Source organism: Coregonus lavaretus (assembly GCF_964263955.1).
Source record: "Coregonus lavaretus genome assembly, chromosome: 40".
In the NCBI taxonomy this organism is placed as follows: domain Eukaryota; kingdom Metazoa; phylum Chordata; class Actinopteri; order Salmoniformes; family Salmonidae; genus Coregonus; species Coregonus lavaretus.
The window spans coordinates 14197947-14251346 of NC_140027.1; the positions used below are offsets into that span (position 1 = coordinate 14197947).

Consider the following 53400-nt stretch of genomic DNA (forward strand, 5'->3'; position numbering starts at 1 on the left):
ACCACAAAAGCACAAAATATTGTCTCAGACGGTTATCATGCTTATGATTACAAAAGCTTTTCTTGCAGATTTTGTGTCAACACTGTTTTGTACAGGGCATCATGCATCAGCCACATGGATTTACTGATTTTAGAAATTAATCATAATCTTAACTATATTTAAATATTTAATATTTGCTTTTCACAATTTCTTGTTTATAGGGAGCTATAGGTATCATCTTTGCCCATCGGGAAATACATATCACAGTTATTATTTTTTGTATTGAAATGTCAACTATTCATGTAGTCTATTCATGTAGTCTATTCAGTCTATTCATCTTACCTAAAATCATAAGACTCAACATTACCCAAAAGTTTTTTTCCTCAGGACACTCATCAACTGCTTGAGGTCTAGCAATGCAGCTTATATTGAGAAAAAGGGCTATAGTGAAATGCCTTTTGGCAATTGTCCTATTGGTTTGTTGCTGTATGATACTCAGTCGAACCACACGAGCGTAATCTGTTACCAGACACTGTGCCTGCAGGCACGGTATAACCCAGACTCTCTGAGTGGTTTGATAAGCACTTCAACTCTTCTATGCATCTGTTGAGAGTAATGTCAACCTGGCAGCTGAGACCTTCAAGTGGTGGAAGGTCAGTGGCTGTTGTCTATTAAAAATACATTTGAATCAAATGAAAATCAATATACACTTATACACACTAATATATACTAATATAGTTATTGAGTACCTAAACTATACTTACAACTCTGAGAAATACAGTAGGCCTACAGTAGATGCTCAAAATATGTATGGCACGATTCACATGAGAAAGATGTCAGGTGCATGACAACACACCACTTCTGTACCCAGAGAGTGCCATGAATCTAGGTAATGACATCAGTCTGGTACTGATTCCCTTCAAAATGAAAGACTTAGAGTGGCTCTTAAGTGTTTTCACACACAGGTCTATCACCTCGTAAGTGAACACTAGTTTCCACCTCTCCCTCCCACACACCCATGTGGGATGGAACTCTCTCTCCATTGTGCCAGGCAATCAATCACAACCTTTATCACTTGCAACTGCTGTTAAAACATTCCACAAGTGATTATGTATAACCATTCTCAGTTTAGCTTGTACTTGGATTGAAAAGACTCTGATGCTGAAATGTCTGAATTATCTTCTCATAAAATGAGAGAAGACATAAGAGAAACCAGTATTTCAGGGATGTCTAAATGGTGCAGAGTCAGAAACATGATAGAACTTGTCAGAAATAAGTAAAAAAAGATCTGTGTCAGACACCCAATGACAGAATTGTAAAATGTAAGGTGGAACTGATCTGGTAAAGACAGCAAGTTTGACTTGGCTCCCCACCCATCTCTCTGACATGCATATGACAGCCCCCACATAATGCCTGGCTTGTTGTGTCATTGGGTGTTGGTTGTTATGGTCTGTTTCAGCTAACTGTTGTCTAGAGTGCATGTGCCAAGAGCAGAGTAGGCACATTTGCTATTTAATGCAACAGTTTTTGTGACAGAGCTATCGGTTGAAAATGTGATGAAAACACATTGAACTTTAGATTTGTATTTGGTACATGAAAACTTAAGTGAAAAAGTACATTTTGTGTGCACTACATCATCACACACTGATTTTTATGCGCAACAAGTCAATTTGGTGGAAACACACCACTGGTGTAAAATGCGCATATTCCCTTTATACAGATTTTTGAATATTTGCATAATAATCTGTAGCCAATTGGAAGGAAACCTAGCTATAGAAGCATTGCAGATTGCGCAATAGAAATGTAAAGTTAATTTCCGATTGAGTGAATGCAGTCTATGCTAACATGGGAACATTGCCTTTACATTTCAATCACGCTGTAGAGCGATATGGATTCAATAGTGCCCTTTTGTGTCAACTAGCTCTCCCACATTTTTGCTTAAAGGTGCTACACATATGATTTCAATTTTTTTATTTATGCATTGTAATTTTAGAAAATGTCCATAATATTTCTGCCGCTAATAGTGGAATGATAGTTGTTTCACAGTATTAGTGTTGTGATTGGCTGTGATATTCACCAATTGATTCCTCAAGCTAGCATCTGTTGTCAAAATGTTCTGACTTTGTGGCTGGGTTATCTAGTGGAAAACGCTCTGTCATTTCCTGGTTGCTAAAATGTGTTATTGAAAAGATATTTCACATCGATTTAGATGGTACAATGATTTTCTACACTATTCAGTGCTTGTTTTCTCACTGAAATTGAACGAACAGTGTAGAATTTCTGCAACCAGGAAATGACAGAGCGATTTCCACTAGATAAAACAGCTAGAGTTGGACTGTAGCGTTTGGAAGTTAGCCATAATCTTTCACTGTACTTGGATCTAAAGAGTCTTTAATAGTTGTGCAATAACCACTATAATTTTCAGAGGCAACTTTTTCCTCCCTTCTATAATATTACGCAATTTCCCTTTCACTGCTGAGGTTTATGATGTCAGAGAGTAATACAACTTGGACTCGGACTCGGAGCATAATTATAGATAATTATGGTTATCTTGTCAAAGTCTGTGCACAAGTGGAGCTGATGTGTCAGTGTAAAACATGTGTCTATTTGACTTTTCTGAGTGTTCCTACCCTCAGATCAGAGAGACTGCTCTGTGATTTTCATTAGAATTAATCTGTGTCTGAGAAGTGGGAAGCTCTTCCAGTGAAACCTTTACTCTTTGTTCTCCTGTGGTCTGTCACCTCCTCCCCCAAAACGTCCTAGTCCACACCCAACTTTTAAAGAACATCCAGCATTCCAACATTCCAGCTAAGTGATAAGTGATAAGATTTTGGCAGATTCACTGTGTGAACATCCACCTTGAGGTTATTGGGAAAGTTATTTGGAAGCCTATGAGCAGTACAGTAAATGTATCACCAACAGCAACAAGGCATGGACCTCACTCACCACCTCATGGGTGTTTCCGCTGCCTGGTTTCTGCTTTATGTTGATTGGCCTGCATCAGCAAATAATCCCCATCATCCTTGAGTGGGGTCACATTGATTTATTTAGCTAGTGACTTTTTATGGAATAGCCCCCCAAAATATCCCCCAAAAATGTCCCCCCCCCCCCCAACAACCTCAACCTTTATTTAAGCATCAATTAACTCTGTTGAAATGTTCATTGAAGATTTAAGGTGAATAAATGTTTAGTTTAGTCTTCTACTACATTCGGAAAGTATTCAGACCCCTTCACTTTTTCCACATTTTGTTACGTTACAGCCTTACAATTGAATAAATATATACAAATTACACACAATACCCAATACTGACTAAGTGAAAACCGGTTTTAAGAAATGTTTGCAAATGTATTAAAAATAAAAACTGAAATACCTAATTTACATAAGTATTCAGACCCTTTGCTATGAGACTCGAAATTGAGCTCAGGTGCATCCTGTTTCCATTGATCATCCTTGAGATGTTTCTACAACATAATTGGAGTCCACATGTGGTAAATTCAATTGATTAGACATGATTTGAAAAGGCACAACTGTCTATATAAGGTCCCATAGTTGACAGTGCATGTCAGAGCAAAAACAAAGCCATGTGGTCAAAATGAATTGTCTGTAGAGCTCCGAGACAGGATTGTGTCGAGACACAGATCTGGGGAAGGGTACCAAAACATTTCTGCAGCATTGAAGGTCCCCAAGACCACAGTGGCCTCCATCATTCTTAAATGGAAGACGTTTGGAACCACCAAAACTCTTCCTAGAGCTTGCCGCCCGGCCAAACTGAGCAATCGGGGGAGAAGGGCCTTGGTCAGGGAGGTAACAAAGAACCCAACGATCACGCTGACAGAACTCCATAGTTCCTCTGTGGAGATGGGTGAACCTTCCAGAAGGAAAACCATCTCTGCAGCACTCCGCCAATCAGGCCTTTATGGTAGAGTGGCCAGACTGAAGCCACTCCTCAATAAAAGGCACATGACAGCCCGCTTAGAGTTTGCCAAAAGGCACCTAAGGACTCTCAGACCATGAGATGAAACCAAGATTGAACACTTTGGCCTGAATGCCAAGCTTCACGTCTGGAGGAAACCTGGCACCATCCCTATGGTGAATTAGGGTGGTGGCAGCATCATGCTGTGGGGATGTTTTTCAGCGGCAGGGACTGGGAGACTAGTCAGGGTCAAGGGAAAGATGAACGGAGCAAAGTACAGAGAAATCCTTGATGAAAACCTGCTCCAGAGCGCTCAGGGTCTCAGACTGGGGCAATGTTTCACCTTCCAACAGGACAACGACCCTAAGCACACAGCCAAGACAATGCAGGAGTGGCTTTGGGACAAGTCTCTGAATGTCCTTGAGCCAGAGCCCGGACTTGAACCCGATAGAACATATCTGGAGAGACCTGAAAATAGCTATGCAGCAACGCTCTCCATCCAATCTGACAGAGGTTGACAGGATCTTCAGAGAAGAATGGGAGAAACTCCCAAATAAACAGGTGTGCCAAGCTTGTAGCATCATACCTAATAAGACTCAAGGCTATAATCGCTGCCAAAGGTGCTTCAACAAAGTACTGAGTAAAGGGTCTGAATACTTACGTAAATGTGATATCTCAGTTTTTTATACACTTGCCAACATTTCTAAAAACCTGATTTTGCTTTGTCATTATGGGCTATTGTGTGTAGATTGATGAGGGCAAAAAACTATTGACTCCATTTTAGAATAAGGCTGTAACGTAACAAAATGTGGAAAAAGCCAAGGGGTCTGAATACATTCCGAATGCACATACATTACCATCCTCCAAATTAACTGGTTTAAATATTTATTTTTATGTTTTGCACAAACCCATTGCTGTTTTGCATAAGCACATTTCTAGCTAGTAGTATAAAGCCCGACATCCTGTGATTGTCATCACTCAGTCATTTAGCATCATTACATTTAATGTGTCTTTACAATGAGTAGTCTTTTACCACCAGTTTTTTTTGCACACATGTAACAGACAGACATTTCTAAAAGGAGTGTCTCTCTTTAGTGATGCAATTGATTTTGACTGTGAAAGTCCATGTCACGAAACCCCCTGATCTGGTATGCCCAGTTATGCACATTTCGGTGTTTGCCGAGCCTCAGGGAGGCTCTCTCTCTCACAAAGACAATGCTTTACTCTCGCTTAGGGGTTGGGGCATTTCCGGTCACTACATGATCAGTAAACATAAGAACCCTTCGCTTACAGTTTACTTACAGTATGTACACTGTCAAGATGTACATGCCTTTCAAATTAATAACAGAAAGGGCTTAAAGGGGGACATTTGTGTGTTTGAAAATAATCATGTGAGTTGGTTTAGCTAACTTGTAGAAGTATGTATGCATTTGTAAACTTTGTTCACATGCAAAGCTCTTGAAAAGCAAATTACAGCAACTCACAATAAATAAGGTGTGAATACATTTCACAATAAATTAGGCGACATTGTGGTTCAATCAATCCCAAAAAATCGCAACTGATTGTTAGGTAATGCACAATGGGAGGAATCTGAGGAAATGCAGAGGAATTCCTGGCATCTGGGCTCAGCAACAGGACTCTGGGCTGAGCTACTGAAGCCAGTAGGAGTTTTTCCATTGTAATGGGTGTGGCTTGTCATGGTGGACCTGTATATGAATAAGAGGAGTGTGGCTCCGATCCTGAGGAGTTAGCAGCAAACAGTAATCCTCACGTCTGTCTCTACTCTTCTGCCTGACACACAGTGGAGCCTCGCATATCCAGGAGGCCTAGTAAGTACAACCCTCATGAATCTACTGTTTTTTGCAGGCTGTCATCTATGCTGTAGTATTAGTGGGTTCGTGTGGTTTCAGGGAAAATAAGTCTAAATAGGCACATCTAATCAGTGGTGGAAAAAGTACTCAATAGTCATTCTTGATTAAAGTAAAGATACCTTAATAGAAAATGACTCAAGTAAAAGTGAAAGTCGGTAAAATACTACTTGAGTAAAAGTCTAAAAGTATTTGGTTTTAAATATACTTAAGTATCAAAAGTAAAAGTAAAAGTATAAACCATTTCAAATTCCTTATATTAGGCAAACCAAACGGCACCATTTTATTTAGTTATTGACGGATAGCCAGGGGCACACTCCAACACTCAGACATCATTTACAAACCAAGCGTTTGTGTTTAGTGAGTCCACCAGATCAGAGGCAGTAGGGATGACCAGGGATGTTCTCTTGATAAGTGTGTGAATTGGACAATTTTCCTGTCAAAATGTAATGAGTACTTTTGGGTGTCAGGGAAAATGTATGGAGTAAAAAGTACATTATTTTCTTTAGGAATGTACTGAATTAAAAGTTTTAAAAAACTACTTAAGTATTACTTTAAAGTATTTTTACTTAAGTACTTTACACCACTGCATCTCATAGACTATGGTTGTAGTGGGGTAATATTTGATATGTATGCATATTATATATACCTCACATGCGCTCCGCAATAAGACTACGCAATTAGCCTATTCAAATGTTTATCTCACTCCATAAAGATAGTTAAAATTTGCAAGCAAGCATTAGGCAATGAGTTGACTAGCAAGAATTGATCTGAGAATTGTCTATATCAAAGGCAGATATTTAATTACATTGTAAAATTAATGAATTCACATACAAGGCATAACACTTAAGTTACAAGGCAATTCTGACATTAACAAAGCATAGTTCTAGGCATATAGATCCTAAGGTTAACTTACAAGACAAAGCATGAACATAGATATGTCTACTAGGTTATAGGATTTGAATTGATCATACAACTTTACTCCATGGACTGGATATAGGATAAGGGAGAGAGAACAAAGGCTTTTAATTCTATTTTTAACACCTGAAGGTGTAACCTTCTCAACCCAAAACCAACAACCATTGACCAATGAAACAACACCAAGTTTACAGTAACCTGACCACCAAGGTCCAATCTCCACATGTTGTCACAGCATTTAAAGGCTTGTGAGGGGAATTTGACCAATGTAAATAAGTTAGAATTCCTGAGAGGACCATAAAACCCTTTGCATAGAGTAATTTAGAGTTCACCCTGTACAGATACAAGTTACCACAGAGATCATACATCCATTAGATAACATCAGAGTTATCCTCAGTGAAAAAGTTTCAGATATATACCAAACATGGATACTATGGCATTATTCTGTCACACATTCAATAGTCAGTCCTCTGGATACTGTAGAGAGAGTTACATTTTTGCCCCTCAGAGGGGGAAGGGCTGACTAGTCCTTGGGCGTTGTCCTTTGTGCTTTCCTTGTGTTCCTGGACCATTTGCCAAGCAGCTCCAGGTGTCAGAAAGCACATAAATTAGCGCTGAGCCTACATGGTTTGAATTCCTTTTTAATTAAGAGGTCATCGTTTTTTAATTTGCTAAAGGAACAGGCAGCACTGCAGATCCTGCACTGCAAGTCAACTTCCTTGAAATAAAGGGGAAGAGCAAACATTCACAGACACACATCACCTTTGACCACTCTATAACGACATATGCAAAGTGTGCTCAGCTATCTCAGGGCCTGGGGAGGCATTCAAGGTGTGGATCAGGACTTCTTGGTATGGAACACAATAGATGGATTGGAGCCAAGGGGATTGTCACCCATAAAATGTCTTATTGGTTCAGACTCTTGAGGTTATTATTACAGCATTGAGTTCTGTGAACGGATTGCTTTAAAATAAGTTTAGCCTACAATCTGTACAATGTGTCAATGTTTAAATTCCATTCGGTTTACCAAGGACAATAAAGTTTAATAGCAAAAGTGAAAACCTTTTTACAATCTTTATTGACAAAAAAACATACATGTAATATTGCAAAAAGAGAAGCTTACCTAAAACTAGAACCACGAAGTGTGTAATTTGGTGATAAATGGAAATGTCCTGTAATGGAATGTTTTTGTTGGATTTATAGAGTGGGTCATGTTTATTAGGTCACAGAAAATGAAAAAGAGCATTTGTTTTTGAAAAAGTCCAGGAAGTCCTCCCCTGTTTCAGTCCCCTTTCTTCTGTTTTGTGCTTAATGAACACAACCTAGGCCATTGTTTAACTGTCAAAACATTAAGAACAATGGTGGGGGGGTTTAGTGTTGGTTTTACATGATGGAAGCCTTAATTTAGTTTACAGGGACTTGTCACTTTTGCAGCAGAGCACTGATTGCTTTCAAAACGTCATCCTCACCGTCCTGATATCTAAATGTGCAGTTGTTTGCCAAACAATAAACAAATTGTGCACAACATCGGGGGAAATTAGATCACACAGGAAATTCCTAAAACATAAACATGAATGAGCAAGTAAAGTGATACCGAAACTTTCTGTGCAAACATTTTAATTACACCTACTCAGGGAACCATTCTTTGTGACATTATTACACGTCTAGACTAGTACTGTACACGTGACCAACCAAAACCTAGGACATTAACAATCTTATGCTTCCTTCCGTGTGCTACTAGGATGATTTCAAAACAGGACAGTGAAGGAAATGACATAGCAATGCTTTGGATTTCCAACCTACATGCACATTGCATTTTACCCCGAGTGGCGCAGCAGTCTAAGGCACTGCATTTCAGGCTGTATCACAACTGGCCGTGATTGGGAGTCCCATAGGGCGGTGCACAATTGGCCCAGTGTCGTACAGGTTTGGCCGGTGTAGGCCGTCATTGTAAATAAGATTTTGTTCTTAACTGACTTGCCTAGTTAAATAAAAATAACCAAATTCCCTCATTGGAATTAACCCGCACCTTGAGCGTCACAAATAGAAATGATATGTATTACAGAAACTCAAAATATGCTAAGCATTGTGTTGATGGAGCATGGCTTGAAAGAAAACATTACAGTTTTATTATGTATTACTTATTTGGCTTCATTGCATGATAAGCTCATGCATTAAAATGGTTTTGAACATCCAATAGTGTATGGTATATTCAATTGTTTGCATAAAGAGCGATAACCAATTTAAACAATTGCTGCAATGAATAGCCCATTCAATAAAATGTAACCTCCCTTTGGTAGCTGCTGACACATAAGAGTGTGTTGTGGTTTCCGTCAGACTAGTCCCAGCAGGCAAAGCTAGTTGAAATGATGTCATTACAACTCGTCGAAATCAGGTTGGAATGATGTTATTGCAACCAGTTTTTCCCGCTGAGGTCTTGCAGATACTGCGGCTATTGAAAGACATGTTCAGATAGGTGGTCCTCATTGTTACTTATCAGATGACAGATATAGTTGCCTGACTGGTCTGGTGGTAATGCCACAGCCTCTGGCACACTATTTTCAGGTCTCTCCAGAGATGTTCCATCGGGTTCAGTCCCTGCCGCTGAAAAACATCCCCACAGCATGATGCTGCCACCACTTTGCTTCACCGTAGGGATGGTGCTAGGTTTCCTCCAAACGTAAAGCTTGGCATTCAGGCCAAAGAGTTGAATCTTGGTTTCATCAGACCAGAGAATCTTGTTTCTCATGGTCTAAGAGTCTTTAGGTGCCTTTTGGCAAACTCCAATGAGGAGTGGCTTCCGTCTGGCCACTCTACCATAAAGGCCTGATTGGTGGAGTGCTGCAGAGATGGTTGTCCTTCTGGAAGGTTCTCCCATCTCCACAGAGGAACTCTGGAGCTCTGTCAGAGTGCCTATCGGGTTCTTGGTCACCTCCCTGACCAAGGCCCTTCTCCCCTGATTGCTCAGTTTGGCCGGGCGGCCAGCTCTAGGAAGAGTCTTGGTGGTTCCAAACTTCTTCCATTTAAGAATGATGGAGGCCACTGTGGTCTTGGGGACCTTCAATGCTACATAAATGTTTTGGTACCCTTCCCCAGATCTGTGCCTCGACGCAATCCTGTCTCGGAGCTCTACGGACAATTCCTTCGACATGGCTTGGTTTTTGTTCTGACATGCACTGTCAACTGTGGGACCTTATATATAATTTATTCAGCCTCTTGAGGTTGAAGAGGCACTGTTGTGCCTTCTTCACCACACTGTCTGTGTGGGTGGACCATTTCAGATTGTCAGTGAAGACAGCCAAGAACGCTGCTGCCAACCTTTAACCCAGTAACAATAATGTCACTGACCCATAGAACAAAGGGAAAAGCGTGTTTTATTGTCTAAGGGAGGAGTGTGTTTTATTGTCTATGCATGTTTTACCTCATGACATATAAAAAGCATGAGCTGGCGCACACCCAGATAATATTATTTAGTGTAGAGGTGCTGACTAACAGGGAATAAACTGTAAGCCATTAAAACTAAGAGTTGCACACTCAATATGTATAACCTCCCAGGAATTTCTTGGGTAAAAAACCACCAACGTTTCAGCATCACCGTGCCTTTTTCAGGGTAATGTCATGAATGCTTGAACCAATTAGTGCAACCAATGAAAATAGTGAGGGGTGTGTCGTAATTGCTAGATTGATCAGAATGAATTGAGTGAAACTGTTAAAAGACAATAGCCCACAACATATTGAATATATTATGCCATTGTTATCATTAGCATCAACATACATTGTTTCATTTAATTTCACCTATATATTTAAATATTTCCAATTTCATTAAATGTTTTTGTTAAATGTAATCTTTTGGTTCAACCATAATGCATAATAATCATCATCAACAGGGGGAACATATTGGGTGTACGCTGATAAGCTGTAGAAAGAATACATCCATTTACAAGACCTGTTCACAGAAAATATAATTGGTCATATGCAGGGCCTGAGATCTAAGTCAATATTCAGACCACTAGGGGTCAATATTTTTAAATAGGGTATCCAGTAGGCCTCCCTCTGTAGTAGTAGGATCTCGATGTTACCTCCTCTCCTTGGTAGAGCAACATGCTCAATGCCTGTGTATTTGAGGGAGGAGATGAGATGGTTAGCTTCAACAAAGTGGGCTGCTACTGGATAGCCAGTGTTCTTACACCTGATTGAGCTGCGGTGTTCAGCTATGCGTTGCTTTAATTGTCTTTTCGTTTGTCCTACTTAGGCTTTCGCAGATGTACAAGTGATGAGATAGATTACTCTCTTTCTCTCTCATGAGATGATACCCCTAACAGGGATTTTTCTACCTGTATGTGGGTGTCTGAAGAAGGATGTTTTTGTAGTACTATTGCACGGTGCGCATGAGCCACATTTGTAGTTCCCATTTGGAATGGGTGTCAAGAGTGTCTGAGTGGGCTCAGGGGTCAGGTCAGATCTCACTAAGCTATTACCCCATGACATGACACTCAATGTGAGAGTAAAGTAGAGCCTCTGAATAACATGAACAACTTTTGGTCTTACATGTTAGTAACCTGGAATCTAGAAAGCCAAGCATACAAATACATCTATGATTGCATGGAACGGCATGGGTCATGTTGTGTTCTGCTGCACTATCCAAGTCTACCACTAGAGACATACAGGTATTTTATTCTACGTATTCTGACCAAAGCATGTGAGAGGAGTTGAGCAGTTGGAAACCCCGCTCACCGCTCCAGTGTGCTTTCCTACCGCTCTGCTAAAAACCGCTTCGCATTCACAGGAAAAAAAACTGTCGCTCCGAATTCGCACCATTCATTAAAATCACAATTTAACCAACACCCATCTTAATTTTGTGACTACCTGGACCTACCAATTGGTTTTTAAGTATTGAAACCAAACCATATCGATTTGAATGAAAAGTATTTTAATAAACATGAAAAGGTGAATGTACGAAGCGAACATAATTTCAAATAGGCTACATGTCATATTAAACAGCATATAAACACTCTAAATAGGTCAGGAGCCATACAGAGAGCCTAAGAAGGAACGAAAATGAATTTTTTAGGCTACATTATTTCAATTATTTCAAGGCATTTGCGAGTGAGACACAATAGGCTGGTAGGGACATAAAGCCCTCAGCATTTAAACAACATTTAGTTGTATTAATTCATAATATTCTATAAATTGTGCATATAGGCTGTGACTTACTTAGAATGAAATACAAATTAAACGAAAAACGACTTATTGGTGCCTTTGAATTCATTTTTAGAATTCATTTTTAGAATTCGTTTTTAGAATTCATTTTTAGAAACACGAGTTTGGCCAGTCTGTGGCTTCAGGCTCATGCGATGGTGCCTGGAGAGATGGCCAACAGCGGAGAATATCCTCCTTACACTTACAGAGCCACCCTTTTGGCCACTCTTGCCAGGCTGGGCAGAGATGCAGAGTTTTTATATACAGTGGGGGAAAAAAGTATTTAGTCAGCCACCAATTGTGCAAGTTCTCCCACTTAAAAAGATGAGAGAGGCCTGTAATTTTCATCATAGGTACACGTCAACTATGACAGACAAATTGAGAATTTTTTTTCCAGAAAATCACATTGTAGGATTTTTAATGAATTTATTTGCAAATTATGGTGGAAAATAAGTATTTGGTCACCTACAAACAAGCAAGATTTCTGGCTCTCACAGACCTGTAACTTCTTCTTTAAGAGGCTCCTCTGTCCTCCACTCGTTACCTGTATTAATGGCACTTGTTTGAACTTGTTATCAGTATAAAAGACACCTGTCCACAACCTCAAACAGTCACACTCCAAACTCCACAATGGCCAAGACCAAAGAGCTGTCAAAGGACACCAAAAACAAAATTGTAGACCTGCACCAGGCTGGGAAGACTGAATCTGCAATAGGTAAGCAGCTTGGTTTGAAGAAATCAACTGTGGGAGCAATTATTAGGAAATGGAAGACATACAAGACCACTGATAATCTCCCTTGATCTGGGGCTCCACGCAAGATCTCACCCCGTGGGGTCAAAATGATCACAAGAACGGTGAGCAAAAATCCCAGAACCACACGGGGGGACCTAGTGAATGACCTGCAGAGAGCTGGGACCAAAGTAACAAAGCCTACCATCAGTAACACACTACGCCGCCAGGGACTCAAATCCTGCAGTGCGAGACGTGTCCCCCTGCTTAAGTCAGTACATGTCCAGGCCCGTCTGAAGTGCATTTGGATGATCCAGAAGAGGATTGGGAGAATGTCATATGGTCAGATGAAACCAAAATATCACTTTTTGGTAAAAACTCAACTCGTCATGTTTGGAGGACAAAGAATGCTGAGTTGCATCCAAAGAACACCATACCTACTGTGAAGCATGGGGTTGGAAACATCATGCTTTGGGGCTGTTTTTCTGCAAAGGGACCAGGACGACTGATCCGTGTAAAGGAAAGAATGAATGGGGCCATGTATCGTGAGATTTTGAGTGAAACCCTCCTTCCATCAGCAAGGGCATTGAAGATGAAACGTGGCTGGGTCTTTCAGCATGACAATGATCCCAAACACACCGCCCGGGCAACGAAGGAGTGGCTTCGTAAGAAGCATTTCAAGGTCCTGGAGTGGCCTAGCCAGTCTCCAGATCTCAACCCCATAGAAAATCTTTGGAGGGAGTTGAAAGTCCGTGTTGCCCAGCGACAGCCCCAAAACATCACTGCTCTAGAGGAGATCTGCATGGAGGAATGGGCCAAAATACCAGCAACAGTGTGTGAAAACCTTGTGAAGACTTACAGAAAACGTTTGACCTGTGTCATTGCCAACAAAGGGTATATAACAAAGTATTGAGAAACTTTTGTTATTGACCAAATACTTATTTTCCACCATCATATGCCAATAAATTCATAAAAAATCCTACAATGTGATTTTCTGGAATTTTTTTTCTCATTTTGTCTGTCATAGTTGACGTGTACCTATGATGAAAATTACAGGCCTCTCTCATCTTTTTAAGTGGGAGAACTTGCACAATTGGTGGCTGACTAAATACTTTTTTTCCCCACTGTATATATATATATATATATATATATATATATATATATATATATATATATAGGCAGGCCTAAAGGTTTTGAGGCAAAATAACCCAATCAAAACAGAAAGCTCCTTGAATGTGGGAATATGCCAGGCCTATTAGGGAAAAATCAATTATGGCCTATTTTATAGATAATAGAATGAAAATGAGCAATACATTTAAGAGATCTGATTTTTTGTTTAAATACTTTGCTACAATGACACACTTAGTTATCTACCCACCTCGTTCCTTTCTTTTAGCATGTGTATGTAGCATGCTTTTGGGATACGTGTCTTTTATGATTCTTTAGTTGTGGACACTACATCACCACACTCCCTCTCTTGCTCTTGGTCCTCATCTTTGTAAGTCACCTTGATTTAGCACCTGTGTGTTTTATCAGTTTCTTTATGAAAATATTTAGCGAACTCCATGACAGTACCTAAAGCAAGGGGCTATAGCAGCACACAAGTAGACTACAAATGCATGCCCTGAGCTCGTGAAGTGAGCGCTACTGGAGCGAAATTGCCATGCTCCAGTCAAATTGGGCATGCACCGGTCGTCGCTTCGCTCCAGTTCCACTCCGCTCACGTACTCTGATTCTGACACAGAACGGAAGTACAAGGAAAACAGGATTTTAGATACGGAGAAGAGTATGCATGTGCTGAGGATGTATGCTGTGATGGAGTGCTAAGCTTGCCGAGTAAACTTACCCTTAATTATACCCATTGTGTCCTCATTTTACAGAGCCTACTACACGACAGTTCACCTGCTGCCTAATCATGCAAGACACAGCTAGCTAATATTCATAGATAATGATGCGTAGTCTAATGCATTCCTGAAAATAGCATGGAGACCACGTTTTGAATGTTAGAAATGTTTATCCACACCCTGCATGAAAAACACCCTCTCTACTCCCACAGGCTGTAGTGATGTTGTCCGGCACACAATCTAGCTACCTCTCTAGAGATAAATAGACCTCTGGCTGTATGTCAAGGGTGTGTCCAAAATGGAACCCTATCCTTCAAACTCAACTTTAGACCTCGAAGCCAGTTCCACTGCATTTTTTCATTGTTCCCCTCTAATCAGACTGATTTAGACCTGGGACACCAGGTGTGTGCAATTCATTATCAGGTAGAACAGAAAACCAGCAGGCTCCGGACCTAGTAAAGTAAGAGTTGAATACCCCTGCCCTATAAAGTGCACAAAAAATGTAGTGCACTACATAGGGAATAGGGTGCCATTTGGGACGAAGCCCAAATAACTTTGCTTCTATATTTATTACTTACTTACAACTTAGAACATGATGTTGAGATCCTGTAACCCCATTATGTCTTCCCAACAATAAGACAGTAATGTCAAGGTTTTGATCAGATAGATGGTAAATACTGGTAACTAACACTGTTCCATACACATTTTGCGTAACCGCGGCATTTAAACGAGGCTGCAATGAAAACTAATAGGACTGTAGCGACTGTTTTGGCATCAAAATCCAGGGTGTAAACTACGTTTTTATTCATGCGTTGATTGACATGGTAATAGTATTTGAGAAAATATGAAAAAACGGACCCCTCTGACGCGGTAAGTTACCTTGTGACGTGTCACGACGAAATTTTGAGGGCCTTCCTCTGACACCGCCTGGTTTAGAGGTCCTGGATGGCAGGAAGCTTGGCCCCAGTGATGTACTGGGCCGTACGCACTACCCTCTGTAGTGCCTTGCGGTCGGAGGCCAAGCAGTTGCCATACCAGGCGGTGATGCAACCAGTCAGGATGCTCTCGATGGTACAGCTGTAGAATTTTTTGAGGATCTGAGGACCCATGCCAAATCTTTTCAGTCTCCTGAGGGGGAATTGGCTTTGTCGTGCCCTCTTCACGACTGTCTTGGTGTGTTTGGACCATGATAGTTCGTTGGTGATGTGGACACCAAGGAACTTGAAGCTCTCAACCTGTTCCACTACAGCCCCGTCGATGAGAATGGGGGCATGCTCAGTCCTCTTTTTTTTCCTGTAGTCCACAATCATCTCCTTTGTCTTGGTCACGTTGAGGGAGAGGTTGTTATACTGGCACCACACGGCCAGGTCTCTGACCTCCTCCCTATAGGCTGTCTCATCGTTGTCGGTGATCAGGCCTACCACTGTTGTGTCGTTGGCAAACTTAATGATGGTGTTGGAGTCGTGCCTGGCCATGCAGTCATGGGTGAACAGGGAGTACAGGAGGGGACTGAGCACACACCCCTGAGGGGCCCCCGTGTTGAGGATCAGTGTGGCAGATGTGTTGTTACCTACCCTTACCACCTGGGGGCGGCCCGTCAGGAAGTCCAGGATCCAGTTGCAGAGGGAGGTGTTTAGTCCCAGGATCCATTTAAGTGCTCTTAGGTTTTATAGTTCCCCCGTATTTCCATTTTAAGTCTACACCTTTCCAACAGTTGTCTTAGAATGCTTAAGCAAATAAAGACATTTCACAATGTTACACTGACTGTAGTTGTGGTCCATTTCATTTCTAGTTATTGCAGGAAATTAACTAAAATCATATTACATCTTAAAATCCACAATCAACCAGACAAAAATATAGTCTTCACTTCATTAATGAAATTCATTTAAATTTCACTGATTTAAAATTGCATTTATTTATACCTGCAAACAACTGCAACATCAGGCATATTAGCCCAGTCAAGATGTTTTACAAAGTTAATGCCAAGAAACTGATATGAAATAATACAGCATAAGCAAACAAATAAACGGAAGCCATTCTTCAGAGTAAATCATTAATAAAACATGACCTATTACTAAAGATTTCTAAGTGAAAATGTACCTTTGCAACCTGATATTGTAAAAGAAAAGGAAAACCTTCTCTTGCCAGTATCACTTTGTTTAAGATTATGTATCGGCCGTTTGGCCTTATCATCAAATTATCCCCAGTAACCTGCAACAAGCAAACTCAAATGTAAAGTGCTTTTCCTATTTAAAACAATGATTCTTTATGTCGTTACACAGATTTGAAAGTCAAGATGGAGTCGATCACTAAAGATATGGAAGGGAATGAAAATGGCCATGCACAAGGCACCGGTGCAGTAGCTGGAGTCTTCCTGGAGAAGACTAAGCAGAAGATAACAATATATCAGGCCATGAAGAAACGTCTACTGAAGCCTGGCACAGCGTTGGCCCTGTTGGAGGCCCAGGCTGCCACTGAGGGAATCATAGACCTTATCAATAACCGGAAACTTCCAGTAGAAGAAGCTGTCAAGGAAGGAATAATTGGACCTGAGTTGAGAGAAAAACTCCTTGTTGCAGAGAGAGCCATTGATGGTTACATAGATCCTTATACAAATGAAAAAATATCTGTATTCCAAGCCATACAAAAGGATGTTATTCCAAAAGATTATGGATCCCGGTTGCTTGAGGCACAGATATCCACAAAAGGCCTATTTGACCCTGTTGAAAAGAAATATGTTTCAGTGTACTTAGCGATTGAGAAGGGACACTATGAAAAAGGCTTACTCTCTGACCAGATTGAAGCGCTCAAAGTGTTCTATGATCCAAACTCACAAGAAAATCTCAACTACCCACATCTGATAGAGAAATGCATGGTGGATCCTGACACTGGCTTACTGCTGCTCCCAGTTTGCATCACCTTCAAAGGCCTGCGCAGGGGGGTTTCCTCCACTGAACTCCTGGTGTCAAACATAATTGACAAAGAGACCTATGACGACTTGCAGAAAGGCAAAACAACCACTCAGGATGTGATGCTCATGGAGACTGTGAAAGAGTACCTGGAAGGTAAAGGGGGTATCTCTGGTGTAGCTATGCTCTCATCCAATCAGATAATGAGCATCTATCAAGCCATGAAGCAAGGCATTCTTATGCCTGGAACAGCACTAGTTCTTCTTGAGGCACAGGCTGCCACTGGATTCATGATTGACCCTGTTCAAAACAAGAAATTCAGCGTGGACGAAGCTATTAAAAACAAAGTTGTGGGCCCTGACTACCATGCTAAACTGCTCTCGGCTGAGCGGGCAGTCACGGGATACAAAGACCCTTACACAAGTGAAACAATATCCCTGTTTCAGGCACTGTCAAAGGACCTAATCGTGAAGGAGCATGGGATTCGCTTACTGGAAGCTCAAATCGCCACAGGAGGAATAATTGATCCCATCAACAGTCACAGACTTCCCGTGGACGTAGCCTACAAGCGAGGTTTCTTTGATGAAGCCATGAATACAATACTTGCAGACTCAGGAGACGACACCAAAGGATTCTTTGATCCAAACACAAAGGAAAATTTGACGTACCTTCAGCTGATGGAACGATGTGTCATCGACCCAGCCACTGGACTCTGCCTGCTTCCTCTTATGGAACAGTCAGGTGGTCAGAATCATAATTTCATCGACTATCAAACCAAACTTAACTTAAAAGAAGTGAGAGTGAGGGTGACTTGTGGGAAGTACATGGGAATGATTGTATCCCTTTGGGAATTGGTGATGTCAGAGTACTTCAACGAACATCAGAGGCAAGACATCATTCGGCAATACACGCAGGGACACCTTCCAATGAAGATGATCATCAGAAAAATTATGGAGGTTATAGAGCAATCAGTGAAAACAACCAACGTTGTCTTCGAAGGAATCCGGGAGACTGTCACAGCAAAGCAGCTGGTAGAGGCAGATATCATTAGCGAGAATGTCCTGGAGGAACTCAACAAGGGGAAGAAGACCGTGAAGGAGGTCACAGAGGATGAAACTGTTAAAATGTACTTACAAGGGAAAGACAGCATTGCAGGTGTTTTGCTTCCTGATTCTCAGATCATGACAATCTACCAGGCCAGACGAAAGGGAAAGCTGATGCCAGGAACTGCACTGATTTTACTGGAAGCTCAAGCAGCAACAGGCTTCATCATTGACCCTATTGCCAATAGAAAGTTTTCAGTGGATGAGGCAGTGAAGGCAAACATAGTGGGGCCTGACCTTCATGGAAAGCTGCGTTCAGCAGAGAAAGCAGTGACTGGTTACAAAGATCCATACACTGGCAAAACCATCTCTCTGTTCCAAGCCATGCAGAAAGACCTCATCTTACAAGACCACGGAATTCGTCTGCTGGAGGCACAGATTGCCACTGGAGGAATCATTGACCCTCTTAACAGCCATCGTATTCCTGTCCATGTAGCCTACAAGAGGGGATATTTCAATGAGGAAATGAATCAGATTCTTGATGATCCAAGTGATGACACAAAGGGCTTCTTTGACCCCAACACTCATGAAAACCTCACATACCTGAAGCTCATGGCCAGGTGTGTCACTGATCCAAGCACAGGCCTTTGTCTTCTGCCCCTCAAAGGCAAAAGCAACAGAGTCAACATACAAGATCACATAAAGGAGACTTTCCAAGCTACAAATGTCACTGTTAAGTATGGCAGGTTCAGCTGCAAGCATGTAACACTCTGGGATCTCATCAACTCTGAATATCTGTGTGAGGACAAAAGGCAGGAGTTATTAAAACTGTACAAGTCAAAGATGATCACAATCAAGGAAATCATTGTAATTATCCTGGAAATCATTGAAAGCAAGGAGATAAAGTGGCAAGCTGGTCTGAACTTTGAGGGTCTGAGGGGGAATGTTTCTGTTGTGGACCTTTTGAGGTTGGAAATTGTGGACGAAAAGACATACAAAAGTCTGATTGAAGGGAAACTGACCAACAAGGATATAATGAAGATAGACACTGTTAGAACCTATCTGAGAGGAAACAGCTGTGTAGCCGGGGTGATACTCCAACCCTCCAGTCAAAAACTGAGCATCTATGAGGCCAAGAAAAAGGGCGTCCTGACTCCTGGTACTGCGCTCTCTCTTCTGGAAGCACAAGCTGCCACAGGCTTTATCATTGACCCTCTTCATAACCAGAAACTGACTGTGGACCAGGCTCTGAAAGAGAAGGTAATTGGCCCAGAACTGTTCGAAAAGCTCTTATCAGCAGAGAAGGCAGTAACTGGCTACACAGACCCCTACACTGATAAAAAAATCTCACTCTTCCAAGCCATGAAAAAAGATCTGATCCTACAGCAGCATGGCATTCGTTTACTTGAAGCCCAGATTGCAACAGGTGGCATCATTGACCCATTGAAGTGTCTTCATTTGCCCCTTGAAGTTGCTTACAGAGAGGGATACTTTGATGCGGAGCTTAATCAAATCCTGACAGATCCCAGTGATGACACCAAGGGATTTTTTGACCCAAGGACACAAGCAAACTTGACCTACATGGAAATGATGGAGCAGTGCATAAAGGACCCAGAGACGGGTCTGCTTCTTCTGCCACTGATGGACAAAACTAAAACACAGGATAAAACTGAGAAAATGTACTCAGACGCTGAGATAAAGCAGGAGTTTGAAAAGACAACTGTTAGCATTTCAGTAGGGCGTTATTCAGGAAAGACAGTCTCTCTTTGGTATTTGATTCACTCTGGATACTTTACTGATGATCAGAGACTCCAGTTCCTTGATAAATACAGAACAAAGAAGGTAACCATACAAGTAATAATCACTTTGGTCATTTCCACCATTACAAAACTGGAGAAGAATGAAACTCTGAAAACAACAATAGGTTTGAGAAAGCCAGTCTCTGCAAAACAACTATTGAAATCAAGCATAATTGATGCCAGTACCTTCAAGAGTTTGGAGGAAGGAAATGTAACTCTTGAACAAGTGACCCAACTGGAATCTGTGAAGCAATATCTAAGGGGTACAGGAAGTATTGCTGGAGTCCGGATTCTTCCATCCAAAAAAGTAATGAGCATTTATGAGGCAAGGACGCAAGGTCTGCTAACACCTGGTACTGCACTGATACTGCTTGAGGCTCAGGCTGCAACAGGGTTTGTCATCGATCCAATCAAGAACAAATATCTATCTGTTGATGAGGCCGCAAGAGAACAACTAATTGGACTAGAAATACATGAAAAACTACTCTCAGCTGAACGAGCAGTCACTGGATATGTAGATCCATACACAGATGCCACAATATCTTTATTTGAAGCCATGAAAAAAGATCTGATCGAGAAAGGCCATGGGATACATCTGCTGGAAGCACAAATTGCAACAGGGGGAATAATTGACCCAGTCAACAGCTACAGGATACCTGCTCATGTCGCCATGAAAAAAGGCTACCTTGATGAAGAAACAAGTGAAGCAATGTCTAATCCAAATGATGACACGAAAGGATTCTTAGACCCCATAACCAAGGAAAACCTAACATACCTTCAGCTAAGAGAGAGGTGTGAAAAGGATTCTCAGACAGGACTTTTACTCCTACCAATACATGAAGAAAGGGGATATGACTTTCACACCGATGAACAAACAGAACAGGAATTCAAAGACAAAACTGTGGTCATCAATGCAGGTAAATTTGAAGACAAAGAAGTGTCACTGTGGGATGTGTTAATCTCTGAATACATTCCAAAACTAAAGAGAGAGCAGCTCTTGAAACAATACAAGACAAGATCATCGACAATGAAAGAGATAATAGAAATAGTCATCATAATAATACAGGAAGTGACATCAAAACAAATCAAGTTCAAAGGACTGAGGAAGCAGGTTTCAGCAAGTGAGCTTTATGAGTCAAAAATAATCTCAAAGGAACTGTTTACTCAGATTATCCATGGAGAAGTTACTGAAGAGACTGTTGGCAAATTGGAATGTATTCAAAAGTACCTTGGGGCAACAAATTGCATTGCAGGAGTAAGAATTGAATCCACCAAAAAGATCATGAGCATCTATGAGGCCAAAACCAAAGGTTTTCTGACTCCTGGAACCTCTCTGGTTCTGCTGGAGGCTCAGGCTGCCACTGGATTTGTCATTGACCCAGTGAAGAACAAGAAGCTCTCTGTAGAAGAGTCAGCCGCTCAAGGTTTAGTTGGGAATGAGTGGAAGAACAAACTGCTTTCAGCAGAGAGGGCAGTCACTGGATACAAAGATCCCTACACAGGAAACACTATTTCCTTGTTCCAGGCCTTGAAAAAGGATCTAATTGTCAAGGACCATGGAATTCGCCTTCTTGAGGCACAGATTGCAACTGGTGGAATCATCGATCCAGTGTACAGTCATAGAGTGCCAGTAGAGGTGGCGTACCAGAGAGGATACTTTGATGAGGAAATGAACCAGATCCTCGATGACCCTGACGATGACACCAAGGGCTTTTTTGACCCCAACACACAAGAGAACCTCACCTACCTGCAGCTTGTGGAGAGGTGTGTGAGAGACCCAGATACTGGCCTTAGCTTACTCGTAATCGTCAAGAAAGGAGAGTTCTACTTCTTCATTGATGAGCAAACCAAGACCATTCTAAAGGCTATGACAACAACTAAGGCCGGAGGCAAATTCCAAGGACAGAAAGTGTCTCTATGGGATCTCCTCTACTCAAAATACATCACCGAGGAGAGAAGGAGAGAGCTTGTGCAGCAGTTTAAATCTGGAGCAATCACTATTGAACGCTTCATGGAGATTATACTAACAATTATTCAACAAAAGACTACCACCACAACAACCACAACATCTTCAATGACAACATGTACACCACCACCTGAGACAAAGTCAGAGAAAACAACCATTACCACAACAACCACAGAGACAAGCTTCCATGGTATCAGGAAGAATGTCACCGCTAGCGAGCTGCTTGACTCAAAAATCATTGACAAGAAACTCTATGAAGACCTCAATACAGGAAAAGTCACAGTGAACCAAGTGAGTGAAATGGACTCAGTACGCAAGTACTTGGAGGGAACTAATAGCATTGCAGGTGTATATGTTCAGTCCACCAAACAGACCATGAGCATCTATGAGGCCAAATCCAAAGGTCTTCTGACTCCTGGAACCTCTCTGGTTCTGCTGGAGGCTCAGGCTGCCACTGGATTTGTCATTGACCCAGTGAAGAACAAGAAGCTCTCTGTAGAAGAGTCAGCCGCTCAAGGTTTAGTTGGGAATGAGTGGAAGAACAAACTGCTTTCAGCAGAGAGGGCAGTCACTGGATACAAAGATCCCTACACAGGAAACACTATTTCCTTGTTCCAGGCCTTGAAAAAGGATCTAATTGTCAAGGACCATGGAATTCGCCTTCTTGAGGCACAGATTGCAACTGGTGGAATCATCGATCCAGTGTACAGTCATAGAGTGCCAGTAGAGGTGGCGTACCAGAGAGGATACTTTGATGAGGAAATGAACCAGATCCTCGATGACCCTGACGATGACACCAAGGGCTTTTTTGACCCCAACACACAAGAGAACCTCACCTACCTGCAGCTTGTGGAGAGGTGTGTGAGAGACCCAGATACTGGCCTTAGCTTACTCGTAATCGTCAAGAAAGGAGAGTTCTACTTCTTCATTGATGAGCAAACCAAGACCATTCTAAAGGCTATGACAACAACTAAGGCCGGAGGCAAATTCCAAGGACAGAAAGTGTCTCTATGGGATCTCCTCTACTCAAAATACATCACCGAGGAGAGAAGGAGAGAGCTTGTGCAGCAGTTTAAATCTGGAGCAATCACTATTGAACGCTTCATGGAGATTATACTAACAATTATTCAACAAAAGACTACCACCACAACAACCACAACATCTTCAATGACAACATGTACACCACCACCTGAGACAAAGTCAGAGAAAACAACCATTACCACAACAACCACAGAGACAAGCTTCCATGGTATCAGGAAGAATGTCACCGCTAGCGAGCTGCTTGACTCAAAAATCATTGACAAGAAACTCTATGAAGACCTCAATACAGGAAAAGTCACAGTGAACCAAGTGAGTGAAATGGACTCAGTACGCAAGTACTTGGAGGGAACTAATAGCATTGCAGGTGTATATGTTCAGTCCACCAAACAGACCATGAGCATCTATGAGGCCAAATCCAAAGGTCTTCTGACTCCTGGAACCTCTCTGGTTCTGCTGGAGGCTCAGGCTGCCACTGGATTTGTCATTGACCCAGTGAAGAACAAGAAGCTCTCTGTAGAAGAGTCAGCCGCTCAAGGTTTAGTTGGGAATGAGTGGAAGAACAAACTGCTTTCAGCAGAGAGGGCAGTCACTGGATACAAAGATCCCTACACAGGAAACACTATTTCCTTGTTCCAGGCCTTGAAAAAGGATCTAATTGTCAAGGACCATGGAATTCGCCTTCTTGAGGCACAGATTGCAACTGGTGGAATCATCGATCCAGTGTACAGTCATAGAGTGCCAGTAGAGGTGGCGTACCAGAGAGGATACTTTGATGAGGAAATGAACCAGATCCTCGATGACCCTGACGATGACACCAAGGGCTTTTTTGACCCCAACACACAAGAGAACCTCACCTACCTGCAGCTTGTGGAGAGGTGTGTGAGAGACCCAGATACTGGCCTTAGCTTACTCGTAATCGTCAAGAAAGGAGAGTTCTACTTCTTCATTGATGAGCAAACCAAGACCATTCTAAAGGCTATGACAACAACTAAGGCCGGAGGCAAATTCCAAGGACAGAAAGTGTCTCTATGGGATCTCCTCTACTCAAAATACATCACCGAGGAGAGAAGGAGAGAGCTTGTGCAGCAGTTTAAATCTGGAGCAATCACTATTGAACGCTTCATGGAGATCATACTAACAATTATTCAACAAAAGACTACCACCACAACAACCACAACATCTTCAATGACAACATGTACACCACCACCTGAGACAAAGTCAGAGAAAACAACCATTACCACAACAACCACAGAGACAAGCTTCCATGGTATCAGGAAGAATGTCACCGCTAGCGAGCTGCTTGACTCAAAAATCATTGACAAGAAACTCTATGAAGACCTCAATACAGGAAAAGTCACAGTGAACCAAGTGAGTGAAATGGACTCAGTACGCAAGTACTTGGAGGGAACTAATAGCATTGCAGGTGTATATGTTCAGTCCACCAAACAGACCATGAGCATCTATGAGGCCAAATCCAAAGGTCTTCTGACTCCTGGAACCTCTCTGGTTCTGCTGGAGGCTCAGGCTGCCACTGGATTTGTCATTGACCCAGTGAAGAACAAGAAGCTCTCTGTAGAAGAGTCAGCCGCTCAAGGTTTAGTTGGGAATGAGTGGAAGAACAAACTGCTTTCAGCAGAGAGGGCAGTCACTGGATACAAAGATCCCTACACAGGAAACACTATTTCCTTGTTCCAGGCCTTGAAAAAGGATCTAATTGTCAAGGACCATGGAATTCGCCTTCTTGAGGCACAGATTGCAACTGGTGGAATCATCGATCCAGTGTACAGTCATAGAGTGCCAGTAGAGGTGGCGTACCAGAGAGGATACTTTGATGAGGAAATGAACCAGATCCTCGATGACCCTGACGATGACACCAAGGGCTTTTTTGACCCCAACACACAAGAGAACCTCACCTACCTGCAGCTTGTGGAGAGGTGTGTGAGAGACCCAGATACTGGCCTTAGCTTACTCGTAATCGTCAAGAAAGGAGAGTTCTACTTCTTCATTGATGAGCAAACCAAGACCATTCTAAAGGCTATGACAACAACTAAGGCCGGAGGCAAATTCCAAGGACAGAAAGTGTCTCTATGGGATCTCCTCTACTCAAAATACATCACCGAGGAGAGAAGGAGAGAGCTTGTGCAGCAGTTTAAATCTGGAGCAATCACTATTGAACGCTTCATGGAGATTATACTAACAATTATTCAACAAAAGACTACCACCACAACAACCACAACATCTTCAATGACAACATGTACACCACCACCTGAGACAAAGTCAGAGAAAACAACCATTACCACAACAACCACAGAGACAAGCTTCCATGGTATCAGGAAGAATGTCACCGCTAGCGAGCTGCTTGACTCAAAAATCATTGACAAGAAACTCTATGAAGACCTCAATACAGGAAAAGTCACAGTGAACCAAGTGAGTGAAATGGACTCAGTACGCAAGTACTTGGAGGGAACTAATAGCATTGCAGGTGTATATGTTCAGTCCACCAAACAGACCATGAGCATCTATGAGGCCAAATCCAAAGGTCTTCTGACTCCTGGAACCTCTCTGGTTCTGCTGGAGGCTCAGGCTGCCACTGGATTTGTCATTGACCCAGTGAAGAACAAGAAGCTCTCTGTAGAAGAGTCAGCCGCTCAAGGTTTAGTTGGGAATGAGTGGAAGAACAAACTGCTTTCAGCAGAGAGGGCAGTCACTGGATACAAAGATCCCTACACAGGAAACACTATTTCCTTGTTCCAGGCCTTGAAAAAGGATCTAATTGTCAAGGACCATGGAATTCGCCTTCTTGAGGCACAGATTGCAACTGGTGGAATCATCGATCCAGTGTACAGTCATAGAGTGCCAGTAGAGGTGGCGTACCAGAGAGGATACTTTGATGAGGAAATGAACCAGATCCTCGATGACCCTGACGATGACACCAAGGGCTTTTTTGACCCCAACACACAAGAGAACCTCACCTACCTGCAGCTTGTGGAGAGGTGTGTGAGAGACCCAGATACTGGCCTTAGCTTACTCGTAATCGTCAAGAAAGGAGAGTTCTACTTCTTCATTGATGAGCAAACCAAGACCATTCTAAAGGCTATGACAACAACTAAGGCCGGAGGCAAATTCCAAGGACAGAAAGTGTCTCTATGGGATCTCCTCTACTCAAAATACATCACCGAGGAGAGAAGGAGAGAGCTTGTGCAGCAGTTTAAATCTGGAGCAATCACTATTGAACGCTTCATGGAGATTATACTAACAATTATTCAACAAAAGACTACCACCACAACAACCACAACATCTTCAATGACAACATGTACACCACCACCTGAGACAAAGTCAGAGAAAACAACCATTACCACAACAACCACAGAGACAAGCTTCCATGGTATCAGGAAGAATGTCACCGCTAGCGAGCTGCTTGACTCAAAAATCATTGACAAGAAACTCTATGAAGACCTCAATACAGGAAAAGTCACAGTGAACCAAGTGAGTGAAATGGACTCAGTACGCAAGTACTTGGAGGGAACTAATAGCATTGCAGGTGTATATGTTCAGTCCACCAAACAGACCATGAGCATCTATGAGGCCAAATCCAAAGGTCTTCTGACTCCTGGAACCTCTCTGGTTCTGCTGGAGGCTCAGGCTGCCACTGGATTTGTCATTGACCCAGTGAAGAACAAGAAGCTCTCTGTAGAAGAGTCAGCCGCTCAAGGTTTAGTTGGGAATGAGTGGAAGAACAAACTGCTTTCAGCAGAGAGGGCAGTCACTGGATACAAAGATCCCTACACAGGAAACACTATTTCCTTGTTCCAGGCCTTGAAAAAGGATCTAATTGTCAAGGACCATGGAATTCGCCTTCTTGAGGCACAGATTGCAACTGGTGGAATCATCGATCCAGTGTACAGTCATAGAGTGCCAGTAGAGGTGGCGTACCAGAGAGGATACTTTGATGAGGAAATGAACCAGATCCTCGATGACCCTGACGATGACACCAAGGGCTTTTTTGACCCCAACACACAAGAGAACCTCACCTACCTGCAGCTTGTGGAGAGGTGTGTGAGAGACCCAGATACTGGCCTTAGCTTACTCGTAATCGTCAAGAAAGGAGAGTTCTACTTCTTCATTGATGAGCAAACCAAGACCATTCTAAAGGCTATGACAACAACTAAGGCCGGAGGCAAATTCCAAGGACAGAAAGTGTCTCTATGGGATCTCCTCTACTCAAAATACATCACCGAGGAGAGAAGGAGAGAGCTTGTGCAGCAGTTTAAATCTGGAGCAATCACTATTGAACGCTTCATGGAGATTATACTAACAATTATTCAACAAAAGACTACCACCACAACAACCACAACATCTTCAATGACAACATGTACACCACCACCTGAGACAAAGTCAGAGAAAACAACCATTACCACAACAACCACAGAGACAAGCTTCCATGGTATCAGGAAGAATGTCACCGCTAGCGAGCTGCTTGACTCAAAAATCATTGACAAGAAACTCTATGAAGACCTCAATACAGGAAAAGTCACAGTGAACCAAGTGAGTGAAATGGACTCAGTACGCAAGTACTTGGAGGGAACTAATAGCATTGCAGGTGTATATGTTCAGTCCACCAAACAGACCATGAGCATCTATGAGGCCAAATCCAAAGGTCTTCTGACTCCTGGAACCTCTCTGGTTCTGCTGGAGGCTCAGGCTGCCACTGGATTTGTCATTGACCCAGTGAAGAACAAGAAGCTCTCTGTAGAAGAGTCAGCCGCTCAAGGTTTAGTTGGGAATGAGTGGAAGAACAAACTGCTTTCAGCAGAGAGGGCAGTCACTGGATACAAAGATCCCTACACAGGAAACACTATTTCCTTGTTCCAGGCCTTGAAAAAGGATCTAATTGTCAAGGACCATGGAATTCGCCTTCTTGAGGCACAGATTGCAACTGGTGGAATCATCGATCCAGTGTACAGTCATAGAGTGCCAGTAGAGGTGGCGTACCAGAGAGGATACTTTGATGAGGAAATGAACCAGATCCTCGATGACCCTGACGATGACACCAAGGGCTTTTTTGACCCCAACACACAAGAGAACCTCACCTACCTGCAGCTTGTGGAGAGGTGTGTGAGAGACCCAGATACTGGCCTTAGCTTACTCGTAATCGTCAAGAAAGGAGAGTTCTACTTCTTCATTGATGAGCAAACCAAGACCATTCTAAAGGCTATGACAACAACTAAGGCCGGAGGCAAATTCCAAGGACAGAAAGTGTCTCTATGGGATCTCCTCTACTCAAAATACATCACCGAGGAGAGAAGGAGAGAGCTTGTGCAGCAGTTTAAATCTGGAGCAATCACTATTGAACGCTTCATGGAGATTATACTAACAATTATTCAACAAAAGACTACCACCACAACAACCACAACATCTTCAATGACAACATGTACACCACCACCTGAGACAAAGTCAGAGAAAACAACCATTACCACAACAACCACAGAGACAAGCTTCCATGGTATCAGGAAGAATGTCACCGCTAGCGAGCTGCTTGACTCAAAAATCATTGACAAGAAACTCTATGAAGACCTCAATACAGGAAAAGTCACAGTGAACCAAGTGAGTGAAATGGACTCAGTACGCAAGTACTTGGAGGGAACTAATAGCATTGCAGGTGTATATGTTCAGTCCACCAAACAGACCATGAGCATCTATGAGGCCAAATCCAAAGGTCTTCTGACTCCTGGAACCTCTCTGGTTCTGCTGGAGGCTCAGGCTGCCACTGGATTTGTCATTGACCCAGTGAAGAACAAGAAGCTCTCTGTAGAAGAGTCAGCCGCTCAAGGTTTAGTTGGGAATGAGTGGAAGAACAAACTGCTTTCAGCAGAGAGGGCAGTCACTGGATACAAAGATCCCTACACAGGAAACACTATTTCCTTGTTCCAGGCCTTGAAAAAGGATCTAATTGTCAAGGACCATGGAATTCGCCTTCTTGAGGCACAGATTGCAACTGGTGGAATCATCGATCCAGTGTACAGTCATAGAGTGCCAGTAGAGGTGGCGTACCAGAGAGGATACTTTGATGAGGAAATGAACCAGATCCTCGATGACCCTGACGATGACACCAAGGGCTTTTTTGACCCCAACACACAAGAGAACCTCACCTACCTGCAGCTTGTGGAGAGGTGTGTGAGAGACCCAGATACTGGCCTTAGCTTACTGTCCCTGAATAAATGAGCTGATAATGATTTTTTCCAGAATCCTACAATTGTCTTGTAAGATGTGCAGATATAATTCAAAAGTATTTTCATATAATTTTACATTACATTTTATTAAATGTAATTCCTTTCATTGTTGATGGTACCCAATTATTCTGAATTGAATATATTAAAAGCGATTTCGGAAGTGAATTTTGTTATTGTGAAGTAATCCACAATTATACTTTATCTGAGATATTGTGTACATGCAATAAATGCCAATGCTAATGTTAGCAAAAAGGTAAAAAACAGTTATGTTTATTGATATCAATGTGGCACACATAAGATTACATTTTGCTTGACTCTGTGCCCTTAAACAGGAATGATGAGAATGGTAAAGTAAAGATAAGAGAAGTCGAGTGTGCATAAAATGTTTAATAAATTAATGAGATTCATAATCACAATTTAATCTGACCTGATTCCAGCAGATTTATCCTCTTGTCTGTCAGACCTCTGTCTTTTTTCTTGAAAAGAGACAAACCCATAAGTAAAGAAAAGTCATCCACTGAAGTAGCAATATACTTACCCCGCCTAAAAACATACTGGTATATTCATTTCCAGAGTGAGTCTATGCCTCCCTCTTGTGGATAACTTGGCACTACTAGAACTATGAGAAACACTTGTGATACATTCACATACACGATTATGATTATATACATTCTTTGAGTTTTTTACAGATTAGCCCAAATTTTACAGATTAGCCCAAATTTTCATCACTAATCTGCATCACCACATAGTTCATTCAGATCACAAATAAGTACACAAGGTTATTAACATTTTCTTAATAGTAATACGGAATATGAGATGTATTTAGCAAGGTATATGGAATCCCATTTTATTCAACATCATCAGCTTAGAGCATTCAAGTCATATAAAGACGTATAAAATCATAAATACAGTTTCAAAAAGATGTCAAAGAAAGACCCCAATTGTGGTTTGAGTGGTCATGGTAGAAAATAAAAAACACTTATTCACTAGTATCCATGTTTTAAAGAAGCTAGGCATATTCACTTGTACTATAAAGTTATGCATTTAAACAGTTTTTTCATATTGGTTTGAATACAATGTCCTTTGGCAGGCATTCTTAGAACAAATGACTGGACCAATAGATGACTCTAATTTGTTACACAGCTATTGGATTTCTTCTTGGGAGGTAACGGCAAGACGACAGTTTAAGTAATTGAGTGCTGTAGACGGGCCTATAACTAACTTGCAAAACAAAGAAAATACAAAATGTTATGTTCAGGTAAATCACATTGCATGTGCTGCAGTGATGTACTGGTAAAGAAATTTAGGTGGGTAAACGCTGATTGCTCTTCGCGGTGAGTAAAGTAATGCTCCCTATACATGGTTTCAATGCATTTTTCCACAAAAGGTGGGTGAACGCTCGCACAAAATAAAAAAGGTGCGTACAAAGCGTTTACACTCCACTACACCACTGATGTACTACCCCTACTTCTGGCATTTTCTATCTAGGTAGACAAATTCAAACACTTTTCCAAGGGTTTTATTTCACAAAAGCTTGCATTTGTTCTGATAATAATCCTTATGAGAAATGTATTGCGCAAATAATAGAAAAACAAAGTAAAAGTTAACTAAACAAAGAGTAATGTATTACATGTATTGGCTATTGCATTTCATTGTGAGTTTTATGTTGAAATGAAGACAAATGTGTTGCCTACTAGAGGGCAGGTGTCGTGACCTTGGTCCCACTAAGATTGAGCATACGCAGGTGGTCTGCTTCGGTTCCCTGACCTAGATAGCCCGTGGCAATCTCCATGTCATCTTCAGAGAAGAGTTGGTTGGGAAGGTCTAGCTCCTGCAAGGTCCCACTCCATTTCTGGTTCAGTAGGTGAATTCCCTTCTTGGACAATGATACTGTGACATTGCTGCTGAAGTACAGTCCCAGTACAGACACTTAAGCGCTAATAAAAAAAGACAGCAGAGAGTATAGCAGCATATGAGTTTACAGCGTAGACGTGAATCAATGTAATCATTGATAACTAACTAAGAGGGTAGCAACAGACTTGGCCAAATCGTGCATTTTATTGTTTGTGCAAAGGCCATAGCATCAACAATGGATGGGTATGTATGGATATACTGTACCTTCACATGGTAGAGCAGAGAGCCCGGCTGCTGTGATCCTGGAACAACCTCTCAGGTCCAGCACACACAGTTTAGGGGAATCGTAGACAATCTTTGTCAAGTCTTGGTCAGTCATGAAGGAAACAGCTGTGGTGTCCATACACACCTCCTCCAGTAAAGGGAAGCCAGATGTGGAACTCGACCCGTTACGAGCCATTTTAGGCATAGTAATGACATTCAGCATCCGGAAAGTCTGAACCACAAGAGAAAATAAATCAAGATCTGCAATGTGTTTGTTCCCTCACACAACAAATAGGATGCATGTTTAGGAATATTTATATTCTGTACAAGCTTCCTTCTTTTCACTCTGTCATTTAGGTTAGTATTGTGGAGTAACTACATTGTTGATCCATACTCAGTTTTTTCCTTTCACAGCCATTAAACTCTGTAACTGTTTTAAAGTTAAAGGGGCGGCAGGTAGCTTAGTGGTTAAGAGCGTTGTGCCAGTAACCGAAAGGTCGCTGGTTCTAATCCCCGAGCCGACTAGGTGAAAAATCTGTCGATGTGCCCTTGAACAAGGCACTTAACCCTAATTGCTCCTGTAAGTCGCTCTGGATAAGAGCGTCTGCTAAATGACATGAAATAAAAAAAATAAAAAATAAAAATAAAAAAGTCACCATTGGCCTCATGGTGAAATCCATGTGCGGTTTCCTTCCTCTCCGGCAACGGAGTAAGGAAGGACGCCTGTATCTTTGTAGTGACTGGGTGTATTGATACACCATTCAAAGTGTAATTAATAACTTCACCATGCTCAAAGGGATATTCAACGTCTGCTTCTTAATTTTTACCCATCTACCAATAGGTGCCCTTCATCGCGAAACATTGGAAAACCTCCCTGGTCTTTGTGGTTGAATCGGTGTTTGATATTCACTGCTTGACTGAGGGACCTTACAGATAATTGTATGCGTGGGGTACAGAAATTAGGTATTCATAAAAAAATCTTTATAAACACTATTATTGCACACAGAGTGAGTCAAGACAACTTATAATGTGACTTTTTAATATAATGTGACTTGTTAAGAGAGGTTGAAGCGCCTCTTCAACCTCAGGAGGCTGAAAATATTCGGTTTGGCCCCTAAGACCCTCACAAACTTTTACAGACCATTGAGAGCCTCCTGTCGGGCAACTGCAACACTAGCAACCGCAGGGCTCTCCAGAGGGTGGTGCGGTCTGCCCAACGCATCACCAGGGACATACTGCCTGCCCTCCAGGACACCAACAGCACCTGATGTCACAGGAAAGCCAAAAGGATCATTAAGGACATCACCCACCCGAGCCACGGCCTGTTCACCCTGCTATCATCCAGAAGGCCAGGTCAGTACAGGTGCATCACAGCTGGGACCGAGAGACTGAAAAACAGCTTCTATCTCAAGGCCATCAGACTGTTAAATAGACATCAATAGCCGGCCTCCACCCATTACCCTGCCCTGAACATAGTCACTGTCACTAGCCGGCTACCACCCGGTTACTCAACCCTGCACCTTAGAGGCTGCTGCCCTATGTAAATAGACATGGAATCACTGGTCACTTTAATAATGGAACACTGGTCACCTTAATAATGTTTACGTACTGTTTTACTAATTTCATATGTATGCAGTGCATTCGGAAAGTATTCAGACCCCTTGACTTTTTCCACATTTTGTTACGTTACAGCCTTATTCTAAAATGGATTAAATTGTTTTTTTCCACCTCATCAATCTACACAAAATACCCCATAATGACAAAGCCAAAACAGGTTTTTAGACATTTTTGCAAATGTATTAAAAATAAAACTGAAATATCACATTTACATAAGTATTCAGACCCTTTACTCAGTACTTTGTTGAAGCACCTTTGGTAGCGATTACAGCCTCGAGTCTTCTTGGGTAAGACCCTACAAACTTGGCACACCTGTATTTGGGGAGTTTCTCCCATTCCTCTCTGCAGTTCCTCTCAAGCTCTGTCAGGTTGGATGGGGAGCGTTGCTGCACAGCTATTTTCAGGTCTCTCCAGAGATATTCGATCGGGTTCAAGTCCAGGCTCTGGCTGTGCCACTCCTGCGTTGTCTTGGCTGTGTGCTTAGTGTCGTTGTCCTGTTGGAAGTGAACCTTTGCCCCAATCTGAGGTCGTGAGCGCACTGAAGCAGGTTTACATCAAGGATCTCTCTGTACTTTGCTCCGTTCATCTCTCCCTCGATCCTGACTAGTCTCCCAGCCCCTGCCGCTGACAAACATCCCCACAGCATGATGCTGCCACCACGCTTCACCATAGGGATGGTGCCAGGTTTCCTCCAGAAGGACGCTTGGCATTCAGGCCAAAGAGTTCAATCTTGGTTTCATCAGACCAGACAATCTTGTTTCTCATGGACTGAGAGACTTTACATGCCTTTTGGCAAACTCCAAGTGGGTTGATATGTGTATTTTACTGAGGAGTGGCTTCCGTCTGGCCACTCTACCATAATGGCCTGATTGGTGGAGTGCTGCAGAGATGGTTGTCCTTCTGGAAGGTTCTCCCATCTCCACAGAGGAAAACTAGAGCTCTGTCAGAGTGACCATCGGGATCTTGGTCACCTCCCTGATCAAGGCCCTTCTCCCCCAATTGCTCAGTTTGGAGAGTCTTGGTGGTTCCAAACTTCTTCCATTTAAGAATGATGGAGGCCACTGTGGTCTTGGGGACCTTCAATGCTGCAGAAATGTTTTGGTACCCTTCCCCAGATCTGTGCCTCGACATGATCCTGTCTCAGAGCTCTACAGACAATTCCTTCGACCTCATGGCTTGGTTTTTGCTCTGACATGCACTGTCAACTGTGGGACCTCATATAGACAATCGTGTGCCTTTCCAAATCATGTCCAATCAATTGAATTTACCACAGGTGGACTCCAATCACTTTATAGATACATCTCAAGGATGATCAATGGAACCTGAGCTCAATTTCGAGTCTCTGTCACGAACGTCTACTAAGTGAGTGGACCAAGGCGCAGCGTGCGATACGAACATGACTTTATTAATTAAAGTACTCAAATACAAAACAACAAACAATGACGAATCGTGAAGTCCTCAGTTACAATGACTGATACGGAACAAAAACCCACAACACTAAGGTGAACACTGACAGTTTAAATATGGCTCCCAATCAGAGATAACGAGCCGACAGCTGACACTCGTTACCACTGATTGGGAGTCACACGACCAAACAAGGAAACACAACCAAATACAACACAACCAATACCAAACACAACCAAATGAACACACCCTGGCTCAAAATACACAGTCCCGGAGCCAGAGCGTGACAGTACCCCCCCCTAAAGGCGCGGACTCCGACCGCGCCTACACCCCAAATAGGGGAGGGCTGGGTGGGTGTTGCTCCTCGGAGGCGGCTCCGGCTCCGGGCTTGACCACCACCCTTCTTCAATCCCCCCGTAGCGCCCCCGGTCCGATCTGACCCAGCTGGTAGGATCTGGACTGACGACGCGCACCCCTGGCTTGGCGCGTGAGGCAGGAACGGACCGGACCTGGCTGACGATACGCACCCTAGGCTTGATGCGTGGAGCCGGAACGGGCCTCACCAGGCTGACGACTCGCATCCCTGGCTTGGTGCGAGTAGCAGGAATGGGCTGGATCAGGCTGACGGCTCGCACCCTTGGCTTGGTGCGAGTAGCAGGGACGAGCTGAACCAGGCTGACGACTCGCACCCTTGGCTTGGTGCGAGTAGCAGGAACGGGCTGGACCAGGCCGACGACTCGTACCCCTGGCTTGGTGCGAGTAGCAGGAACGGGCTGGACCAGGCTGACGACTCGCACCCTTGGCTTGGTGCGAGTAGCAGGAACGGGCTGGACCAGGCCGACGACGCACACCGTAGGCTTTGTGCGTAGAGCAGGGACAGGCCGGGCTGGGCTGGCGACGCACACCGTAGGCTTTGTGCGTGGAGCAGGGACAGGCCAGGCTGGGCTGTCGACGCACACCGTAGGCTTTGTGCGTGGAGCAGGAACAGGCCGGGCTGGGCTGGCGACGCACACCGTAGGCTTTGTGCGTGGAGCAGGAACAGGCCGGGCTGGGCTGGCGACGCACACCGTAGGCTTTGTGCGTGGAGCAGGAACAGGCCGGGTCGGGCTGGCGACGCACACCGTAGGCTTTGTGCGTGGAGCAGGGACAGGCCGGGCTGGGCTGGCGACGCACACCGTAGGCTTTGTGCGTGGAGCAGGAACAGGCCGGGCTGGGCTGGCGACGCACACCGTAGGCTTTGTGCGTGGAGCAGGAACAGGCCGGGCTGGGCTGGCGACGCACACCGTAGGCTTTGTGCGTGGAGCAGGAACAGGCCGGGCTGGGCTGGCGACGCACACCGTAGGCTTAGTGCGTGGAACAGGAACCGGCCGGGCTGGACTGGCGACGCACACCGTGGGCTTGGTGCGTGGAGTAGGAACAGGCCGGTCCGTACTGGGAACACACACCACTGGCCTTAACCGGGGATCAGGAACGGGCCGGACCGGACTGGTAACACACCTCAGTCTCTCACGCCGTGCCTCAACTACTTCCCTCCCTCTACTCGCCAATGGCTCCCGTAATCCGGTAGCCTTCTCTCCACGTCTCCCTGTGGCAGCCTCCTGCTGCCCAGCCGCCCAAGCCATGTGCCCCCCCCAAAAAACTTTTTGGGGTTGCCTCTCGTCCTTCCGACGATGGCCCTGCTGACGCCGTTGCTCCTCTCTCAGTCGCCTCTCCACTGTTTTACTCCATGGCCGGCGATCCATCCCATCCAGGATTTCCTCCCAAGTCCAAGACCCTTTACCATCCAAAATCTCCTCCCATGTCCAGACCCTTGGCTCCTGGACACGCTGCTTGGTCCTGGTACGGTGGGTTTTTCTGTCACGAACGTCTACTAAGTGAGTGGACCAAGGCGCAGCGTGCGATACGAACATGACTTTATTAATTAAAGTACTCAAATACAAAACAATGACGAATCGTGAAGTCCTCAGTTACAATGACTGATACGGAACAAAAACCCACAACACTAAGGTGAACACTGACAGTTTAAATATGGCTCCCAATCAGAGATAACGAGCCGACAGCTGACACTCGTTACCACTGATTGGGAGTCACACGACCAAACAAGGAAACACAACCAAATACAACACAACCAATACCAAACACAACCAAATGAACACACCCTGGCTCAAAATACACAGTCCCGGAGCCAGAGCGTGACAGTCTCATAGCAAAGGGTCTGAATACTTATGTAAATGAGGTATTTCTGTTTTTTTTATGTTAAATACATTTGCAAAAATTGATAAAAACCTGTTTTCGCTTTGTCATTATGGGGTATTGTGTGTAGATTGCTGACGATTTTTATTTATTTAATCGATTTTAGAATAAGGGTATAACGTAACAAAATGTGGAGAAAGTCAAGGGGTTTGAATACTTTCCGAAGGCACTGTAGTCAATGCCATCCTATTCAACTATTGCTGTATATATACTATTCTATCCTACGTATTCTACAGATATACTATATATTCTATCCACATACTGTCCATAATGTATATACATCCCATCACATATACATATATATTTATATTTATACTCCGGATTCTGACATTGCTCGTCCTAATATTTACATATTTCTTAATTATATTCCTTGACTTCTAGATTTGTGCGTATTGTTGTGAATTGTTAGATATTACTGCACTGTTGGAGCTAGGAACAAGCATTTCGCTACACCCTCAATAACATCTGCTAAATATGTGTATGCAACCAATAAAATTAGATTTGATTTGATTTGTTAAGCACATTTTTACTCTTGAACTTATTTAGGCATGCCATAATAAAGGGGTTGAGCCCTTATTGACTCAAGACATTTCGGCTTTACATTTTTATTAAACAAATTCCACTTTGCATGATGGGGTATTGTGTATAGGCCAGTGACACAAAATCCCAATTTAATTTATTTTAAATTCAAATTCAAAATCTCAATTTAATTTATTTAAAATTCAAATTCAAAATCTCAATTTAATTTATTTAAAATTCAGTCTGTAACACAAGAAAATGTGGAAAAAGTAAAGGGGTGTGAATACTTTCTGAAGGCACTATATCTGGCCTACTATGGTGCAGTATTTGGACCTTTGTGTGCTATAGTGTGAGTGAACCATCATTATGTCTATTGACATGCTCTTTAGCCTACCTGAGCGTACTGGACGTTAAAACTATCCAGTTACCGACAGCTGCCACTAAGGCTCTGAAAGGCCTTCTCCGTCACGCCTGTACAGTATGGCAGCTTGAGTGAGCGAGGATGAAGGCAGGACTGGGGCACAATCTGTTAATTAAACAGTGGGATGTTTCTGATAAAGAAAACCTGAAATGCAATCAGACTTCAACAGGAAATAATAACTTCTGCTAATTTCATGTTGACTTTCATTACATTTACATTTTAGTCATTTAGCAGACGCTCTTATCCAGAGCGACTTACAGTTAGCACATACATTATTTTATCGAACCCACAACCCTGGCGTTGCAAACGCCATGCTCTACCAACTGAGCTACATCCCCTGCCGGCCATTCCCTCCCCTACCCTGGGCCAATTGTGCGCCGCCCCATGGGTCTCCCGGTCGCGGCCGGCTACGACAGAGCCTGGATTCGAACCAGGATCTCTAGTGGCACAGCTAGCACTGCGATGCAGTGCCTTAGACCACTGCGCCACTCGGGAGACTAATGGTGTGAAGTTATCAAACAATTAACAACGATAGAAAGGAAAACTATGTCAAACTATTCTTAGTCTACATTCAACATTAGTAAAGTGCATGGATCCAATAAAAATTTCGAACAGATATGAGGCAACAAACATTAGGCTAATGGTAGCAGGAAATGGCAAAACAAACACTAATGTTACATTTGTATTCTGTAGATTATAACTTATCTCTATAACATGATCAACATTATTTTTCCAGTGATTAAGAGAAGTCTCTTAGTTGGGAGAATCTTCTAAACAAAATAACAGAAAAGTACCATTGTTACTTATTTATAGAGGCATAGTTAATAGTCAGTTAATGTTCGTTTTTCAATTACTAAATTGTTTTTAGGGCCTAGAATACAATTACTCTATGGGTCGGTCTATTTCCTGGACACAAATTAAGCCCTGGACTGAAAGTGCTTTTTAGTCCATGACTTGGCTTAATCAGTGTTTGTGAAACCCCAGAACTAGCCTATCCAATCCACATGTTACTTAGTAGGTCTACATACAGAGTTTCCCAGTGTCTGAAACTATGTTATTCTGTTTAAAAATGTACTAAATAGTACTGACCTGTTCTGTGCAAGCCAGCTTACACTGTTCCTGATCTTAAATTCCGTTATAGGTAACTGAGTTTTACCAGGTTTCAACCAACAGTAATCCACGGACACACTGCTCCACAGAGCTGGACTGGCTGCAGCAGCATTCTATAGGTGGCACACCCTAGACACCCTAAAGCAGTGAACAGAGAGTAAAATACAATGTTTAAATAGTTTTATTACAAATACAATATCAGTTAGCTCTGATAGTTTCCATGTTCATTGCTTGCATTGATCAGGATTGTTTATTTAATCTAAGTTCTATGACTAGAATCTCCATTTTAAGAAAGACAGAAGCACCGATGAAATGCAACATGAGAAGGGCTACATGAAACATTGCATTAGCTGCACAGGAATGGCACCATATTGGTGAACTACCATCTTGAAAATATTAACTAACACTTCCACTGGTAGGCTCTCACCCAAGCTGTCAAAGCCCTCCTCTTGGTGGTGTTTCCGTGTAGGCTCCAGTTCATCTTTCTTGATCTGTGACTTCTTTGTGGCTTTACCCTTCGGAATAACCTTATTCTTCTTCTATGCCTGAGTGACTTTGGATTTTCCTTCAATTATTTTTCTTTTTCTTTCTTCCTTTCATGTTCGGCCGTCATATGTTATCATCAGTGCTTGATTTCGACTGAAATAGGTGCCGATACTCATTTTGGGTGCCGGTACTGTTTATATTTAGATGCAGGAACTCCACAATACTTTTGAGCTAATATTATATAAGAGGAACAGGACCTCAAGCAGTAGAAAATATGAGGTGCTGGATCTCAGCTCTGGTGAGCCAACCTGGTGTCAGAGCATTTTGTATTATTCTGTACGTAAATCTGCCCCAATCCATTGAGTATGATATGTTACATTTTGTATGATATGTTACTAATTACAAATCAAATTATATGTTACGAATTTACTAAACATACTATATCATACGAATTTGCTAAATGTACTATATGTAATGAATTTGCAAAAACGTATGATATGTTACGAATTCTAGCTAGGTGGCTAATGTTAGCTATCTTGCTAACGTTAGCTAGGCTAGAATAGGGATTAGGGTTAGGGGTTAGGCTTAAGGTTAGGGTTAAGTTTAGGAGTTAGGCTAAAGGGTTAAAGTTAGGGTCAGGGGAAGGGTTAGCTAACATGCTAAGTAGTTGCAGAGTAGATAAAAAGCAGTAAGTAGTTGAAAAGTTGCTAATTAGCTAAAATATTAAAGAGATTTGAACTTGCAACCTTTTGATTGCTAGACGTTTGCGTTATACGCCCACGCATTCCAACCTGGGCTAACCATACTACTTTCATTTTTGCCTTAAGTAACCATCTGTCTTATGTAACCATACCAAACATAACATATCATACTAATTTGAGTGTCCCGGATTTATGGTTAAATGGTTAAAAAGCAACACATTTGAAGTTTTGGAATGGCCTAGTCAAAATCCAGACCTAATTCCAATTGAGATGTTGTGGCAGGACTTGAAATGAGCAGTTCATGCTTGAAAACCCACAAATGTCACTGAGTTAAAGTAGTTCTGCATGCAACAGTGGGCCAAAATTCCTCCACACCGATGTGAGAGACTGATCAACAGTGACAGGAAGCATTTTGTTGCAGTCATTGCAGCTAAAGGTGGCACAACCAGTTATTGAGTGTAAAGGGGCAATTACTTTTTCACACAGGGGAATTGGGTGTTGCATAACTTTGTTAATAAAAAAAAAAAGTGAACTCAAGTTCTCTTTATCTAATATTAGGTTTTGGTTGAAGATCAAAAATATGCAAAAATTGAGAAAATCAGAAAGGGAGCAAATACTTTTTCACAGCACTGTAACTTCATTGCACAGGCCTAGCGGTCATACACACATAATAGGACCATTATTCTGTATTGTAAATTTATGTGGAATTGTATGATTTTTCTTGTCGTTTTAACTGAAAACTGCTAAAACAAATGGCCATTTAAACATTAAGCAAAATTGTCCATTTGTCACATCCCTAATATCAACTATATTTTGTCTCCAAAGTTTATTGAAAACATACATAAAGTTGCACAATGAGCACTTGTCTCTGAAATACATTGTTACAGTTGTTGTTGCTCTCCTCGTCTGACCATGTGTTCTCGCATACCCCGAGAGCATCTGGTCAGCGGGGTGGTGGCACAGGAATCCTCATCTCTCCCAAGTGGACATTCTCTCTTTTTCCCCTGACCCATCTGTCTATCTCCTCATTTGAATTCCATGCTGTCACAGTCACTAGCCCAGGGTTCTTCAATTCTGGTCCTGGAGGGCCGAAACACTTCTGGTTTTCATTTCTACCTGGTAGTTAATTGCACTCACCTGGTGTCCCAGGTCTGAATTAGCCCCTGATTAGAAGGAGAGGATGAAAAACAGAGGTGTTTTGCCCCTCCAGGACCGGAATTGAAGAACCCTGCACTAGTCCATTCAAGCTTAACATCCTTGTCATTTATCGCCCTCCAGGTTCCCTTGGAGAGTTCATCAATGAGCTTGACGCCTTGATAAGTTCCTTTCCTGAGGATGGCTCACCCCTCACAGTTCTGGGTGACTTCAACCTCCCTACGTCTACCTTTGACTCATTTCTCTCTGCCTCCCTCTTTCCACTCCACTCCTCTCCTCTTTTGACCTCACCCTCTCACCGTCCCCCCCTACTCACAAGGCAGGCAATACGCTTGACCTCATCTTTACTAGATGCTGTTCTTCTACTAATCTCACTGCAACTCCCCTCCATGTCTCCGACCACTACTTTGTATCATTTTCTCTCTCGCTCTCCTCCAACACTACTCACTCTGCCCCTACTCAGATGGTAATGCGCCGTCGCAACCTTCGCTCTCTCTCTCCCGCTACTCTCTCCTCTTCCATCCTATCATCTCTTCCCTCTGCTCAATCCTTCTCCCTCCAATCTCCTGATTCTGCCTCCTCAACCCTCCTCTCCTCCCTTTCTGCATCATTTGACTCTCTATGTCCCCTATCCTCCCGGCCGGCTCGGTCCTCCCCTCCTGCTCCGTGGCTTGACGACTCATTGCGAGCTCACAGAACAGGGCTCCGGGCAGCCGAGCGGAAATGGAGGAAAACTAGACTCCCTGCGAACCTGGCATCTTTTCACTCCCTCCTCTCTACATTTTCTTCATCTGTTTCTGCTGCTTAAGCCACTTTCTACCACTCTAAATTCCAAGCATCTGCCTCTAACCCTAGGAAGCTCTTTGCCACCTTCTCCTCCCTGCTGAATCCTCCTCCCCCTCCCCCCCTCCTCCCTCTCTGTGGATGACTTCGTCAACCATTTTGAAAAGAAGGTTGACGACATCCGATCCTCGTTTGTTAAGTCAAATTACACAGCTGGTCCTGCTCACACTGCCCTACCCTATGCTCTGACTTCTTTCTCCCCTCTCTCTCCAGATGAAATCTTGTGACGGCCGGCCGCCCAACAACCTGCCCGCTTGACCCTGTAATAAAACTATTTAAACATTGTATTTTCCTCTCTTCTCCAGACCATCTCCGGTGACCTTCTCCCTTACGTCACCTCACTCGTCAACTCATCCTTGACCGCTGGCTATGTCCCTTCCGTCTTCAAGAGAGCGAGAGTTGCACCCCTTCTCAAAAAACCAACACTCGATCCCTCCGATGTCAACAACTACAGACCAGTATCCCTTCTTTCTTTTCTCTCCAAAACTCTTGAGCGTGCCGTCTTTAGCCAACTCTCTTGCTATCTCTCTCAGAATGACCTTCTTGATCCAAACCACTGCTAAAGCTAACTCTCTCTCCTCTGCTCTTGTCCTTCTAGACCTGTCTGCTGCCTTTGATACTGTGAACCATCAGATCCTCCTCTCCACCCTCTCCGAGTTGGGCATCTCTGGCGCGGCTCACTCTTCGATTTCGTCCTACCTGACAGGTCTCTCCTACCAAGTGGCATGGTGAGAATCTGTCTCCGCACCACATGCTCTCACCACTGGTGTTCCCCAGGGCTCAGTTCTAGGCCCTCTCCTATTCTTGCTATACACCAAGTCACTTGGCTCTGTTATATCCTCACATGGCCTCTCCTATCATTGCTACGCAGACGACACACAACTAATCTTCTCCTTTCTCCCTTCTGATAACCAGGTGGCGAATCGCATCTCTGCATGTCTGGCAGAAATATCAGTGTGGATGATGGATCACCACCTCAAGCTGAACCTCGGCAAGACGGAGCTGCTCTTCCTCCCGGGGAAGGACTGCCCGTTCCATGATCTCGCCATCACGGTTGACAACTCCGTTGTGTCCTCCTCCCAGAGTGCGAAGAGCCTTGGCGTGACCCTGGACAACACCCTGTCGTTCTCCGCTAACATCAAGGCGGTGACCCGATCCTGTAGGTTCATGCTCTACAACATTCGGAGAGTACGACCCTGCCTTACACAGAAAGCGGCACAAGTCCTAATCCAGGCACTTGTCATCTCCCATCTGGATTACTGCAACTCGCTGTTGGCTGGGCTCCCTGCCTGTGCCATTAAACCCCTACAACTCATCCAGAATGCCGCAGCCCGTCTGGTGTTCAACCTTCCCAAGTTCTCTCACGTCACCCGCTCCTCCGCACACTCCACTGGCTTCCAGTTGAAGCTCGCATCTGCTACAAGACCATGGTGCTTGCCTACGGAGCTGTGAGAGGAACGGCACCTCCGTACCTTCAGGCTCTGATCAGTCCCTACACCCAAACGAGGGCATTGCGTTCATCCACCTCTGGCCTGCTGGCCCCCCTACCTCTGCGGAAGCACAGTTCCCGCTCAGCCCAGTCAAAACTGTTCGCTGCTGTGGCACCCCAATGGTGGAACAAGCTCCCTCACGACGCCAGGACAGCGGAGTCACTCACCACCTTCCGGAGACACTTGAAACCCCACCTCTTTAAGGAATACCTGGGATAGGATAAAGTAATCCTTCTACCCCCCCTTACCCCACCCCAAAGAAAAAAAAAACATATTGTAAAGTGGTTATCCCACTGACTATAAGGTGAATGCACCAATTTGTAAGTCGCTCTGGATAAGAGTGTCTGCTAAATGACGTAAATATAAATGTAATGTAAATGTTGCTTAGCTAGCTAGCTATTTTTTGTCATATTAGCATAGATTAGACATCAGTCAAAACACCTCAAAATATGTACAGTGGGGAGAACAAGTATTTGATACAATGAGAGAGGCCTGTAATGTTGATCATAGGTACACGTCAACTATGACAGACAAAATGAGAAAAAAAGTTCCAGAAAATCACATTGTAGGATTTTTAATGAATTTATTTGCAAATTATGGTGGAAAATAAGTATTTGGTCAATAACAAAAGTTTCTCAATACTTTGTTATATACCCTTTGTTGGCAATGACACAGGTCAAACGTTTTCTGTAATTCTTCACAAGGTTTTCACACACTGTTGCTGGTATTTTGGCCCATTCCTCCATGCAGATCTCCTCTAGAGCAGTGATGTTTTGGGGCTGTCGCTGGGCAACACGGACTTTCAACTCCCTCCAAAGATTTTCTTTGGGGTTGAGATCTGGAGACTGGCTAGGCCACTCCAGGACCTTGAAATGCTTCTTACGAAGCCACTCCTTCGTTGCCCGGGCGGTGTGTTTGGGATCATTGTCATGCTGAAAGACCCAGCCACGTTTCATCTTCAATGCCCTTGCTGATGGAAGGAGGTTTTCACTCAAAATCTCACGATACATGGCCCCATTCTTTCTTTCCTTTACACGGATCAGTTGTCCTGGTCCCTTTGCAGAAAAACAGCCCCAAAGCATGATGTTTCCACCCCCATGCTTCACAGTAGGTATGGTGTTCTTTGGATGCAACTCAGCATTCTTTGTCCTCCAAACACGACGAGTTGAGTTTTTACCAAAAAGTTATATTTTGGTTTCATCTGACCATATGACATTCTCCCAATCCTCTTCTGGATCATCCAAATGCACTCTAGCAAACTTCAGACGGGCCTGGACATGTACTGGCTTAAGCAGGGGGACACGTCTCGCACTGCAGGATTTGAGTCCCTGGCGGCGTAGTGTGTTACTGATGGTAGGCTTTGCAGATTCAGTCTTCCCAGCCTGGTGCAGGTCTACAATTTTGTTTCTGGTGTCCTTTGACAGCTCTTTGGTCTTGGCCATAGTGGAGTTTGGAGTGTGACTGTTTGAGGTTGTGGACAGGTGTCTTTTATACTGATAACAAGTTCAAACAGGTGCCATTAATACAGGTAACGAGTGGAGGACAGAGGAGCCTCTTAAAGAAGAAGTTACAGGTCTGTGAGAGCCAGAAATCTTGCTTGTTTGTAGGTGACCAAATACTTATTTTCTACCATAATTTGCAAATAAATTCATTAAAAATCCTACAATGTGATTTTCTGGATTTTTTTCCTCAATTTGTCTGTCATAGTTGATGTGTACCTATGATGAAAATTACAGGCCTCTCTCATCTTTTAAGTGGGAGAACTTGCACAATTGGTGGCTGACTAAATACTTTTTTCCCCCACTGTATATGCAAAATTACAAAACATATTGAGAAAAACAGACACATTTAGCAACAGAGGTCTCTGATCATTACTGTAAAAAAATTAAATAAATACTTCTACTTCAACTTTTTCACCAGCTTAGTGAAATATTTTTTTAATGACAGCTTGTCATTAAGTCAGATACCAATATATGTATAGGAAGGAACTTCCTCAATTTGTGTACCATTCAAACAAATTGATTTAAATCTGGGTTATGGGACCTAGAAAAAAAGCATTAATTTTGTTTTGTTTGCATTTAGCACTAACTTTAGATCCAATAGTAACCTCTGCAGTGCTTGAACACCAGACTTCAAATGTGAAAAGGCTTGGCCAACCAATGTAGCAATAGAATACAACACTGCATACAAATGAATATTACTTTTTTCTACAGCATTCCCAATGTTATTTATATCAGATTGTAAACAGTAGTGGGCCGAGTATCGAATCTTGGGGCACCCCTTTATGGAACTCAAGGAACTCAGATTTGACCCCATCTACCTTGATGGCCTGAGTTCTGTCATTGAGATAATTGTGAAACCATCGGCAAGCATCAGTACCCAACCCTATCGAGGACCGTTTATTGAAAATAATATTATAGTCTACAGTATCAAAAGCTTTTGACAAGTCTAGAAACATGTCAGCACAATTATTTTAATCTTCTGAGGCATTTGTAATATAATTTACAGCAAGCATTAAGAACACCATTTACACTGTGTGTTAACCAATGATTCTAGTATTTTCGCAAGACAAAGGAGCCTGGAGATCATTACTATCCACGCCCTTATGGAGTGGTAGCACAAAAGCTGTTTTACACATTTTTTAATTATTTCCTGATACTAAAACAAGGCATGGTATCAAGAAAAAGGTCAAATGAGCTGAAACGAGCTTATGATTCATCACATGGCAGTTTCTTGTCATTGTTGCTAGCGATCTGGCCATCAGCTAACCCATCTATAGGAATGCTAGCTTTGCCCAAATCTTGATATGTTACCAATATTTGAGCAAATAAAGCAACTTCCATGAGCTTGACAGAACCCACTAATTAGTGAAGACTGTCATTCCTGTTTGTAAATGGGACATGCCCAATACATCCCCCATCCCAAATGTATTGGTTGGTCCTATGAGCAATACAGTATATGCCCTTTGTGTCATTTTAGGCAAGGACGTTTTTATTTTATTTCTTGTGGGAAATGTGTGTTCAAGACATGTTTGGACCATCCTAAAATTGGATGTTGCTTGATGTTTAATCTGAACAGACACTGTCACGTGTGTGTTGCAACTCCTGTATAAATTGTAAGTGGCATGTTTCTGCCATCTGTCAAATTTGATAAAAATATATAAAATAATACAAATACTGAGCTACACTTAAAGTCGGAAGTTTACATACGCCTCATCCAAATAGATTTAAACTCAGTTTTTCACAATTCCTGACATTTAATCCTAGTAAAAATTCCCTGTCTTAGGTCAATTAGGATCACCACTTTATTTTAAGAATGTGAAATGTCAGAACCACATTCCCAGTGGGTCATAGGTTTACATACACTCAATTAGTATTTGGTAGCATTGCCTTTAAATTGTTTAACTTGGGTCAGACGTTTCGGGTAGCCTTCCACAAGCTTCCCACAATAAATTGGGTGAATTTTGTACCATTCTTCCTGACAGAGCTGGTGTAACTGTCTGGTTTTGGTAGAGAAATTAACCTCAAATTCTCTGGCAACAGCTCTGGTGGACATTCTTGCAGTCAGCATGTCAATTGCAAGCTCCCTCAAAACTTGAGACATCTGTGACATTGTATTGTGTGACAAAACTGCACATTTTAATTTTGTCACACAATACAATGCCACAGCACAAGGTGCACCTGTGTAATGATCATGCTGTTTAATCAGCTTCTTGATATGCCACACCTGTCAGGTGGGTGGATTATTTTGGCAAAGGAGAAATGCTCACTAACAGGCATGTAAACAAATTTGTGCACAACATTTGAGAGAAATAAGCCTTGTGTGTATGGAAAATGTCTAGGATCTTTCATTTCAGCTCACTTTACATGTTGCGGTTATATTTTTGTTCAGTGTATGAAGCCTAATAAAACTATTCTACATATGACATTTGTTCTGTCTACCACAATATACTGTACTTAACTTAATAGAAGAGGGTTAACTCACACACACCACCAAGCTTACGTTTGTGGTGCTGGGAGTTACTGCCCTAAAAAGTTATTAGGCCACAGTTTCCAGATGTAAGGTTTGAGAGTTTTACACGGAAATGCCAGTTATCTTTTACACAACCTGTGATATGTTGGGCTATTTAAAAGTATTGAATGAACATCTATACATTACAGGTTTAAGGGTGCACAGTGGTTGTCTATATTCAATTAGTTTACCCAGTGTGACATTAAAGTGGCAATCTGCTAGTCAAATAATAAAGCCGCCACACTGCCTCTGTTTTGGCAAAAAGCTGAGGAATGGAGCTGGAGAAATTACGCTCAAATTCATAGACAGAGCTATGGATACAGACTGACCACCCATGAGATAAAAAAATTAATTCTAGTCATGTTTTAAGGCTTTAGTGTTTGTTTACAATGATATTGTTTACAAACAATGTAGTAAAATAAGCTTATATTATGGGTTATAATGGGGTATGACAAGGTCATGAGTCATTAATAGGTTAAATTATTCAAGAATCAATTGAGATCATGTGACACTTAGATTGTACACATGTGGACTTTATTTAACTAATTATGTGACTTCTGAAGGTAATTGGTTGCACCAGATCTTATTCATTGCAAATGGGGTGAATAGATATGCACGCACCACTTTTCCGTTATTTACTTTTTAGAATTCTTTGAAACAAGTAATTTTTTCATTTCACTTCACCAATGTATGTCCATTACATGAAATCCAAATAAAAATCCATTTAAATTCCAGGTTGTAAGGCAACAAAATAGAACAAATGCCAAGGGGGGTGAATACTTTCGCAAACCACTGTAGGCTAGGTTGTAGCAACCTCATGATGGGTATAGGGAAAATTTGAATATCATGTAGAAGCCCAAACCTATAAATGTTACATTGAACTGGGTGAATGGAATATGAATGACAGTTTTCCAATGTGCTGTAAAAGAAATAAGGCCATGCTCATGAGAAAAAATGTGTCCTCCCTCATCATAAACAGAACTGACCGCCACTGGTCAATACTTGTGTAGAGTGTGTGATTACAAGCAGCAGTAGTTCCTCGTTTTGGGTTTTCTTTATTAATTTACATTTTGGACTAATCAGGATTAGGGTGAAGGCAGTACTTAAACTGGGGCGGTGATTTCAAGCCCTGTGCGCAGGAGTTATTGTACCCCCAGGGAAACACTAAAGACGGACTGTTCGTTCTACATTTATATTTTTAATAAATGCCATGTTTCACATTAACACCCCCCAAACAATAATGTGTATTGCACATATGTATCAATATGATATGTCATTTTAAAAAATGAAATACATTGAAATTTGACAGAAAAGCAATGCTGCTGTACCGGTGAACAGCTTTGGAACACTGAGCCATTGACTGCACCAGGTGGCCGTGTAATGGCATTATGTCCACCAGATGCACATGCGTTTTTTTATGCCCGCATTTCCAGTACTTGATACACATGTGCTTCGCAAGGCGCAGAAAAGTCTGCAGCCTGGAGAAGATCACTTTCGCCCTGTTCAACCAAAGCTAATAATTAGAACAGATGAAAGTTGTTCTCCTATTGACCTACTGGATTCATAGACTGGCAGAGCTACCAACAGACTGGCGAGCACAAGGACGGATTACAACAATTCATCCATTTTTTTATATTCTTCTGTCACTCATCTCTAGCAAAATCAAAAAATTGAACTGGTTGTTCCAATATAGAGTACTGATATCAAATCACTAGCTTGCCCTGCGCCATTCTGTTGCCTGGTTTCGTGAAAACTAGCTAACAGGGCGCACTACCCAAGTGCAGTAATTATGAATTGTCACAGTGTCATTCTTACCGGAGACACATTTCCAGTCTTTCAGACGGTATCTTCTTGTCTCACTCTAACTATCCAATAGTCATCATCATTCGGCCTCTGTATGGTGCCATCCCCACCATGGAACTTTTATGAACTTCCATTTATAGCATGGTAATAGAGCCCCACAGTCATAATACCAGTGGCGACCCATCAGGGCAGGTGGGGCATTACATTGTTTTCTTCCTCATCAATCTACACACAATACCCCATAATGGCATAGCAAAAACAGGTTTCTAGACATGTTTGCTAATTGATAATAAATACAAAATGGAAAAATCACATTTGAATAAGTATTCAGACCCTTTACTCAGTACCTTGTTGAAGCAAATTTGGCAGCGATTACAGCCTTGAGTCTTCTTGGGTATGAGGCTACAAGCTTGGCACACCTGTATTTGGGGAGTTTCTCCCATTCTTCTCTGCAGATCCTCTCAAGCGCTGTCAGGTTGGATGGGGAGCGTTGCTGCACAGCTATTATCAGGTCTCTCCAGAGATATTCAATCGGGTTCAAGTCCGGGCTCAGGCTGGGCCACTCAAGGGACATTCAGAGACTTGTCCCGAAGCCACTCCTTCGTTGTCTTGGCTGTGTGCTTAGGGTCGTTGTCCTGTTGGAAGGTGAAGTCTGAGGTCCTGAGAACTCTGGAGAACTCTGGAGCAGGTTTTCATCAAGGATCTCTCTATACTTTCCTCTGTTTATCTTTCCCTCGATCCTGACTAGTCTCCCAGTCCCGGCCGCTGAAAAACATCCCCACAGCATGATGCTGCCACCACAATGCCTCACCATAGGGATGGTGCCAGGTTTCCTCCAGACGTGACGCTTGGCATTCAGGCCAAAGAGTTCAATCTTGGTTTCCTCAGACCAGAGAATCTTGTTTCTCATGGTCTGAGAGTCTTTAAGTGCCTTTTGGCAAACTCCAAGCAGGCTGTCATGTGCCTTTTAATGAAGAGTGGCTTCCGTCTGGCCACTCCACCATAAAGGCCTGATTGGTGGAGTGCTGCAGAGAGGGTTGTCTTTCTGGAAGATTCTCCCATCTCCACAGAGGAACTCTAGAGCTCTGTCAGTGTGACCATCGGGTTCTTGGTCACCTCCCTGACCAAGGCTCTTCTATAATAACAATTGCTCAGTTTTGGTAGTTCCAAACTTCTTCCATTTAAGAATGATGGAGGCCACTGTGTTCTTGGGGATCTTCAGTGATGCAGATATTTTTTCGTACCCTTCCGCAGATCTGTGCCTCGACACAATCCTGTCTCGGAACTTTACGTTCAATTCCTTTGACCTCATGGCTTGGTATTTGCTCTGACATGCATTTCCAACTGTGGGACCTTATATAGACAGGTGTGTGCCTTTCTTAATCATGTCCAATCAATATAATTTACCACAGGCGCTCCAATCAAGTCGTAGAAACATCTCAATGATGATCAATAGAAACAGGTTGCACCTAAGCTCAACTTAGAGTCTCATAGCAAAAGGTCTGAATACTTATGTAAATCAGGTATTTCTGTTTTTTATTTTTAATACATTTGCAAAAAATGTCTAACAACATGTTTTCACTTTGTCATTATGGGGTATTGTTTGTACATTGCTGAGGAAAAATATTTATTGAATTCATTTGAGAATAAGGCTGTAATGTAACAAAATGTGGAAAAAGTCAAGGGGTTGAAATACTTTCCGAAGGCACTGTATTTACACTACCAGTCAAAGGTTTGGACACACCTACTCATTCAAGGGTTTTTCTTTATTTTTACTATATTTTACATTGTAGAATAATAGTGAAGACATCAAAACTATGAAATAACCCATGTGGAATCATGTAGTAACCCAAAAAGTGTTTAACAAATAAATATATATTTTATATTTGAGATTCTTCAAATAGCCACCCTTTGCCTTGATGACAGCTTTGCACACTCTTGGCATTCTCTCAACTAGCTTCACCTGGAATGCTTTTTCAACAGTCTTGAAGGAGTTCCCACATATGCTGAGCACTTGTTGCCTGCTTTTCCTTCACTCCGCGGTCCGACTCATCCCAAACCATCTCAATTGCGTTGAGGTCAGGGGATTGTGGAGGCCAGGTCATCTGATGCAGCACTCCATCACTCTCCTTCTTGGTAAAATAGCCCTTACACAACCTGGAGGTGTGTTGGGTCTTTGTCCTGTTGAAAAACAAATGATAGTGTCACTAAGCCCAAACCAGATGGGATGGCGTTTTGCTGCAGAATACTGTGGTAGCCATGATGGTTAAGTGTGCCTTGAATTCTAATTAAATGACTGACAGTGTCACCAGCAAAGCACCCCCACACCATAACACCTCCTCCTCCATGCTTTACGGTGGGAAATACACATGCAGAGATCATCTGTTCACCCACACCGCGTCTCACAAAGACACGGCGGTTGGAACCGAAAATCGAATTTGTATTCCAGACCATAGGACAACTTTCCACCTGTCTAATGTCCATTGCTCATATTTCTTGGTCCAAGCAAGTCTCTTCTTAATATTGGTGTCCTTTAGTAGTGGTTTCTTTGCAGCAATTCGACCATGAAGGCCTGATTCCCACAGTCTCCTCTGAACAGTTGATGTTGAGATGTGTCTGTTACTTGAACTCTGTGAAGCATTTATTTGGGCTGCAATTTCTGAAGCTGGTGACTCTAATGAACTTATCCTTTGCAGCAGAGGGAACTCTGTGTCTTCCATTCCTGTGGCGGTCCTCATGAGAGCCAGTTTCATCATAGCGCTTGATGGGTTTTGTTACTGCATTTGAAGAAACTTTCAAAGTTCTTGAAATGTTCCGTATTGACTGACCTTCATGTCTTAAAGTAATGATGGACTGTCGTTTCTCTTTGCTTATTTGAGCTGTTCTTGCCATAATATGGACTTGGTCTTTTACAGTGCCTTGCAAAAGTATTCATCCCCCTTGGCGTTTTTCCTATTTTGTTGCATTACAACCTGTAATTTAAATGGATTTTTATTTGGATTTCATGTAATGGACATACATACACACACTCCACAGAGCTGGGCTTTACAGAAGAGTGGCCAGAAAAAAGCCATTGCTTAAAGAAAAAAATAAGTAAACATGTTTGGTGTTAGCGAAAAGCCATGTGGGAGACTACCCAAACATATGGAAGAAGGTACTCTGGTCAGATGAGATTAAAATTGAGCTTTTTGGCCATCAAGGAAAACGCTATGTCTGGCTCAAACCCAACACCTCTCATCACCCCGAGAACACCATCTGGTTTAAGGGGAGACATTTAAATGTATTGGAATGGCCTAGTCAAAGCCCAGACCTCAATCCAATTGAGAATCTGTGGTATGACTTAAAGATTGCTGTACACCAGTGGAAGCCATCCAACTTGAAGGAGCTGGAGCAGTTTTGCCTTGAAGAATGGGCAAAAATCCCAGTAGCTAGATGTGCCAAGCTTATAGAGACATACCCCAAGAGACTTGCAGCTGTAATTGCTGCAAAAGGTGTCTCTACAATGTATTGACTTTGGGGGGGTGAATAGTTATGCACGTTCAGGTTTTCATATTTTTTTCTTGATTCTTGTTTGCTTCACAATAAAAAATATTTTGCATCTTCAAAGTGGTAGATATGTTGTGTAAATCAAATGATACAAACCCCCCAAAAATATGTTTTAATCCCAGGTTGTAAGGCAACAAAATAGGAAAAATGCCAAGAGGGGTGAATACTTTCGCAAGCCATTGTACCAAATAGGGCTATCTTCTGTATACCCCCACCCTACCTTGTCACAACACAACTGATTGGCTCAAAAGCATTAAGATAGAAAGAAATTCCACAAATTAACTTTTAAGGAGGCACACCTGTTAATTGAAATGCATTCCAGGTGACTACCTTATGAAGCTGGTTGAGAGAATGCCAAGAGTATGCAAAGCTGGGTGGCTATTTGAATATAAAATATAGTTTGAGTTGTTTAAGTAGTTTTTTGGTTACTACATGATTCCATATGTGTTATTTTATAGTGTTGATGTCTTCACTGTTATTCTA

General features: G+C 42.6%; 2 protein-coding genes across 2 annotated transcripts; one reads left to right on the plus strand and one right to left on the minus strand.

The window, feature by feature from the left end:
• The first annotated feature begins 5634 nt into the window (after nt 1-5634).
• eppk1 (epiplakin 1) lies at nt 5635-29864 on the plus strand. The gene is made up of 2 exons (XM_084157079.1): nt 5635-5722; nt 16735-29864. The coding sequence occupies exon 2, from the start codon at nt 16749-16751 to the stop codon at nt 29430-29432; it is 12684 nt and encodes a 4227-aa protein (XP_084013205.1). The 5' UTR covers nt 5635-5722; nt 16735-16748; the 3' UTR covers nt 29433-29864.
• Nucleotides 29865-30575: 711 nt separating this feature from the next.
• On the minus strand, nt 30576-39485 carry fbxl6 (F-box and leucine-rich repeat protein 6; the record flags this gene model as incomplete). The annotated part of the gene is given in 14 exon segments (XM_084156620.1): nt 30576-30622; nt 30625-30661; nt 31137-31355; nt 31361-31377; nt 31559-31790; nt 37746-37775; nt 37779-37877; nt 38478-38517; nt 38519-38539; nt 38862-38995; nt 38999-39011; nt 39216-39421; nt 39425-39460; nt 39462-39485. Coding segments are annotated over 14 exon segments (1155 nt in total), but the record flags the coding sequence as incomplete, so codon positions are not given.
• Between the last annotated feature and the right edge of the window lie 13915 nt (nt 39486-53400).

What these genes read in the sequence shown, in the direction of transcription:
- eppk1 (XM_084157079.1), top strand. Translation starts at nt 16,749, where the DNA reads ATGGAGTCGATCACTAAAGATATGGAAGGGAATGAAAATGGCCATGCA.